At 39.9% G+C, this 72089-nt stretch overlaps 1 protein-coding gene across 1 annotated transcript; it reads right to left on the bottom strand.

Moving 5' to 3' along the window:
• Positions 1–22850: 22850 nt before the first annotated feature.
• LOC126268235 (enolase-phosphatase E1-like) lies at positions 22851–53243 on the bottom strand. Its single transcript, XM_049973885.1, has 6 exons — positions 52988–53243; positions 51491–51592; positions 51139–51329; positions 45112–45244; positions 33583–33706; positions 22851–26775 (listed from the first exon to the last, which is right to left on the bottom strand). Exons 1-6 carry the CDS (start codon positions 53096–53098, stop codon positions 23882–23884), a joined length of 3555 nt encoding a protein of 1184 aa, XP_049829842.1. The 5' UTR covers positions 53099–53243; the 3' UTR covers positions 22851–23881.
• Positions 53244–72089: the final 18846 nt, after the last annotated feature.

Below are 72089 nucleotides of genomic sequence, written 5' to 3'. Positions count from 1 at the left end.
GTACATCTATTTAAATGCCTTTTTAAGAGACAGTCTCCAATCATTCCTATCTGATCATGTAAGCATAAAAAAAGATGTGGAATGGTTTCAGAGAGATAGTATAGATAACAAATGAGATATATGTAACACGTAAATTAATCAGTGATGGTATTGATAACCCATGGCACACAAGACGGGTCAGATCACTGTTGCAGAAGCAACGAGAAAAACATGCCGAATTGAAAAGAACGCAAAATCCCCCAAGACTGGCACTATACCGACATGTTACAATTTTAGACGCGTGTTCCAGAGTTCGTCCAATGTTAAGTTTTGCAGAAATTCGAAAGATAGTGCATACTTAATGCAAGATGATTATAATAATTTCCACAACGAAGCTGTATCTTGGAATCTGGCAGAAAACCCAAAGAGACTCTGGTCATACATAAAGCACACCAACGCCAAGATGCAATCAATACCTGCACTGTGCGATAACAATGAAGTCACTGATGACAGTGCCACAAAAGTAGAGTTATTAAACACAGTTTTCCGGAACTCCTATACTAAAGAAGACAAAGTAAATATTCCTGAATTCCAATTAAGAACAACTGCCACGATGAGAAACACAGAAGTAGATATCCTCGGTGTAGCAAAGCAGCTTAAATCACTTAATACAGGCAAGGATTCCGGTCCAGATTGTGTACCAGTCAGGTTCCTTTCAGAGTATGCTGATAAAATAGCTCCATATTTAGAAATTATATACAACCGCTTGCTCATAGAAAGATTCGTACCTAAAGACAGAAAAAACTGCTAAAGTCACACCAATAACCAAAAAGAGAAATAAGAGTAATCTGCTGAATGTCATTTTGCAAAAGGGTTTTGGAACATATACTGTGTTCAAACATTATGAAATACCTCAAAGAAAACAATTTACTGACACATAGTCAGCACGGATTCAGAAAATATCATTCTTGTGAAACAACTAGCTCTTTATACTCATGAAGTAATAAGTGCTATTGACAGGGGATGTCAAATTGATTCCATATTTTTAGATTTCCAGAAGGCTTTCGACACCGTTCCTCACAAACGTCTTCTAACCAAACTGTGTGCCTATGGAATATCGCCTCAGTTGTGTGACTGGGTTTGTGATTTTCTGATGGTAAGGTCACAATTCGTAGTAATACACAGAAAGTCATAGAGTTAAACAGAAGTAATATCCGGTGTTCCCCAAGGAAGTGTTATAGGCCCTCTATTGTTCCTGATCTATATTAATGACATAGGAGACAATCTGAGTAGGATATGTTCCAGGAACCTGGGTAGTGTGTCTCCGATAAACACTGGAGCATTTAAGAAAGGAGGAAGAAGAAACTGGCTAGTACATAATCACTAACAGTGCCTGCCCACATGTTGACTGATAACCTGTGTTGACAGCTCTTCAGATCTGTAGCGTCGGTATTCACACTAGCACAAACGTGAATACAGCAACTATTTAGCATTCCGTTGGCGAAACAGGCTGAATCTATGAAAAGTACACACACAGGAAAGTTAGGACCTACTTGAATGTGTTGCAAAAACCAATTGGCTGAACACAACAAGGTCCAAAAGTCAGCAGGTGTCAAAGCATACAGCTTCTGTGGATGTTACCGGTATGTATTTCACATGCAACTGATCGAGTGCTGACTGCAGTTGCCTCATCCACTTGAACAAGCACTGCATCATCTAAGTTGGCAGTCCATGTAGTTTGTCGTCTTCATTGTTGTATTAAGGTACCAATTGCCCTATTTCACTGAACTGGTGGAACATTGTTGGAAACATGGTGTGACTAGTTGTGTTCTATACGATATTTGGTCTCTTGTAAGCTTTCGTCTCCTCTACCGCTTCCATTTGCTCGTTCATAAATGAATCATGTTTGCAGGTACTACTCCACTTGGTTAGGCTCGATTGATGTTAGTATTTCAATTTGTAAACACAGACTAGTCTACTACAGTAAGGACTTTGTACATTAGGAACTGCTCAGGACAGAACACCCTATGCCACCTGCATTAAATTATTGGAGTTATCCAGATTCCTACATCTAAGTGCTCATCATGACTGTCCACCTAACAATCTTAGAAACAGCCATAATGGTAACCACCCCACACCTTTCATTGGCCACTGTATAGAGGAATGTTAGGAGGGAAGCTTACAATCAACTAGTAGTGCACCGGATGCTTGGATAAACCTCTCCTCCTCCTCGCACACAGCTAACTTACAGTTTATTAAGGAAACAAATGTGTAATAGGAGAATGTGTGACAGGCAGTTTGATGGCAAGTTGCTAATACCAGGTACCAGTAAAGCCTCTTCACCCACATTTATAAATATTAAAAATCACGAGGCACAACATTGCATACAAATCACATTAGTCATGCAATGGCTACTTATTGCTACAGCACACAATACTAAATAGCTACTGCTGGCAGTGACCGTAAACATTCCAGAGCGACCTAAAGTCAGCCACCTTTCACTGATTGGAGAGGGGCCAGTGTAAAAGTCTGCAATTATACATGTATTCCACACTCAACAGGCATCAGAACGATTTTTGCTGATTAATTTTGACACAGTCATTTCTTGACCACAGTACCCTACCTGAAATTGATTGATATACCCTTTCCCATCATCCCTGAAAGTCTGTAATATCACGGAATCAATTGTAGCGAAAGTCGGTGCAAACAAAATATTATGTAATAACGACAAGCAGACTCATGTGTGTCAAAGGTGGTATTACTCAGGAAGAAGTTACGCATCTGCTTCAAACAATTTACACCGACACACACAGTGCTAAAGAGGCATCTTTCCCAAAATTGAAACTGCTTTGTTGTATGTTCTTCCCATATTTGTAAATGCAAATGTGGAGTTTCTATAAAGTGGTTTAAAAACACAGTGAAATGGAGCAGTATGCACACTTGACAATGGCCAGTGTATCACTCTGCAGTAATCCAGTATCAAAAAGTCATACTGATAATCTTCAGTCCTAAGACTGGTTTGATGCAGCTCTTCATGCTACTCTATCCTGCGCAAGCTTCTTCATCTCCCAGTACCTACTGCAGCCTACATCCTTCTGAATTTGCTTAGTGTATTCATTCTTGGTCTCCCTCTACGATTTTTACCCTCCACGCTGCCCTCTAATGCTAAATTTGTGATCCCTTGATGCTTTAGAACATGTCTTACCAACTGGTCCCTTCTTCTTGTCAAGTTGTGCCACAAGCTCCTCTTCTCCCCAAATCTGTTCAATACCTCCTCATTAGTTATGTGATCTATCCATCTAATGCGCACACTCCACTGCAGAGTGAAAATCTCATTCTGGTATCCATCTAATCTTCAGCATTCTTCTGTAGCACCACATTTCTACATCTACATAGATACTCCGCAATCCACTATACGGGGCGTGCCGGAGGGTACCTCTTACCACAACTAGTGTCTTCTCTCTCTGTTCCAGTCCCAAACAGAACTATGGAAAAATGACTGCCTATATGCCTCTGTACGAGCCCTAATCTCTCTTATCTTTGTGGTCTTTCGGCGAAATGTAAGTTGGCAGCAGTAAAATTGTACTGCAGTCAGCCTCACATGCTGATTATCTAAATTTTCTCAGTAGAGATTCACGAAAAGAATGCCTACTTTCCTCTAGAGACTCCCACCCGAGATCCTGAAGCATTTCCGTAAAACTCGCGTGATGATCAAACCTACCAGTAACAAATCTAGCAACCCGCCTCTGAATTCCCTCTATGTCCTCCCTCAATTCGACCTGATAGGGATCCCGAACGCTCGAGCAGTACTCAAGAATAGGTCGTATTAGTGTTTTATAAGTGGTCTCCTTTACAGATGAACCACATCTTCCCAAAATTCTACAAATGAACCGAAGACGACTATCCGCCTTCCCCACAACTGCCATTACATGCTTGTCCCACTTCATATCGCTGTGCAATGTTACGCCCAAACATTTAATCGACGTGACTGTGTCAAGCGCTACACTACTAATGGAGTATTCAAACATTACGGGATTCTTTTTCTTATTCATCTACATTGATTTACATTTATCTATATTTTGAGTTAGGTGCCTTTCTTTACACCAACCACAAATCCTGTCCAACTCATCTTGTATCCTCCTACAGTCACTCAACGACGACACCTTCCCATACACCACAGCATCATCAGCAAACAGCCGCAAATTGCTATCCACGCTATCCAGAAGATCATTTATGTAGATAGAAAACAACAGAGGACCTACCACACTTGCCTGGTGCACTCCAGATGATACCCTCACCTCTGATGAACAGTCACCATCGAGGACAACGTACTGGGTTCTATTACTTAAGAAGTCTACTCACATACTTGGGAACCAATCCCATATGCTCGTACCTTAGTTAGGAGTCTGCAGTGGGGCACTGAGTCAAATGCTTTCCAGAAGTCAAGGAATACGGCATCTGTCTGATACCCTTCATCCATGGTTCGCAAGATGGTATGTGAATAAAGAGCGAGTTGTGTTTCGCAGGAGCGATGCTTTCTAAAGTCATGCTGATGCATGGACAGCAACTTCTGTCTCAAGGAAATTCATGATATTCGAACTGAGAATATCTTCAAGAATCCTGCAACAAACCGATGTTAAGGATATTGGTCTGTAATTTTGAGGATCTGTCCTTCTACCCTTCTTATATAAAGACGTCACCTGTGCTTTTTTCTTGTCGCTTGGGACTTTACGTTTGGCAAGGAATACACAATATATGCAAGCTAAGAAAGGAGCCAATGCAGTAAATTACTCTCTGTAAAACCAAATTGTAATCCCATCAAGACCTGGCGATTTATTTATTTTCAGCCCATTCAGCTGATTCACAACCCCAGGGATGTCTATCACTATGTCCTCCATACGGGAAGCTGTACGCGAGACTCAAACGGCGGTATGTTTGTACGAAGTTCCTGCATGAAAAATTCTCAAATGCTAAATTTAAAATTTCAGCTTTCGTTTTGCTGTCTTCCGTTGCCAGGCCAGACTGATCAGTGAGTGACTGGATGGAAGCCTCTGACCCGCTTACCGATTTTACGTAAGACCAGAATTTCCTCGGGTTTTCAGCAAGACCTTTTGCTAAGGTATGACGGTGGTAGTGGTTGTATGCTTCGCGCATCGCTCTTTTTACAGCAGCACGAATCTCTACTAACTTTTGCCTGTCCTCATTCTCTCGATCTTTCTTGTACCACGAGAGCAATTGTCTTTGCTTCCTGAACATTCTCCAAATCGCGCTGATAAACCACGGTGGATCTTTTCCATCCGTAACCCACTTTTTCGGCATACTTCTCCAATGGGTGATTTACAATGTGTTTAAAATTTGCCCATAATTTCAAAAGCTTCTATTCTCATCTTGTCCAAACTATCGTTCATGGTTCACTTCCATACATGGCTACACTCCATACAAATACTTTCATGAACGGCTTCCTGACACTTAAATTTATACTCGATGTTAACAAACATTTCTTCTTCAGAAACGCTTTCCTTGCCATTGCCAGTCCACAATTTATATCCTCTCTACTTCGACCATCATCAGTTATTTTGCTCCCCAAATAGCAAAATTCCCTTACTACGACTCTTATAACTGCCATCTGGTTTCTGCACAAATTGTAAATAGCATTTCGCTCCCTGTATTTTACCCCTGCCACCTTTAGAATTTGAAAGAGAGTATTCCAGTCAAAATTGTCAAAAGCTTTCTCTAGGTTTACAAATGCTAGAAACATAGGTTTACGTTTCCTTAATCTTTTTTTCTAAAATAAGTCGTAAGGTCAGTATTGCCTCGTGTGTTCCAACATTTCTACAGAATCCAAACATATTTTCCCCAAGGTTGGCTTCTGCCATTTTTTTATTTGTCTGTAAAGAATTCGCATTAGTATTTTGCAGCTGTGACTTATTACACTGATAGTTCAGTAATTTTCACATCTGTCAACATATGCTTTCTTTGGGATTAGAATTATTGTATTCTTCTCGAAGTCTGAGGGTATTTCACCTGTTTCATACACCTTGCTCACTAGATGGTAGAGTTTTGTCAGCACTGGCTCTCCCAAGGCTGTCAGTAGTTCTAATGGAATGTTGTCTATTCCTGGGGCCTTGTTTCGACTCAGGTCTTTCAGTGCTCTGTCAAGCTCTTCATGCAGTATTGTGTCTTCCATTTCATCTTCATCTATATCCTCTTCCATTTCCATAGTATTGTCCTCAAGTACATCACCTCTGTATAGACCCTCTATATACTCCTCCTACCTTTCTGGTTTCCCTTCTTTGCTTAGAACTGGGTTTCCATCGGAGCTCTTAATATTCATGCAAGTGGCTCTCTTTTCTCCAAAGGTCTCTAATTTTCCTGTAGGCAGTATCTATCTTAACCCTAGTGAGATAAGCCTCTACATCCTTACATTTGTCCACTAGCCATCCCTGCTTAGCCATTTTGCACTTCCTGTCGATCTCATTTTTGAGACGTTTGTATTCCTTTTTGCCTGCTTCATTTATTGCATTTTTATATTTTCTCCTTTCATCAATTAAATTCAATATATCTTCTGTTACCCAAGGATTTCTAGCAGCCCTCGTCTTTTTACCTACTTGATCCTCTGCTGCCTTCACTACTTCATCCCTCAGAGCTACCCATTGTTGTTCTACTGTATTTCTTTCCCCCCGTTCTTGTAAATTGTTCCCTTATGCTCTCCCTGAAACACTGTACAACCTCTGGTTCTTTCAGTTTCTCCAGGTCCCATCTCCTCAAATTACCACCTTTTTGCAGTTTCTTCAGTTTTAATCCGCAGTTCATAACCAATAGATTGTGGTCAGAGTCCACATCTGCCCCTGAAAATGTCTTACAATTTAAAACCTGGTTCCTAAATCTCTGTTAGCTATGATTACGTTATGCTCTGTGCTAAATTCTACCAGGCGGCTTCCTCTCATTTCTTAGCTCTAATCCATATTCGCCTACTGTGTTTCCTTCTCTTCCTTTTCCTACTGTTGAATTCCAGTCACCCATGACTATTACATTTTTGTCTCCCTTGACTACCTGAATAATTTCTTTTATCTCATCAAACATTTCATCTATCTCTTTGTCATCTGTGGAGCTAGTTGGCATATAAGCTTGTACTACTGTGGTAGGCGTGGGCTTCGTATCTATCTTGGCCACAATGAGTTCACTATGCTATTTGTAGTTTACTCTAATTTTTTTTTTTTTTTTTTTTTTTTTTTTTTTTTTTTTGGGGGGGGGGGGGGGTCGCTCAACTATTGAGGTCATTAGCGCCCAGTCACAATTGTAAGAGCACATAGAATCTAGTAAAACTCGAGGGGGGAGGGGGGAGAACACCAGAAAGTTCTTACAAAGATGCAGATAAAATAAGTGAAAGAGTTAGATGTCTTTGGACAAGTCAGCCAAAGTAATAAAACGAAGAACACGAGCAGCTGCTCGAGTGTCATCAGCTAAAATATCCTGTAAAGTAGATGGCAGAGACAGGCCAACACAAGATTGACTAAAACGGGGACACAACAATAAAACATGGCGCACTGTCAATGCATGACCACAAGGGCACTGCGGGGCTGGGTCACTGGAGAGCAGGTAGCAGTGGCTAAACCCGCAATGCTCAATCCGCAACCTGGTCAGAAGGACCTCTTCTCACCGAGATGGTCGGGAGGAGGTTGTCCAAGCAGTTGGGAACGGTTTTACGGCCTGGAGCTTGTTACCTTGAAGTGATGACCAAGTATCCCACCACAATGACACATGCCTCTTGCAAACAACCCCACTAATGTCAGATGACGGGACACAATGGGAGGCTGGCCGAGGCTGGAGGACTGCAGCCTTGGCTGCAGCATAGCAGCCTCATTCCCAGGCACTCCTACATGGCCGGTAACCCACAGAAAGCTGACAGGAGAGCCATCATCAGCAAAAGAATGGAGGGACTGCTGGATCCGTTGCACCAAGGGATGGACCGAATATGGAGCTCCAAGGCTCTGAAGAGCACTGAGTGAATCAGAGCAGAGTACATACGATGAATGGCGGTGGCGGCGGGCATACTAAACGGCCTGATGGAGAGCAAAAAGCTCGGCCGTAAAGCTGGAACACTGGTCGAGGAGCCCCGACGACAAAGGGACAGCCGACACAATCGTCAATTTTGGAGCCATCAGCGTAAATAAAGGTGTGACTGGCAAGTCGCGCACGAAGTTCGACAAACCGTGAGCAATACACTGCAGCCGGAGTACCCTCCTTCGGGAGCGAGCTGAGGTCGAGATGAATATGAACCGGAGCCTGGAGCCAAGGTGGTGTCGGGCTCTCACCCTCTCTGAAGGTGGTAGGGAGGGCAAAAACCAATTGTCGAAGCAGTCGACGAAAGCGGACTCCAGGGGCAGCAGGGCAGACACGTACAACCCATACTGACGGTCGAGAGAATCGGCGAAGAAGGACTGATAAAAGGGGTGGTCGGTCATTGACAACAGCCGGCAGGCATACCGACAAAGCAGTGCGCCACGCCGTTAGGTCAATGGTAATTCGGCAGCTTCAGCATAAAGACTCTCAACGGGACTAGTGCAGAATGCTCCGGTCGCAAGACGTAACCCCTGATGGTGGATGGAGTTGAGACAGCGTAAAAGGGATGGCAGAGCAGACGAGGCTCCCATAATCCAGCTTTGATCGGACTATGGACCGATACAAGCGAACCAGGACTGTGCGATCCGCTCCCCAAGTCTGAGGACATTAAGGGAACGTGTACAACGGGAAGCCAAATAAGAGACGTGCGGAGACCAACAAAGTTTCCTGTCCAGTGTGAGTCCTAGAAACTTAGTTGTTTCCACAAATGGGAGAACAACGGGACCGAGATGTAAGGATGGTGGAAGGAACGCTTTATATCGCCAAAAGTTGATGCAAACCGTCTTCTCTTCAGAGAACTGGAAGCCATTAGCCGCACTCCATGAGTATAGGCTGTCAAGACAAAGCTGAAGGCAGCGCTCCAGGAGGCGTGTTCTCTGGGCACTGCAGTAGATCGCGATGTCATAGACAAAAAGAGAGCCTGAGACATTAGGTGGAATGCAATCCATAATTGGATTGATCGCTATGGCAAAAAGGGCTATGCTCAAGACTGAGCCCTGAGGCACTCCGTTCTCCTGGAGGAAGACGTCAGACAATACGGAACCCACACGTACCCTAAACTTTCAATCTGTTAAAAAGGAATCAATAAAAAGGGGCAGGCGACTGTAGACCCCACCTGTGCATATTGTGTAGGATACCTCCTCTCCAACAGGTATCATAAGCCTTCTCCAAATCGAAGAACACGGCTACCGTTTGGCGCTTTCGCAGAAAGTTGGTCATGATGAATGTCGACAAGGTCGCAAGGTGGTCAACAGCGGAGCGGCAGCGACGAAAGCCGCATTGAACATTGGTAAGTAGCCATCGAGATTCAAGAATCCAAACTAACCGAGCGTTATCCATGCGCTCCATCACCTTACAGACACAGCTTGTAAGAGAAATGGGACGGTAACTAGTAGGAAGGTGTCTATCCTTCCCGGGTTTGGGTATAGGAATGACGATGGCGTTACGCCAACGCATGGGGACTTTACCTTCGGTCCAGACGCTACTTTCCTGTTCATTGTTAAACCTACTCCTGCATTACCCCTATTTGATTTTGTATTTATAACCCTGTATTCACTGTGACCAGAAGTCTTGTTCCTCCTGTCACTGAACTTCACTAATTCCCACTATAACTTTAACCTATCCATTTCCCCTTTTTAAATTTTCTAACCTACCTGCCTGATTAATGGATCTGAGATTCCATGCTCTGATCTGTAGAATGCCAGTTTTCTTTCTGCTGATAACTACGTCCTCCTGAATAGTCCCCGCCCCGAGATCCAAATGGGGGACTATTTTACCTGGCTCTGAGCACTATGGGACTCAACTGCTGTGGTCATCAGTACCCTAGAACTTAGAACTACTTAAACCTAGCTAACCTAAGGACATCACACAACACCCAGCCATCACGAGTCAGAGAAAATCCGCCAGGAATCGAACCCGGGCGTGAAAAGCGAGAACGCTACTGCACGACCACGAGATGCGAGCAATATTTTACCCAAGAGGGCGCCATCATTTAACCATACAGTAAAGCTGCATGCCCTTAGGAAAAATTACGGCTGTAGTTTACCCTTGCTTTCAGCTGTTCGCCGTACCAGCACAGCACAGCAAGGCCGTTTTGGTTAGTGTTACAAGGCCAGATCAGTCCAGCATACAGACTACTGCTCCTGAAACTACTGAAAAGGCTGCTGCCCCTCTTCAGGAACCACACGTTTGTCTGGCCTCTCAGCAGGTACCCTTCCGTTGTGATTGCACCTCCGGTACGGCCATCCGTATTGCTGAGGCAGCAAGCCTCCCCACTAACGGCAAGGTCCATGGTTCATGGATGTGTGAAGGAAAAATATGAGTTACTACTGCACGTATTATATATCGTTTCAAGAAAGTGTATAGCTTTTTTCGAAGTACTGAGAATACAACTATGACCAGTGAATCTGCTGCTCATAAATGTTATGTTGCCTTCGTTTCTTCAGCAACTTGTGCTCCAGTAATCTTTAGGTTTTTGGACAAAGATTGGTTGTACGACGAACTTTGAACAGCTTGTTATACATTTTATGGCAGGACAGGTAACTTTCCCTGAATACTGCATTACACTTTAAAGTGAGACAGATACATGGCACTATTTTTTCAACAGTCGCCATGGGTCCCATTTCAGAATCACCATGTTATTGTCACTGGAAGATTGTTTTACCCAAGATGAATTTCCAGCTTGCTGAAAACATGGAATTCTCATTATGCAAGATCTGGATTTCCAATCACCATTACCTCTTTAAGTAGCCTTCATTAAATTGTTATTCTACTGTTAAGTGTTTCACTATGGTTTGACACAGCATTGCATTTGGTCCATATACTGCCAGACTTTCGTGGATAATATGTGTGTATACACAGTTGCCACACCATTACAATTAAAAATGGTGATCTATTATCTGTACTGCAGCACAACTGCCTCTGCCAGAAACCTTGAGAATATGTCTTCTGACAATGTATAACTTTTGGAAAATTGTCCACTGTGGGACAATATGGGTAATATACTTCTTGTAAACAAAAGTAGTTTGACAGATAAATGACATAAGTAGTAGAACAGACACTCCAATATTTTAATATTTTATTTGGTTTTAGCTATGATACTTCTCTGGTAAGAAAATTAGTGGCAAGAAACATGCTTGAAGATTACAAAAGATATATGACAAAGATTTACAGGGATGGGGATTCAAAGACAGTTACTAGAGAGATCTCTGTATAGATTCAAACAGAAACAGATTTGATTCTTCAAGTTTTCCTGGTGGACATAATGTTCCATCATCTTTCGGGCGTGCACTCGGGACAGCGACAATTATTCTTGCGATATTTCAGTTAGAAACCTCCCAGCCATCTTCAAGGTGAGTCAGAGGCTGAGTTCATAGCGTTTGCACGTGCCTATTTTCACGGAGTCATGTGATACAAAGCTGCTGAGGATTGAAAGCGCATGCATCAAGTATATCAAAGTCACTACTACTGCGCTAGTCATTGATAAGATGTATATAGCAAAGATAAACATATAAGCTCAGAGTGCAAACAAAATAGTACTGCTGCAAATCCACCGTGCTTGTAAATAAATAAATAATCTTTAAAAGTGGTAACATCTGTCGGAAGTGAAGATGGAGAAATTCTTTCCGAACGAAGGTGTGAAATAAGCGGTTTCCAAGCATTGTCAAGATGAAATCCTTCGTCACAGTTTAGCAGGTTGTCGGCTAGTTGTATTTCTACAGCTTCCCTAACAACTGAGTCCCAGAAAGATGAAGCAGTAGTTAAAATCTTAACATCTTTATAATCCATGGCATGACCAGTAGAAATGCAATGTTTGGCAACTGCTGATTTGTTGGACTGAAGAAGATGTGTGTACCACTGGTGTTCGACGCATCGTTCCTGTACAGTGCGCGTGGTTTGCCCTATGTAACATTTGCCAGACTCGCAAGGAACTTCATAAACTCCCGCCTTTTGCAAGAGCAGATCATCCTTAACGGGTCCCAACAAGGCTGCAGTCTTAGCTGGTGAGCGGAATATCGCATCCACTTTATGTTTCTTCAAGATTCTAGCGATTTTAGAAGAAACATTACCCACGTATGGGAGAAAGGCTGTAGACTTCACTTCCCTTTCCACTTCCTCATCCTTTTCCTGTGATTTTTCTGCAGTTTTTTTATTTTTAGGGCTTTCTTAATCTGCTGTTGCGAATAGCCATTTCTCCTAAAAACTGCCTCCAGGTGTACAACCTCATCCTGCAGGCTGTCAACAGTCAACATGAGACACTACATGAGCCCTGTGGACCAAAGTTTTCAGAACACTCAATTTGCGACGGATGGTGGCAGCTAGACGCCTGCGTGTGCGTTTACGGTATACGCAATGACCTAGGGATCCATCTTATTTCCAGCGAACCAGCACATCCAGAAACAGTAAACAGCCATTCTTCTCTCGCTACATAGTGAACTTGATGTTTCCGTGAATGGAATTAAGATGTTCCAAAAAACTAACAGTTTATCCTCTCTGTGGGGCCACACTATAAAAGTGTCATCCACGTTTCTCCAGAAGACCATCTGTTTTAATACTGCTGACTTGAGGGCTTTGTCTTCAAAATCCTCCATAAACAAATTAGCCACCACGGGAGAGAGGGCTCCCCATAGCGACACCGTCAATTTATTCATAATATTGTTCATCAAATAAATAAGTGGAGATTAATGCATGCTTAAACAAAGCTGTTATATCATCCTCAAACTTGCTGCTAATGAGATACAGGGAGTCAGCCAGAGGTACTTTGATGAACAAGACAATGTCAAAACTAACTAATAAATCTGTGCTATTGAGTTTCAGACCTTTGAACCTACTGATAAAATCCGACAAGTTGCGGATATGATGTTCACATTTCCCCACAAACGGTCTCAACAGAGAGGCTAAATATTTTGCCAATGAGTACGATGGTGCACCTATATTGCTAACTATTGGTCAAAAAGCCAGCACTTTTAAAATCTGCTCCAAACATGGATTAAGATTTTCAGTTTCTTCTGAATTGGACGTTCGTAGAACTGTGTACCTTGGGAAAGCCATATAATATTGGGGGAAGGGGGGGGGGGGGGGGGGGGGGGGTGGCGGCGGCGGCACAGAGCTGTGTCCCTTCAGTTTGTTGGTGACTTCTTTAGGCAAAGAACTGGAGTTCAGAAGCAATGCAGTTTTCCTCTCAACCCAAGAATTGGGGTCCTTGTCAATCTTACGGTATGCAGACTCATCCAGTAAGTTATGCATCTTTTCAATATAGATGTCACTTAGAAGCAAAACTGTGGCATTACCCTTGCCTGCAGGAAGGACCAAAGACTGGGAATCATTTCGGAGCTTACAGAGTGCAGCTTTATCAGCTGAGGATAAGTTGCTCTTTTGTGGACGAGATCTTTTAAGCGTTCGGCACACTTCACATCTTATTTCTTCGGCGGAATCACCAGGTAACTTTCGGACAGCTTCTTCAATACCTGAGATAAAAGATGTTAATGGCAGGGGCTTTGGCGTGTGAGCGAAATTCAGACCCTTTTCTAAAACTGACAGTCGCATTGTCCAAGTCCTTATTTGTAAAAATAAAAACAGAAAATTTAAAAACACGCATCTTGCTGCGACTGAGTAGACAGACGGTCGAATTTCGCCACTCGTCTTTCAGTAGAATCTTGACGAGTCTAGTCCGATTTTGCCCATGTTATGCCTGCCATCAGTCCATTCCCAAGGAATAGGTGGGAGTTTAGCTGCAATCTTCAGATGTAAACGAACTCTGCTGAGAACAAATCCAACTTCCTCCAAGTGTATCTAATTCTCTCCTTAACCAATGACAAACTCGCTTCACAAGTAATCTTATTAGCTTCAACAGTCTTGATAAAATGTACAACTTTTGCAAATTTAGGTATAATAGCATGGCTCCGGCATCTTTGTAAAAAGCTCAAGGAACTCAACAGTCTTGCTCTTAAAGTTCGTACCCTGTCCAACCTCCAGACATTTAAAGCCATCTCCATGCCGAAGAGGACTGCGATGTGATTCTTGCGAAAGGTGGGAATTTATGAAATTCCTTGTGAGTGTCGCAAATGTTACATACGGCAAACCGTGCACACTGTACAGGAACGATGTGTCGAACATCAGCAGTACACACGTCTTCTTCAGTCCAACAAATCAGCAGTTGCCAAACATTGCATTTCTACTAGCCATGCCATGGATTATAAAGACGTTAAGATTTTAACTACTGCTTCATCTTTCTGGGACTCAGTTGTTAAGGAAGCTGTAGAAATACAACTAGCCAACAACCTGCTAAACTGTGACGAAGGATTTCATCTTGACAATGCTTGGAAACCGCTTATTTCACACCTTCGTTCGGAAAGAATTTCTCCATCTTCACTTCCGACAGATGTTACCACTTTTAAAGATTAATTATTTATTTACAAGCACGGTGGATTCGCAGCAACACTATTTTGTTTGCACTCTGCACTTATGTTTATCTTTTGCTATATACATCTTATCTATGACTAGCACAGTAGTGGCGACTTTGATATCTTTGATGCATGCGCTTTCAATCCTCAGCAGCTTTGTATCATGGGACTCTCCGTATAATTAGGCACGTGCAAACGCTATGAACTCAGCCTCTGACTCACCTTGAAGATGGCTGGGAGGTTTCTAGCTGAAATATCGCAAGAATTATTGCTGTCCCGAGTGCACGTCCAAAAGATGATGGAACAGAAACATTTGTTGTTCACTGAATTTGGGAAAGCTAAGTATGGTGTTGACAAGCTTTACATGTTACATCACAACATGGTGACTGCCATGAGGCCAACGGGATACATAGCAACACACTGCACTGTGTTTAATGTGTAGTGCAGTACTGAGCATTACTCTGTATTTTTTATTCAGCTGATGCCTGTGTATATGAAATCAGCTACAGTATCTTGATTAACATTATAAACTTTTTGTGCAACACTACAGGCCATCCAAAGATACACTGTACTGTACTACACAGAATGGAACATGCAGTTGCAGATGGACAGTGTCAGTTGTCAACCTCTTGTGTTCACCAGTAGCTTCAGACCAGTCAATGTATAATATTGATTTTATTTCTTTTACATTCCCATTTTCATTGTTTTGAAACTAAAAAAATTGACAACTTTCAAATAATTCAGAAGGCAAATGAAATTTCTGATGTATGAGTATTGTGACAATGTCGATTAATACTACATTTACATCATAATTCTAGCAACTGTCTGCTATAAAAATACGAAATGCAATCAGTTTATTCTCACTTGAGGGTCTATTACATTTCACGTATAGCCATCACTGCATTAGTGGTGTCTGAACTGCACCTTGCGTGTCACATTCACAAGGGTTTTACTACTTCAAATAATAATGATGATAATAAAGAAATTAAAAATGCAAGTCCTCTTATGAGTTACCTTGACACATCATTGCATAATAATGATATGAAATAAGTAAAAGTTATTTTCTGGTATATATTAACAATATATATTGTCCTATCATCAGATTTTTCTGCCCAGAACAAAAATGAAGCAGTAAGATTTCTTAAATTAAGGAAAAAACTAATCACTTTGTATTGACAGTTACACAAGTTATATGAAAACTAGAATGAAACAATTAATACTTCAATTTCCACCAGCCACAGGAGAACTGCGTGATTGATGCCGTGTGGCCACTGGTGCCTACAGCACAGCCTCATACCTAAAGCCTTGTGCCAAGCCTGTCTGAGAAAACATCCACCACTAAGCATTTGGCAATAAACATGTTAAAAGAGTTATGAGATAGTTTCTCACTATCAATTTAACTTACACATGGTATGAACAGAGTATCAGATAAATGAAGCACTTCAGGTTCAAATAATTTTGTTGGTTAACAGCCATAAGAAGCAATTGTGAATAAGTGAGGGGAATCAGTTTTTTGTAGCTCAGATCAAAAATAACACTGAATGCCCTGTACAAGAGTTTAATGTTAAATGCACAGAAGAAGCATATTAACATCAGTTGGAATATACATGAAAGCAATGAACACATTCATAAAACAATGAAAGATTGCATAACAAAAGTGAATTAATATTTAAGCCATTTCAACTGAATGGCTATGTCTGATGCACATGGAAAACCCCTGTGAACCACAATTACTATTTTCCATTGAGCTTAGCTGTCTGTGACATTGGTCAAAATTTTAGTTAATCAACTGACATTGACACCACCTAACACCCAAAAGAGCAGTAAAAGCCAAATGTTTACTGACAATCACTTGCTGAACAAATTACAAGATACCAATTTTGACTTCAGAGACAATGAATTGGAGGAATCTTGAGAAATAGGAAGTTTTCATTGTGATGATAGTGTGGAAACAGAACTTTCTAATATGTTTCTTGACAATGCAAAATCATGTCACCAAACATGCAGTTTCATTTGTTTGCAACACAAGAACATTTACTTACTCATCCTATTAACAATACACTTAAATTTCTCTAGTCTTTTAGTTACTAATGACATACTTCAGTTTGCAGATTATGAAACTGAAGACTGTGCTGTTAACACACTTCCTATCATAAATAGAAAGAACTCGTCCAGAAATTTTAACTGGAAACCTTTTTGTTGCTAAAAATCTACCTGCAGAACACCCAGAAACAGATGACTGCTTTTACAAAAAGCAACTTATACTAAAATACTTTAACAACAGACTGTGTCAAGTGCCTTAGCCAATAAGAGCAAATAAATGTTTAGAAAATATGATAAACTTTGAAGGTAAGAGATGAGGTACTGGTTGAAATAAACTGAGAACAGGTCATAAGTTGTGCTTGGGTAGCTCAGTCAGTACACCACTTGCCCACAACAGGCAAAGGTTCCAGGTTAGTGTCCCAGTCTGGTGCACAATTCATCTGCCAGCAGGTTTCAAAAGACATAAAAATGAACAAGCTGAACAATCCAGGCTATTTAGCAAATAACCATGCTGTGTTTAAGGAGGTGCTTGACAATATGGGTTCAAAATCTCTCAATGAATAGGTTTTGCATTTTTTGGAATAGAAGCTGGATTTTGACCAATGTGTTTGCATGGGTGGTTATATAACAGGAGGAATAAGTCGTGAAGCTGTATCAGCAAAACTGGAAAAAGGAATTATGATTTCAAATTAACGAAGTGTGATTAGAAAAACTGACAGCTACACAAAGAGGTTAATTACCTTTTCCACATAAGTGCAAAATTCATGCCAGCAAATACTCTCAAAACTTACAAGTGACAAATAATACAAATATGTGGGATTGACAGACAGGACTAAATGCTGTTCAATTTTGAAAGACCATCTGCTGTCCTAATAAATTCTCTCTCTTTATAATTTACACACTACCTTTCAATTTACATTACCTCTACAATTAATGCTTGGTAAGTGAAAGGGTGCTATATGAATACAGAGTAAGAATTATGAAGTTACTACTTTCTCCAACAAATTCCAAGACGTACAAGAGAGACTATAGGGAAGCACATGCAAAGATATAAACAAACTGGGAAAAAAGAAAGTCATTAGCAACATGGACATACTGACACTATATGGGTGCAGGTCTGCCAAACAATCTTGTATTCTGCTTGAACTGTGTTAATATGCATGTTTACTGAGTACCCACCAAAATATCAACAGTGTGGGCAAGTTACGATGTGCAGTTTCAGAGGTTGGTAGCAAGAAAGGAGATCAGTAAGTCCCATTTACCATGGCACTGTGGAAGGGAGGGGTGTAGTAGCAGTCATCAGTGCCATGTCAAACTAGGAAATCATACTGTTGTAAGCACTTGCACCCAAATAATTTTTAATGGGACAGACTTAAGATTTTTTTAGATGACAGGTGCAAAAGAACAGTAAAAAACTGTAACAAGTTAACAAGAATCAGGTGTGTGTGTGTGTGTGTGTGTGTATAATTACTGTACATTATTCAAAAATATAAAGTATGACACTCAGTTGTGGCAGTGATGATATCCATACAAAAGTTTGCTATTATTTGTAGCTGTCATTTGTTTTTCCTAAGTTACATCATTTCTGCTGAACCATCACTTGGATGCAACTGGACAGAATTTTGCATGTCACTCAGGGATCTTAGCATACCACAGCTCATTAAATTATTTGCATTCAGTGAAGTAATATGCCTATTACAATCAGTTATTTTATTCAGGTTTACTGTACAGGGTACAGTACCATAATGATGGTATTTCTGATTATCTTTAGAGCGGCATGTTTGGAGGAAGAGCATTATGATCGCTGAAAACTATGAACTTCGAGTCTAATGGAGGAAAATAGTAATAGAAAGCAAGTGGATACTGCCAAGAAATTAGGAATCAAATTATATCGTAGCGGAGACAAAGGAAACTAAAGACAGTGCAAGTGTTCAGAATTTCTGCTAATAAGCAGACACACATTCAGGGTGGAAAATATGAAGACATTATTGCAGTGGTTCAGCTAACAGAGCAGAAGACATTCCTATTAATGACCAATTGCTTTGTGAAGAAGCAACTGAACTGGCAATCCTTAGCATAGAAAATTTCAATGTATCGTGTTGGCTGCATCAGTTTAAGGTTAGATATGATTAGTTGTCAGGATGTGTGTGGCAAAAGTGGAGGTGTCGAATCGATAACAGTTAATTGGAAAAACCCACCCAAAAAAACTTTTTCATTGTGGATGAGAAAGACCTCTTTTACAATGTAATGCATGACTGCACAATGACAATCAAAGGTGAGAACTGCCAAGGAGGAGAAGGTAAATAATGCCAACAGTTCTTTTATGCACTAACAGTGAAGGCAGTGAAAAACTCCCAATTGAGGTCAGAAAACTTGCCAAGCAGCATTTTAAAAATTTCATGTTTCCCACAAAGTATGCTAATAAGAAATTTGTTGTGAAAACTGGTGCAGCAGGCCCGAACATTTTATTGTTTGTAGACAGGTGTGCAGTACACCCTCCCTTGCTTCCTATTTGAGAAATGTGACACTATAATTCTTTCCAAGAAATTGTATGAATGAGCTCCGGCCAATTTATCTTTAAGTAATATGTAGTTATAAGATACATTATTGTAAAATGCTTGTACAGCATGCCATGAAGTGTGTGAACACTGAAAAAAAATAAATGAAAATAAGCATTTTACGGATAAAATTTTTACTTGTAATTATTGTACTATAGGCGCCAAAGAACACCTTCGAGAAATAATTGAATTTGTTTCGTCTGAAAGACGATGCACAACACAGCTTGATGGCTCAGAGTTTCATATGTCTTTGCAACTTTTCTGAAAAGCTGGATTTGGAAATTAAGTACACAATCATAATGGAAATGTTGTTGACTGTACTTCACCCGATGCATGAAACTGACTTTACGAGCATTTTCTGTTAGAGGATTACATCAATGTTGACAAAAACCTCATCACTACAGTGGTAATTGCTACTTCAGGGAGTTCAGGGTGCATTGCAGGACTGAAAGAAGATACCAGCGATAAAGTCAACATTACAGCCCCTTCATTCCACCATGATGAAGCATACTTGTTAGAATTAAACAATGTGACACCACATAATGTTTCTGACAATGTAATGACAGTTACCCATTTTTGCAGTACAGTGGACTCTAGTCATGGCAAAGAAAAAACAAAAATTACATGCTTTATGAAATGACACACACACACACACACACACACACACACACACACACACACACACAGAGAGAGAGAGAGAGGAGAGAGAGAGAGAGAGAGAGAGAGAGAGAGAGAGAGAGAGAGAGAGAGAGAGAGTTTTTTAATGTCTAAACAAAAAAGTAAGTTTACTGTTACTTGTCCCTTACAGGTACACTAGATCGACACTAGATCGCGTGTTGCAGAAAACTCAACATCCCTTTCACACTTTTCTATTACCTGCTCCTAGAGAGCACTAGAGAGGTTACCAAACTTCCCAAACACTGGTGTCAGTGAAGAAACAAATTTAAAGAAATTTGCTTTAAGTAGAGCTTTAAGAAGCCACAAATGCAACCAAGCCTGAAATGGTAAAACATTTCCAAGCCAACACTGTATATAGGAGGTTACATTAATAGACAATGTTTCATCAAGGCACATGCAACTACTATACAAGTACCATCAGATGATATAACATACTAAACAAATTCAGCTTGTGGCCACAAGTGGGCACATGGCATCAGGTGAGACTTTTGTCCACCAGAGGACTCACAGCAGTCAGTGTGTTAACTGGCCCAAATTGGACTGTTTGAAACCATCACCAATTGATAACAGACCAATGCTGGAAAACTAGGTATGCCATCAGATTAACACTCCAGGTAATATAGTTTATTGTACAATTGAGTGTATTTCAATTTTGTTTTTAGTAGAAGTGTTCCCTTCTTGTTCTGGAACTGTAAAACTTCACAACTGAGTACTTTGTACAGCAAAAGTTTATTATATTGTGCAATGAAAGAACTGGATTTCACTAGGTTAAGTATGTACTCTGACTAGGCTGAAAAATAGTTAAGGAACTTTACTATTTTAGCTTTCCTGGTACCATATGTGGATGTACATTTCACATTTCTAAAGTGGAAAATTTAACACTATTCAAATTTTCATCTGATGTATTACATAGTTTATTTGCATCTCCCACTTAAAATTTAACTGAACCATTTTAAACTGCATTTCACTATGGCCAAAATCCTGGTGAACTAAATTAATATACATTTGAAATATCTGTCAATGAAACCTTTTCACTTAACCTGCCCTTTAGCCCTTTACAAAGATTTTTTTTATGGAGTTGTTTCCTCAAAATATCCATTATTGGCTATCATCCCAAAATTTGGTTTCACAGTGATTTTCAGTATGAGGAAATCAAGATAACAAATGTGATACAATGAAACCCCACTTTTACAGCTTTCAATGGACTAGAAAAAATGGTGTAAAATACAGGAAATAATGTTTTAAGCATTAAAAGTTGTGTATATGACCTCCCTTGCAGTTTCACACTATGGATATATGCATAACAGGCATCAAAACAATACTTGTCAGGTGCTTTATTATTACCAAATAAAAACAATGTAATGAACAGTAAGCTGTCTGGGAAGAAAATATTTGACTTAATTGCATACATCAATTATATTTCTGGGAAGCCTGCAACTGTCACTTATTACATAAAAATTGCACCAGTTACACATTTTTTCCATGTTTAGCATAACGTGTTTCGAGATTTTATTCTTGTTTACAAGTGCAAATACTTAAGTATTTTGGTGTCTGTATGTGTTGTTCAGCATCTTTCACTGCAGTCCATCTTGAGGTTATTAGGTACTGCACCTCAATTAGTATAGGAAAAAATGTATTCAACTTTTCAAAAAGAAAGTACTGAGCGTAAATCACATTTTAAGTAGCCTGCGACAGGCATTTCATAAACAAAATAAAATTATATATGATTTAATTGATAATACTTAGGTTATTTAAAATATGTTAAAATTTTTGAAACAATTAAGAAAAAATATTGAGTCTGCAGGTACAATCAAACCCAAATCAGTCTTATGACATTCTAACATGCTACTGACTGAGCAATATCACTTGTATGCTGGTGACTACTGACCATATATGAACTGCATATATGCTACACTTTATACTCCAGAGGTCTTTTTCTCAGAATTTTCTGAAGAGCACAAAGTCTCCACCCAAACTGAATTTCCAAGGCTGGAAGGTCCCTTGCTAGTCAAAAACTGTTCTGGATTGGAGGACACTTAATGCTTTATTGGTTTAATGTGTTTTTGTTAAGCAGGCAATCCCAATGGGAATGTGAAAATCAACTGCATAAAGAAAAGAAAACTTCATTTAAGACTGCCATACATCAGACAAACTGTCATGTCACTAATAAATATGCACAAGGCTGGAAAAGCATGAAAAAAATTTAAATGAAATTCAACAATATGCTCTCATAGAAGCAAAGAGAAAGAAGAACAAGCTGACAATGTTATGAGAGCATAAATATTACAACTGCAGCAGAAAAATTCTATTGTGGTTTTTGTTTGTTCTTAGTACAACAGAACCGATAGCTGGGGGATATGTAGCAACAACTGGCAAGTACAGCAGCTCGCCACTTGGCATCACAGTACATCGATATGATTACTAGGATAGGAATTCAAGCCCACAGTTCATAAAATACAGAACTTAATTTCACAGCATTGTCTGGCATACATTTTAACTGTTCACACATGATTCATAGTCATCTCTCAACTTGACCCATAGTAAGAAAAGAAAATTCTAACAAAGTTCTTCATAGCACAAAAGAATTGTTGGGCTGTTAGAAATAATTTGAAGCTTTATTCACCGACTCAATTGAAACAATACAAATGAAGCAACTATGGCAAAGTGACAAGGGTCACCGAACAGGTTCAAATTAGGTTGATGTTTTTATCCTTTTGTAACCCCAGATCTTTCCTATAAATGAATCTACTTCCACATTTGGTAAAATTAGTAGCAAAATGTTGTAGGTGTTATGGTCTGTATTTAAACAGAATTGCTAAAATAAAGGCATTAGCATGAATAATATGTCCACAATGTGAATGCTGCAAAAAGTTTAGCTTCATAGGTGGGTAAATACAGCAGGTAAAGTACGCAACATGAATATTACGGGAATTTTTGATCAGCAAAGTGTTTCACATTGAAACCAATGTATTCCTCATCTTACACAGCAATACTGACATCACTTCCATGTGATATTTCCCACCCTTTTGACTAAGGAAGATAACTACAAACACTTAGTAAAACAACCTTGCTGGAGACAATTTTTATTGTCATTTTACATCGCTGACAAAGACAACTACGCAGATACAACTATTATTCACAATATTACAAAATTGCAGGCTTTGACACTTTCTCCCCTCAATGTATTTTTGAAAATTTTACTTCACAATACTTTATAGTACATAATACATTTCTCATAAGTACAAGATCACTGCAACTGCCCTAAAATTTACTTACGAGACTGCTAATTTAAAAAATTATACTTTATAAAGAGTAAAATTCCTGTACTGCAGTTACAAAACTTATCACTTCAATACTCTTCTAATGTTACAGCAATACTGTGGTAAAAGGAACATTGTTTCAAAATAATACAAAGTGGTCACTGTACATTAAAACATTTGACAGTGTCCAGAACACTGCAGGAGATATTCACAGAGGCAGGACAAGTAGAACACTGACAACGTTCACATATCTGCTATTTGCTATGATACGAACTGCAACAGCTAACTCAGTTCTATTACTATTGTAAGAAGGAATATTAATAAAAAAGTTTAGGAAGTACAGATTAACTTTACAGTAGTATATTGATATAAAAATATAATCTCCATGTGAAAACATTAAAATGTTATCTTCTAAGGTAGTTGTAAAAGTGAACACTTATGGCAGCTCTCGGAATGTAGCAGAATTGAGCACTAGTCCATGTACTCTAAATTTCAGGAATGGACCTTATTACATTATATATGATATATTTACAACATGTGAGTTCTTATTAGCAACATGGTTTACCAAATGGCAAAGCCAGACACTGTAAAATATGGGATATAAGGAACATCAAACAGCCTGACTTGCCTGGAAGTACAAGTGGTACCCTTCATTTGCTAGCAATTGTTCGGAAAGTGTTATATAGTGAAACTGTTTAAAGCTCCATATTTTGGCACTTAAGACTGGAAGTACATTTTTCATCTGTATTTTAAACTGTAGCAGTCTCACTGGTACATCACTTACATTAACAACCATATATTATGTTAGTTTCAATCATTTTATTTATGCAAACATGGTCTAAGTGCTAACAGCATTGTCAGCCACTTTATCAGTACTCTCCACTGCTACTTTAAGCTTCTCACTAGTGTTCTCAGTCTTTTCTGTACTCTCACCATTTTCAACACAACTATTAACATTCTTTTTCCCTTCCTTTAATTCATTTTCAGTTTCTTTTACATTACCTGCAACAGTCTGACCTTCAGCCTCACTTATTTTATTTTCATTATTTGATGATTCAGTCTTAGTTTCATGTATATCATCTTTTGCAGTTGACACTGCATCAAGCTTCCCCGTGTCGACAGGGTCATTTTCCTCCTTAACAGCTATATCTTTGTTCACAGAGTTGCAGTTAGCATTGTCAACCACTGGGGTGGAATCTATGGGGGCATCTTTTGTACATTTACTGCTTTCTTCATCAGCTGCTGTCTCTCTTTCAGCCTGTGTTGCTTTAGGTTTGTCATTACCATCATCTTTTACTGTACTGTTCACAGCTTCATCTTTATTTGTAACCACGTGTTCAGCATCATCTGTAACCATTGGTTCAGGATCTTCTGTCACCATATGTTCAGCATCACTTGAATTTTTTGTGCCTTCAGTGTCAGGCTTTGCTTTATCTGTTGCTACAGATTCAGCTTCATCAGTGACCATTGGTTCAGACTCCTCTTTGATCACAGGTTCGGCTTTCTCAGTTGACATTCGTTCAGTGTCATCTGTGACCATTGGTTCAACATCTTCCATGGGCACATCAGTTTTGTTATCAGCTTTCATTTCAGTCACAGATGCAACACTATTAGCCTTGGCATCTGAAATAACTTTTGTAGCATTGCCACCATTCACACAGCTGGGTACCTCAGCCTTATCAACAGCTGGGTCTACCTCTGTCACAGAATCTGTATTACAACTATTTGGGGCTGCCTCCATCATATTGTCCTCAGGGGTCACCCCCTCTGCTGTCTCTGCCTTACCATCATCTGGGGTTGCAACCACAGCAGCCTCGACCTTAGCACTATCTGGGGTCACCTCCGCCACAACCTCGACATTCCCAGCATCTGGGGTTGCCTCTGCTGCAGCCTCGGCCTTACCATCAGCTGGTGTCACCTTCACCGAAGCCTCAGCCTTACCATCTGACATTGCCTCTGCCGTATCCTTGGCATTACCACCATCTGACGTGACTTCCGCTGCAGCCTCGGCCTTACTACCATCTGGCATCATTTCTGCAGCAGCCTCATCCTTACCATCATCTGACATTGTCTTCACTACAATGTCAGCCTTACCACCATCTGGGGTCACCTGTGCCGCAACCTCGGCCTTACCACCATCAGAGGATGCCTCCATTGCAGCCTTGGCATTGCCATCTGAGGATGCCTTCACTGCAGCCTCAGAACCATCTGAGATTGCCCCCACTGTAGGCTCAGCTTTACCACTATCTGATGTTGCCTCTACTGTAACCTCAGCCTTATCTGGAATTGTCTCCCTTACATCCTCGGCCTTGCTGTCATCTAGGGCTGCCTCCATCATAGTCTCAGTTGCCTCCACAGCAACCTCAATCTTACCACCATCTAGAGCTGCTGGAGCCTTGGTCTCACTTGAGGGCACAACTTCTTTACCTTTAACCTTATCTGTTGCTGGAGAAATATCAGTTCCTACCCCACTGACTGGTGGGCTCTCCTGTGCAACTTTATCTTTTTGTTCTGATTCATCCTTATTTTTGAGGTCTCCTGTGTGTGCAGGTGTCAGATCCTCTGTTTCCATTGGTTCAGTCTTATTTACTTCAGATTCAGTCTTTTTAGTGACAGGTTCAGCTTCAACAGGTTTTAGGGATTCAGTCTTACTAACTGGAGCAGATTCAGAGTTATCAGTAGTGGTACATTCAGTCTTTGCACAAATGTTTTCAGTCTTTTCAGTATGTGTACATTCAGTCTTATTTGGCAGATCAGCAGTGTTAAGTAATGTGGATTCAGTCTTTTCAGTCAGAGATTCTACCTTTGTCTTACTGTAAGTAGCATCAGATGAGAGAGATTCTGTACCATCCTTACCCGATGGATGAGGTGAGTCATCACAAATATTGCTGTCATGTTCTCCCATTTCAGTCTTATCACAAAGCTTGGCCTTATCACTGTCAGCCAATTTAATATCAGTCTTACCATCAGGAACTACAGTGTCATTACCAGTGCCTGGCAAGTTATTAGCTGCAGGACTAGGATTCTTCTCTGAAGATGAACTGCTTTTCTTATTTTCATTTAATATTGCATCTTTAGAATTTGTAGAGTTATCACTATTTGTTTTTATTGGAGTATCAATATTATTAGCATCAGATTTAGAGAGACTGTCTTTCGGACATTTGGGCCCATTGGTTTCTACCTGGTTATCAATTTTCACATCCAACTTTTCTGCACCATTTATTTCCAATGTATCTGTATTTGTTTCATTTGGCTTTTTTTGCTCTGTACCCTTATCAGCTAGTACCTCACTACCAGTTTTCTTAGTACTGCTAAGATCATTGTTCAGATTATCTTTGTCTTTGCAGCTGGTCTGATTTGCTTCTTCAATGCTGTCACACTGTTCCACAGGTGTTTGCTTCATGGAATCTGGCTGTACCTCTACAGCCTCAACCACCTCAGTACTACTTACCCCTTCAGCTGCTTTTGATGTTTGAGTTTTATCAGCAATTGGCTCTTCTTGCATTTCCACATCCTGTATACTAGATACATCAACTACAGCAGAATTTGCCTTTCCCTGTTCTAATGTTTCCTCTTCAGATTTCTTTCTTCTCTTCACAGATGTTTCAAATACAATGTCATCAAATGACTTTATTACTGGAAACTCAAGTTTATCCTCATCTGTAATAGGAAGGTTTCCTTCTCTGACCACAATGACAGCCTGTAAGCCTGCTGATTTTGCTGCTCTTGCTTCTGTAATGGAATGAAAGACTAATTAAAATTCTGTCCCAACAGTAGGCCCAGTACACTTCACAGTACCAAACATACCAATTTTTATTTTTAATGTTTGTCACTGGCAGAACTTCAGGGACATAAACATAAGTTAGAGATAAGAATGAATTTATCTTAGACTGCAATTAATGATCTTCAGTTTATTGTAACATGATTGATTTTCAAGCTAATAATCTCTTCAGACATACCTGAACAGTTCCATACCCTGGAGAAGTATGTATATATACTTAAGCTTTCCATCATTGACTGAAAATGCCTCAAAATTGATCATGTTACAATAAACTGTATATCATTTAATTAATTGTAGTATCAACCAAATTAATTAAAATTTACCCACTGCCTCTGCAAAAGCAATACATGTAAAGAGCAAAGACAACTTGTTACAAAATTACAAAACATGTCATCCTAACATCTAATCTGACTCATTAACCCTTGAGTAAGCATACTTTTTCTGTACAAATGTTAAGAATAGCTGTCTTTATATTACCAAGTTAAACAGAAAGCAGATTTAGTTTAATTTTAGTTGGAGTAAAGAATGATACAATAAACTTACATAATGAGCTAACACAATGAGAAACTTTGATTATATTGTTTTGTTGCCACAGATAAACCTTACCACACAGTAATGACCCCCTCAATGCAGCACAGTAGCATCAGATATCAGCCAACCATTTTTTCAATTAGTAATTATTTATTTGACAACTGCCTCATTGTGAGTGTGCTGCTAGCTCATGGTCTGGATAACTTTTTTGCAGTGATTTTAAATTTCTCACCCAGCTCACTGTTTATTTTATATTACTGCTGCTCAGATGTGGGACAATGTACCACTGTGTTAGTTGAAGCAATAATGAAGGAATAGGTACAGGGTTGCAATTGTGAAACAATGGAATGGTGCAAAACAATTTTAATTGTGGCTTGTGTGCAATATGAATTCCACTGTTAACTGCAGACAGAGCAAGTAGATGACAAAAGTACCCAAGTACACTGAAAGCCTCTGCGAGGAGGATCTGTACAAAGACAATATTGACACCATTGGGGGTTTAATATTAGAATGAGAGTTTAGCAGGGCTTTGGAAAATTTGCAACCCAGTAACAAACAAGGGACAGACTTTCATAATATCACCCCCACAATTCTAAAATTGTGAAGGGCAGATAGATGTAAGAACTATTACACAATTAGCATAACAAACTAATGCATCCAAGTCACTATTAAGAATAATATATAGCAAAACAGAAAAATGGACTATCTCCTAGAAAAAAATCAGAAGGCCTGTTCTGAATTCTCAATAATGAAAGCATGACAAGAAAAATCAAGACATTCTTAAGATTTGTAAGCCTAGAAAATGTGACAACAGAATGTGGGGCAAGACCTTTGATACAGAGAAAAATCTGTGGAAGTTACATGGAAAGATGGGTAATATACAATATGCACAACAATCAACAGGGTATAATAAAAATGGAAGACCAAACACTAAGTGCTCAGGTTAAAAATGGTGTAAAAGGCAGAGGATGCAGCCTTCACCTCTACTGTTCAGTCTATACGTATAAAAAGCAAGAACACTAATTGAAGGTTTGAGAGCACAAATAAAATTCAGGGTGACATGGTATCAATATAAGATATGATGACATTGCCGTCTTTGAGGAAGAAAAATTACAGGATCTGTTGAATGGAATGAACAGAAATGAGTAGAAATTATAATTGAGGATAAAACAAAGATTAAAGTAATGAGGATTAGCAAACTGGCAAACATGAACTAAACAAAGTTAAGAAATCTGTAATCTTGGGAGCAAAGCAACACGACAGCTGAAAGGACGACAAAAGAAGTAGCACAAGGATAATTCCTCACCCAAAGAAGTTAACTAGTAACCAACATTTTGGTCTAAATTAGAGGAAGAAATGTACATTTCAAGCACAGCTTCAATCACAGACTGCAAGAAAACCATGAAAGACAATCTAAGCATTTGAAATGAAGTGCTATAGGAGGACACTTAAAAATCAAGTGGACTTTTTAATACTAGGGATGAGGAAGTACCCTACAGAATTGCTGAGGAAAGGAAAATATCAAAGACGGTGATGAGAAGGGATAGGATGCTTGAACACGAGATGAGAGATCAGGGACCAATTTCTACAGTACTGGATATAGCTATAAAGAGGAAACCTTCTGACAACATATTGGAAAGCATCCAACAAATAAGTTAGGACAAAGGGCACAGGTGCTATCTGGAGATGATGAGTTTGGCAGAAGAGGAATGAAATTGTGATCGACATCACACCAGACAAGGAGCATGTGATGGATGCTGTCCTATCAATTGGAAAATTGATACCTTTCCTTTCACACATTGCCTGATTTCAAAAAGTAAAATATAAATACAATTTGTAGTCATTGAAAATTGGGCTCTAGCTACTAAATACGAAAGACAATTGACAAAAGATACCAATTTAAAATAATGTTAAAGAATATGTTCACTTACTTACAAAGAGATAGAGGAGCTGGCCAGTACTCAGCTCAGTACAGCCGATAGATACCCAAAACAACCGAAAATTTACATTACTAGCTTTCGGAATATATGTTCCTTCATCAGGGAGGAGAGGGGGGAAAGAAAGGGAAGAAGAAAGTGGATTTAGTTACTCACAACCCAGGTTATGAAGCAACAGGGAGGGTAGCAAGGATGGAGGCATGGTTGTCACAGGGAAGTCAGATATTTTACTGTAAGTACTGTGCCAGCTTCAAACCAAAGAGGATGCATACAGAAGTAAAGAGGTGTATAGTATAAAGATGTAGGATGAAAAGATGCATGAATGGCTAAGAGGAAAGGGAAAGAGAAGACTGAAAAGTAAATGGGAGTGAGGTTGTTTAACATAGGTTCAGTCCAGGGGGATGGTGGGATGAAAGGATGTGTTGGAGTGCAAGTTTCCATCTCCGCAGTTCACAGGGACTGGTGTTGGGTGGGAGAAGCCAAATGGCACATATGGTGTAGCAGGTTCCTAGGTCCCTAGAATTATGCTGGAGGGCATGCTCCGCTACTGGGTATTGGACATCAAGGCGAACAGTTCGTCTGTGTCCGTTCATGCTCTCAGCCAGTTTAGTTGTCATACCAATGTAAAAGGCTGTGCAGTGCAGGCTTGCCAGCTGATAAATGACATGCAGTAGTTTCACACATGACCCTGCCGTGAATTGTGTATGTTTTACCAGTAGTGGGACTGGAGTAGGTGGCTGTGGGGGGGAGGGGGGGGGGATGCATGGGGCAGGTTTTGCAGCGGGGTCGGTTACAGGGGTAGGAACCGCTGGGTAGAGAAGGTAGTCTGGGAAGATTGTAGGGTTTAACAAGGATGTTACGGAGGTTAGGTGGGCAACGAAAGGCAACTCTGGGCTGTGTGGGGAGAATTTTGTCAAGGGATGATCTCATTTCAGGGGTTGACTTGAGAAAGTCATATCCCTGGAGGAGTAATTTATTGATGTATTCGAGGCCGGGATAATATTGGGTAACAAGGGGGATGCTTCTGTGTGGTCTGAGGGTAGGAACATTGTTGTTGGACAGGGAGGAATGTATTGCTTGGGAGATCTGTTTGTGGACAAGGTCCACAGGATAATTGCAGAGAGGAAAGCACTGGTCAGGTTATTGGTGTAATTGTTGAGGGATTTGTCACTGGAGCAGATACGTTTGCCACAAATACCTAGGCTGTAGGGAAGGGAGTGCTTGATGTGTAATGGATGGCAGCTATCAAAGTGAAGGTACTGTTTGTGGGTTTGATATGGACAGAGGTGTGGATGTGAGCTTCAACGAGATGAACATCCAGGAAAATGGCTTGGGTTTTGGAGAAGGGCCAGGTGAAATTCAGATTCGAAAAGGAGTTGAGGTTATGGAGGAAATTAAGGAGTGTTTCTGCACCATGAGTCCAGACCACAAAGATGTCATCTATAAACCTATTTTTGGAAGATCTTCGGGGTGGGTGTTGGGAGAGGTAGTGCTCAAGGGCAGAGAGACCATGGGTGTGTGGGATGTTTGTGTAAAGGGATGTAGTATCTATGGTGACAACAAAGGTTTCAGGTGGGAGAGGAGTGGGAATGGATTTGAGGTGTTCTAGGAAGTGTTTTGTGTCCTTGATGTAGGATGGGAGTCTGCAGATGATAGGTTGGAGGTGTTGGTCTACTAGAGCTGAAATACGTTCTGTTGGGGCTTTGAAGCCTGCTACAATGGGACGGCCAGGATGGTTCTTTGTGGATTTTGGGTAATAAGTAGAAGGTAGGGGTACGTGGCTCAGGTGGAGTAAGTCTATGGCAGCTGTTGTGAGGCCTTGTGAGGGACCTAAAAATGTTGAAAATTTACATTCAAACTAATAAAATTCATGAAGTAAGACACTTCGATGTTATTTTTAAATAAAGAAAATAAGTATCAAACAAGGTTTGAACACACAACCTTTTGCTTAACAGCCAAACACTGTGACTACTTCACTAACATCTCGTCATTCAACTGAATTCATGGAGGACTCAAATACCTCGAAAAATACTGAAACATTGTTGGTATACTATGAATTTTTCACGTTTCGTCGAAGTACAGTAGGAAATAAACAATTACCACTCTTTATTGTGAAAAAGCGGTTCGTGAGAATGATACAAACACCTTTCCTTGCTATTGCCTGAATTAGGCGGCTTATTGCTTGTTTGATTTAATTAATAGAATATGAAGCAATTGGTATAAAGAATGCTTTTCCAAACTTACTATGAAAGAAAGTCTGCTACCAAGACATTGCTTTTGTTTAATTACTTTATTTATGACTGAACATTTCTAAAACTGAAGCTACTCATCTATGCTCTGCACTGCAGTTGAGCTCTGGCAACATCGTCCTCTGTTCATTGGCTGACTGTTTTGTGACATCAGATGCGCAGAACAAACCTAAACTCTGCCGCCGTCGTAAACGACGTGCACTTTAGTAATAATCAATAGTTCAAATACATTACGAATGATGGTCTCTTTAGGGAAACAGTTTCAAGGGACAAGAAAGGACACCAGGTGCAACCAATGTGTATGCCTGGGGGGTTCAACATGATGTTATGCCAGCAGCCACAGAGGGAAAAGGGTGCAAGCAACTACAGACTGTGGCACATCCTGGAACTAATGATGCCTGTCATCTGGGCTCCAAGGTCCTACTTTGATCATTCCTGTAACTTGCAGAGATGATTGAGAAGACCATCTTTGCACATGGAGTTTCAATGAAGCTCACAATTTATAGTATTGTCCCCCTTGGTTCTGAATCTAATGGAATGACTAAACTAGACACTTTGAAGGTTCTGGGACAAGCTACACTGACTTCCTGGACTTGCACTATTAAGGTTGAGAGCTGTAGTGTCGCCCTAAATGGGTCAGATGTGCACCAGACCTCACAGGCTGCTATCCAGGTAGCCGACTGTGTGGTGTGCACTTTTAGAGCAGGCTACTCTCCATCCAGTCCAGATAACAGCAGTAGGAAATCCAGAAGTAACAGTCTAAGACCAAAAGAAATGCCTGTCACAGGTGAGTATTAAAATTCTTGTTAACTGCTGAAACATTAGCACTATGCCAGCCAGAAACACCACAGTGGTGTCTGCATAGTATTGCTCTGTAGCCAGCAACAGCACAGCATGTTAGTATCTTTTGCATTCTGTTGGTATTTTGTTTAGATAACAGTAAGTTACATGTGTCAACAAGTGGTGTTTTTATAAGCACTTTTACCCTTTCATCATGGCAAACGAAAGAGACAATAGGATTAGTTATGATGTACGCGTGGACATCCTGTCAGATATTCTGAACAACTTGGCCGACTGGGAAGAAGAGATTGGATATCTTTGGTATGACGTCATAAGCACGTGACCGTGTGAGATCGCTCTAAGTTATTATGTGTTTCAGGTTTCAGATACATATCTTAACAGTTTTTGTGATAATATTTACTATATAAGTGACTTAGTAGTTTCTTCATTCACCTCTGCCTTTGTGTTGTGACCTGATATTTGTGAGTGTTTCATACCGAGCAACTTAACCTCTTACTTGTGTTTACATTCCACACTGACCAGTTGTAGCTGGAGCGGCGCATCGAAAGCTAAGTACTAATGAATTGTTTGTGTATAGTGGTTTATTTAGAAACTTTAGTAGTCTTCAACCAGTGTTCTTGATGTTTTCTGGTGAAAATTTCAGAAGTAGTTTTTGGGAAGTGTTTTCAGTTTTGTTACTGTGTCATTGGACATTTGATTTTCTTTCTGTGTTAGTCTTGTTATATTCTCATTTATTGTTGTTAATACTATTAATAATAGTTCCCTTGTAGAGTACGTTTGTGATTATTGTAGTCAGTTTAACAACATCTTATTGCAGTAACAGAACTGAGATAAAGTAGTTTTCTTGTTTCAATAACTAATATTTTACAGTGAGTGAGAAGTGTGTGAACAGCAAGCAATGCACACCATTGTGTCAGTATTAAGCAGTGAATTACCCTAACCTAACCCAGAGACCAGTCAAATGGTGAAAACATTCAGAATCACATTGATTTCATTTCCTCACACAGGACCACCTTCAAAGCTATTGTAATGTAAACTGCTGGATTAATAAAATTATGAAACCAGCAACATCAAATCACTTTTCCTACATAAACCATTTCCAACATGAACAAAACATTATTATTGTGGAATGTACTAAATATAGTGTCTTATATTCAGTACATTCCACTATACATATAAGCTGCACAACAATGAAACTGCCATACCCACTGTTAAACATTTGAAAGGTATTTAAACTAACCTTTTGGAACATCTGTGAAGAATATAATTTCTTCACTTTTGCACTTCACAGACTTAACAATGTTGGAATAGCTGCTCTCTTCCACTTTTGGCCCCACTGCTGTATCGAAGTAACCCGAAAAAAGCTGCAATTCACAATAGCATTAAGACATTTGTAATATGTAAGTCTGAGGGTAATTATCCCTCAGCGTGGCAAAATATACACTCTAAACAGTATGGCACACTAATAGCATATTCTGTACACAAGCAGAGTTTCTCATGCCTTCACAGATAAAGAATTTGCACAAATTTTAATGGAAACTCAGAAGTGCTAATAATCAGATTTCAGTTAAGTGTTTCTTCAAAGTCTATAAATGCGCAATTGTTCAAAATTTAGAGTTTTGTAGCTATAAAACAAGTTCACAAAAAGTTAAAAGGGAAATTACTGTTTTGATTAATTACAGCATAAGGAAAAAAAGATAGCCAGCAGTACCTCTACACACAACAACATTTCAAGCAATATCAGGGATCCACAGACAGACTCAAAAGGAACAAGATATTAAGAAAAAGAATAAACAGGGCACACAAATTATGTGCAAAAAAGTTCTATGCACTGATGAAGGAGGAACATCCAAATGTAGCCAAAGTATGTTCCGATATGTAACAAATTGAGCCAATGCCAATGCAATCTGTACATGAAATTCTTTCAAGACAGGTTTGGTTACACAATTTGTGCATTTTGATTCATTACAGGGCATTGATAAAGGAAAGTATTGCTTCCTAAACTTACCTTAAAACAAGACCAAAAGGACAACCAAGTAGCCTCAGTTCTACATGAAATATAACCACTATTGCAAATATGGGCAACCAGCTGTATAATGAAACAATGAAAATTTGTGCCAGACCAGAAATAGAACCTGGATTTCCTGCTTTATGTGAAGAGCTGCTAACCACTTTGGCTACCTGTCCACAACTCATGGTCAGACCAAAACTTTCAAATGTCATTCATGCATCACAACCCGCACACACACACTACTTCCTGAAAAAAGGGGGACATTTAAATTGATAATGTCCAAAGGAGCACAGCATCATACCTCTAACACAGGCATCAAAATACTGTATTTACCCACCTATTCCTGGTTGTTGTTGTCTTCAGTTCAGAGACTGGTTTGATGGAGCTCTCACTGCTAATCTATCCTGTGCAAGCCTCTTCATCTCTGAATAACTATTGCAACCTACATCCTAACTGCTGAGTGTATTCCTCTCTTGGTCTCTTCATTTTTACCCCGAACACTTCCCTTCAATATTAAATTGGCGAGGCCTTCTTTTAGCCCAGTTGTGCTACAAATTCCTCTTCTCTCCAATTCTATTCATTACCACCTAAATAGTTACACGATATACCCATCTAATCTTTAGCATTCTTCTGTAGCACCATATTTCAAAAGCTCCTATTCTCTTCTTGTCTACACTGTTTATCATCCATGTTTTACTTCCATACCTGGCTACACTACATTTAAATCTATACTATGTTAAATTTCTCTTCTTCAGAAATGCTTTCTTTGCCCTATCCCTTGGGCTGGGGTAATGGTTGTGTGTTATGTGGCAACTGCGTTAAACTACCACTATATACTAATGGTTGGATGCCCAAGCTGTCACAATGTGTGGCTTGAAGACTTGGCTACTCAGTAAAGTAGGATAGTGGTCTACAGCATCTATTGAAAAAGCAGAATGCTGGGGCATGCACAAGTATTTCAGGGCACACCATTCATTGTACAGTGCTGAACATGGAGCAGCGCAGCACACCCTCCCATATAGCCTTGGCATTCGAGGCAGACTTATTTGTTTGGATGCAAACTTTACAGCAGTACACAATCATTCTCACTTCAGCCTTATCTTGCCACTATCCTTCCCAACCCTCCTACAATGATATTCTGCTGTCCATCAAACCTACACAATATACTCATCCACTCTTACACAACCCCTGCTCCCAATCCCTTACCTCATGGCTCATATTACTGTAATATGACCTAGATGCAAGACCTGACCCACACATCCTCCCACCACCACCTACTCCAGTCCAGTAACTAACATCACCTATCCTGTCAAAGGCAGGGCTACCTGTGAAACCAGTCATGTGGTCTACCAACCGAAGCTGCAACCACTATGCTGCATTCTATGTAGGCAAGACATCCAACAAGCTTCCAGAATGAGATTTTCACTCTGCAGCAGAGTGTGCACTGATATGAAACTTCCTGACAGATTAAAACTGTGTGCTGGACCAAGACTCAAACTCAGGACCTTTGCCTTTCGCAGGCAAGTGCTCTACCAACTAAGCTACCCAAGCTTGACTCACACCCCATCCTCACAGCTATAATTCTGCCAGTACCTCCTCTCCTATTTTCCAAACTTTACAGCAGACCTTGCAGAACTAGCACTCCTGAAAGAAAGGATATTGCATTGACATGGCTTAGCCACAGCCTGCAGGATGTTTCCAGAATGAGATTTGCACTCCACAGCAGAGTGGTAGAGCACTTGCCTGTGAAAGGCAAAGGTCCTGTGTTCGAGTCTGTCTGGCACAAGTTTTAATCTGCCAGGAAGTTTCAACCAACAAGCTGTCTACATGAATGGCCACCGACAAATTGTGGCCAAGAAACAAGTGGACCATCCTCTTGCTCAACACGCTGCCAAACATGATATCCTTCATTTCAATGACTCCTTCACAGCCTGTGCCATAAGGATCCTTCCCACCAACATCAGCTTTTCTGAATTACAGATGTGGGAACTTTTCCTGCAATACATCCTATGTTCCCATAACCCTCCTGGCCTCAACCTTTGTTAGTCACTGTCTTCATCCATACAAGTCTTTCCCTGCTCCCATTCCAGCACTACACAGCTATCATTCCCCCACCACAACCAGTTCCACCCCCCACCCACCCTGCAGCACTTCACTGTCCACCATCCCCACCATACTATCCCCCCCCTTTCCCACCCCAGCCTCCTTTCCCCCATCCAGTCACCACTCATGCACTGGTGCTGCTGCTTGTTGTGTTTGTGTAAGTGTGTGCACACATATGCATGTGTATGTGTATTTTTGATAAAGGCCATTGGCTGAAAGCTTTAAGTGTGAAAATCTTTTTGTTGTGCCTATCTGCAAATCAGTATCTCCACTATACGGTGAGTTGCAACTTTCCTTCTCATAAGACTGTCACCTTGGCCTTTACTGGATGTAATTACTCACAATCATAGTTCAAAAACAGATTTCCCAGGCAATCACCTCCAATACTGGTGCTCCTGATCCCTCCAAACAAACACCTTTGGAACACACCACTTGTCACCAAGTATAATCCTGGTCCTAAATATATTAATCAGCTACTTTGAGAATGCCATTACCTCCTAAAATCATGTCCTGGAATGATATCCATTCTGAGATCTTGCCCACCCCACACAGAACAACTTTTCATCCCCCCCCCCCCTCCAATTGATGCAATATCCTTATCAGACCCTATGCTCCTTCAGCATCCATCTCCCTACCCTATGGCTCCTACCCCTGTGACTGCCCACTGAGATTTGATGTATGCACCCTCCTAGCACCATGTATCAGCCCTGCAACTGGCAAATATGCTATGAAAGGGACAGCCACTTTTAAAACGACATGTCATGTACCAGCTGTTATATGAACACTGTTTGGCCTTTTATACTGTCATGACTACAACCAAGTTATCAGTTGGGATGAATGGTTATAGGCAGAAGGTGTATACCAGCAACACAATACCCTGTTGCAGAGTATGCTCTACAACAATAAGTCATGATCTATGTGGCTATTTCATCACACACCATATGAATTCTTCACTTGGATGCCAGTTTAGAAGTGGGCACTAGTGCTACAACATGTCTATGGCTCTCACCACCCACCTGTACTTTCTTTACAATACTTCCTCCTGTCTCAGCTTTTCTTCACAATAACTACTGTTTTCTTCACTCCATTTTGGTTTCCTACATCTTTAATTTTCTGACCTGTGTTTTTCACTGTCATCCCCTCCCACATAGAATCAACTAGTTTTTTACTCTCATTGACTCCTGCACAATGTTTTAGTACTATTCTCTGCCTTACATCTTAGCCTGTCTTCCACTTTTATGCTCTCAGGTTCCCAAGTCTCGTGTGGTGTAGTCCCCAACAATCAGTTTTCCCTTCTCATCCCACCATCTGGTGGGTCTCCACTGACTCAGGGTTCTGGGTGACTTTTCTGAACTGCACCCATTCTCCTAAACCTCTCCAGTCCTTTTCCTTCACAGTCAACTCTTCCACTAGAAGGAGGAGCCACTGGCTCTGCATAACTCTCCGTGTGTGTGTGTTTTCCCTGCCACCCCTTTGTGAGATTTTTATTTATCCAATTACACTGTCAAAAATTGCTTCTATTGTAGTTAGTATTTCAGCATGCTTTTCTCAAGAATTTATGTTTATCAAGTTCTGAGAAAATGCTCCTCAATTATTATTTCTTCCAACCAGCCATTTCAGAGGGCTGTCCCTGCATCAGGTGGATTTATGCCTAAGGCAAGGCTATTGTGTGTATTCTGGCAGATTCAACCACATCTCAAAAAACAATAGCAAGAGAAACCTGATTTGGACCAACTGATCCATCAACAAACAGTGAATTACAAAGTGGGAAAAGAAAAGCAAAAAATGGACAAGTGAAGACAGCTTCACAGATAGTCCTATGAGTAATCCAGAGAGAGAGAGAGAGAGAGAGAGAGAGAGAGAGAGAGAGAGAGAGAGAGAGAGAGACTAACATACAAAAAGCAGAGACCAAGAATCAATAGTGAGTTACAATAATGAGACACTAGAAAAGCTATTAAATCACTGAACCCCCATGTCACTGTGTGGCAAAGCCACAGTCCTTATTGACCAACATAATGGTATTATATTGTGGTATTCAGCCTTGAGGACTGGTTTGATGCTATTCTATCCTGCCCAAGTCTTCATCTCTTAATGCCTATTGCAACTTACATTCTTCCAAATCTGCTTACTGTATTCATCTCCTGGGCGCTCTAAAACTTTCACCCCATTCCCCTACACTTCTCCAATACTAAACTGGTGATCCTTTGACCTCTCAGTGTCTTATCAACCGATCCCTTCTCAGAATCAAGTTGGGCCACAAATTCCTTTTCTCTCTAGTTCTACTCAGTACCACCTCAGTTATGTGATCAGCCCACCTAATCTTTAGCATTCTTCTGTAGTATCAATTCAAATCTTTTCTCCTCTTGTCTGAACTGTTTATGCTCCATACAAGTATTTTCAGAAAGACCCAACATTTCAACCTATGTTCAATGGTAAATTTGTCTTTTTCGGAAACACTTTTCTTGCCATTGCCAGTCTATATTTTGTATCCTCTGCTTCAGTCACCATACTGCTGCCCAAATAACTGGTCATCTACTGCTTGAAGTGTTTCCTAATCTAATTACCTCAGTATTGCCTAATTTGAAAACACCCCATTAGTCTTGTTTTGCTTTTGTTGATATTCATTTTCCATACACCTTTCAAAATGATGTCCATTCAATTCAACTGCTCTTCAAAGTCCTCTGTCTGACAATTACAAAGTCATCGCCAAACCTCAAAGTTTTTATATCTTCTTCCTGAACTTTGATACACATTCCAAATTTTTGTTTCCTTTACTGCTTGGTCAATATGCAAAGCAAATAACATGAGGGATAGGCTAAAAACCTGTCTCTCCCTTTTTAACCACTGCTTCCTTTTATGCCCCTTGACTCAACAGCTGTCTTGTTTATGCAGAAACTGTAAATAGCCTTTCACTTCCTGTATCTTACCTCTGCTGCCTTCAGCATGTCAGTATTCAAGATAACATTGTCAAACGCTTTCTCTAAGTCTACAAATGCTATAACATAGGTCTGCTTTTCCTTACCCCATGTCCAAAGGAAGTCATAGGGATAATATTTTCTCTTGTTCCTAGATTTCTCCAGAACCCAAACAGATCTTCCCTGAGGTCGGCTTCTAGAATTTTTTACATTCTTCTATAAATAATTTGTGTTCATATTTTGCAACCTGCTATTACATTCCTGAAATTAACATTCTTCCCAGTGTGTACCATATTTATCACTCCCATCAAATTTCCTATGTTCACAATGTTAATTCACATACTATTTTGCATTAACATACAGTACTTACAATCTTACTAAGATTCACCCTTTGTAAAAATTATTAGTGAAGAAAAAACTGACTATTGATGCAAAATGATGCTGGTGCAACATTTGCTGTCAAGTAGTGTTCACAAACATTTTTCCATGGTTAAGTTTCTCGACAGCAAGGCAATCTACTCAGCAAATCTGAACTGGCAAACAGGTCAAAGACTGAACAGTTTGTACTTTTATCTCCTGACACTTTTACTCAGAATGGTGGCAGATGGGAGTAAATAGGCTCAATCAAATAGAGCTGTCATGATCAATCACAACCATTTCCACACTGTCTTGTGCTTGCACAGCTTCGTGATTGTTGTGACTTGTGATCTCGACACCTTTGTTGAACTATATTTGGCAGTTTTGTTGTTTGGCCACTTTTAGCACTTGTTGACACACTGTTCAAATATTTTTGGTTTAAACACAGCACCAGTTGCATATTTCCTCATGCTTAGCAAGATGTGATTCAAGACTATTCTCTTTGTCAAACACAATGCAATGTTTGCATAAGAATTTCTTTGTGATGTTTCACAAACTCTCTCTCTCTCTCTCTCTCTCTCTCTCTCTCTCTCTCTCTCTCTGTGTGTGTGTGTGTGTGTGTGTGTGTGTGTGTGTGTGTGTGTGTGTGTGTGTGTGTGTGTGTGTGTGTGTGTGTGAATCTTACTATAAAGTGTGAAAATGCAATGGGAGTCATATGTAATTTCCCACTAAAATATTATTTCCCACATTTTACACCATTTTACAAAATGTCCCTTGAAAAGTGTAGAAGTGGGGATTCACTATATTCACACCTATCAGCTATTTTATTTGGGATCTGAATTGTTACAAGTTTCTTTAGGTCTGAGGGTTATTTCACCTGTCTCTCACATCTTGCACACCAGATCAAAGGGTTTTGTTCTGTCTGGCTCTCCCAAGGCTATCTGTAATTGCCATGTCACCATTAGGTCTTTCAGTTGCCCAAAATTTTTCTCACTATCATATCTCATCTTCATTTTATATAATATTCCCTTGAGGCTCATCTTCCTTGTCTAGACACTACATACACAATCTTTTCACCTTTCCTTCTTTGCTTAGAAAATTTTTCCACCTGGGCTACTCATATTCAAACAGCTTTTTCGGCAAAGGCATCTAATTTTCCTGTAGGCAGTATCTTTCATCTAGTGAAATAGGATTCAAAATTCTTCAGATTTGTCTTCTGTTAAATAACAATGGAATCTAAAAATGATACTGAGAATTTACATAATAATGTCCACAAAATACAATTGCAGAAAAGGGTCTAAAATCTCAAAAGCATGAAAGTTGCAACCCATATACATATAGTGCAAGTAACAAAAAACCGCATGACTCCACACCTCAGCATCTTTACACTCTAGCTCAGGCTTTCTACATTTACATATTTGGTGCTTTTGTGATACATTACCATGGCTGGTACATAAAGCTTAAACTTAACTTTATGGCACTGTCACCAGCTTTCTAATGTGTATGGTACACAGAATAGCAGTTAAAGTCACACCACCACATGCAACTACTCTTGCACAGCACATGAGAACTTTACCTTATTGAATGCCAATCAAGTGTCCTAAGAATTCTCCCAGTTTTTCAGGTCTATCAGACCAGATGATAAACAACTAATGATAAAGACAACTAGCCTTATTTGGTGCCATGTCTAAAGCAATGTCTACAAATTTCTGCTCAAAAAGGTTGGCTGTGGATGGAGATAACATTTCCCATCACCATGCTGTCAAACTGGTCAAGATACTGCCTGCCATAAGAAAGACAGTGATGTCAATATGTGCTTAACAATCCCACAATTGTCCTATCAATTGGGAAGGGAGAGCTATGCAGTCTTTGACAGGGACACATGTAAATATGGAGACCACATGTAAACAGAGCATTATAATCACCATGCCCAAAATGCAGATGTTTAATTTGTTCCATAAAACTGGTGTTCAATTCAATCAACTTTACACACTCCACAACCACCTCATTGTGGTATTGTCAGTTGACAAGGGCTAAGCATCCATAATTCTGAATAAACTTGATGACCGTAAAATTCATTTGAGTCTCAAGGAGGATCCCTACTGGAAAGTGCCACATGACCAGATGTCAAGAATAATGAAGACACCATAGCGCCTGGAACAGTCATAATTGGAAGAGGCTATTATTAAGAATCTCCTCCCTCATGCACCAAGGCCACCTACCAATTATAAGCAACTGAAGATCCACAAAAATGTGTTCACCCCATTGGGAACACTATTGGGTCACCACCTTAGACACTGGCAAAATATCTGGCCAGCCTCCTTAGAACAAATGGAGATCACTGAGTGCATCACTTTAAGGACAATGATTTCATCAACCAATTCAAACTCTGTCTATTGGGCAAGGTGATTTGTCAGTTTTTGTGTGGTCTCCCTACTTATGCGAATTCCTATCAAAGACTGTATCGATCTCCTCTCCCAGCTATTCAATAGCTCAGGCACATGTTCAGGGTGTATTTAATAAATGGCAGCCAGTACTTTGCCCAGTTGGAGTGTGTGCCGAAGGAAAGTCTTCTAGCTCCATCCCTTGTGAAACTTTATAGTGAAATCTGAAGGCATCACTTTGGACACTGTTCCAGATACACCCAAATTCGTTTAATCATTACGTCTATGGCATTTGAGAGAGGAAGCTTTGCTCTTCCCTGATTTCCTTGTTCACTGAAAAACCAATGGACATCTGAGCCACACTATACAGGAAACCTACACACAGATCAATATCTGCACACTCTTACAACCACCATCAGGCACAAAAATGTGATGTTTTGAACATCAGTCATGCTAAAGTCATCTCTGTTCAATAACCTACAGTTAGTCAAACAGAACAGATACTGCTATTCAAGCCAAGAGTGTGCATTTAGAAGAGATATTCAAATATTTTGAATTTTCCTTTCTTACTCTGCCTGCCCATAAACTTTTAAACATCACAAACTACAGAACATTGCCAAGAATTGGTACGAGATCAACTATTATTTGAGTTCATAACAAACATAGCTGATAACTTCCTTAATCTACCACTACAGAAAAAAATATTTTGAACTCCAGCAGTGTAGAAGAGGCATAGTCATATTTACATGTTAAAAACAACTACTTCCTTATAACTTTTGTCTGTTTTGTACGAAACAAGCATTTTTTGTAACACCACTACATTGTAAACTGACAATTACATCTTAACCAGATTTCAATGTGCAAATTTTCACCTGTCAAAGTTGATCCCACTTCACAGCAATATACAATGAAAATGCTTTTTACACTTTCTAGGGACTTTTAAAAATAGTGTACAATGCAGAAAACATTTTAAGTGTTAAAAGTTCTGTATAGGGAACCCCTTCAATTTCTGTAGTTTATATATTGTTTACCAGGCACCAAAATACTAATCAGTGACATGTCTAACTTTTTTTACTACAGTTAGCTGCTGACAAATTGGTAACTGTCTGGGATGTAGAAAATTTGAATCCATTTCATTCATCAATGTTTTTGATAAGTCTGCATCCATGCCATTCATTACTTAAGCAATGTAGCACTGCAACAGTTAATTTTTCACGCTTTGCAGAATGTGTTTTGATATTTCATTCTCATTTTGGAGGACAAGTATTTATATAAGTACCTTGTGCAATGTTTGCACATATGTATTGTTCTGTGTCTCTTGCACTGTAGTCATCAATTTGGGTTATAAGGTAATGTGTCTCCTCCATAACACAGAAGTTTACAACAGAAACAAAGGGCTGATCTGTGTCTACCTAACAAGCCTTTATCTGCTTGTAGCATTTGGAAACTAACACAGAAACTAGAGTTCCTCAACCTCAGTTGTTATCCTTTGGCAATGATCTTTTAAATAGTGATATGAACTCTAATATGATTTTTAGCGGAGTTCGAAAAAATCAGAATCAATAGAATATTCTGGATTTTTGTAGAAGTCAATCACTTATGATAAAAGCAGCAAGCAGTGGATCAAATAAGTTTTCTTTTATTTGCATATTTAATTTTTTGATTATGTATCTTGAAACTGAGGAAGTCCAAATTTTCCAATGTTCAATTTCTTCATTTATTACTGGAAATAGGAAGAAACGAATCAGTTATTTCATAAAAAAGTTATTTTTAGTGGCTCTAGTAGTCCAGTTAAATTCTTTTAGAAAAAACTGATACAACCAAAAATCAGTTTTAATGATAACAGCCATCTGTACTGCCTAACAGTGCTAAGATTAATTCTTGTCAGTACAAATGATGGTTAACATTTTATCAAGGAGAGTTACATGCAAAATAATTCACACAGGAATCAACATAAGCACAAGGCGAACAGTAATGTATGTTATATTTACAATCTTTCAGTCACACAATAAAAACACATTAGTCCATTAAAGTTTACAATACGAATTGGGTGGAATTAACACTAAGTGGCTGCTAATAACCTAATCAAAATATACACCCATAACCAATACACTAAGGCACCAGCAAGCTTATCCTACACTAAAGCCCGTGCACCTAAACCGTAGACCTATGCACTAGCACCTCATGTGTACGTATCTAACTACAGACTGGTTCACATAGCCCTATTACACCATCCACATGGGATGTATCTGGCGTGCACACAGACAGTGATAACGCACAGAACTGTCCGATCTCTTGTAAAGTTGTTCTACCGCAATTCTTTTACAGTCGGTATACGAGAGTGTAATGAAAAAACTTTTACTGCATTTATGAAACCTGCTTACTGGAAAAAAAAAAAACACTGAAGATACCCCACATGAAAAATCCATGACATGAAAATCTGAAATTAGCCACTAGCCACTAGCCACCTAGTAATAACCAACTGTAGTACACCCTTCAGAGCATGTGTGGATTGGCAGCAGTTTAGAACTGCTCTATTCTGGCACACAATGTGTGTGCTCATTTTCCTAGTTTCACCTGTTCTACCACTAAATGACTGTCATGCTAGACCAGTGTCTGCAGCGGATTGTCATGTAATACCCACTTAAGTACGAGTATCTGAGGGTTCCTCCATGCACAGAACACTTCACTTAGCTGCCTTTCAATTCTTTATGTATCTTTTATATACTGAGAAGCTTGCAAAACTTCTATTTCAAGGTTTATATCTACCAACACTTAAGGCTAATAAGATCAAAGCATAAAAGAAAGCATTACATATTTTTTAGTAGTCAATTAACCGTAGGAACATGGCAATATTTATGGAGAAAACTTTTCTGGAAATGTCTAAGTATAACAAACCTTGCAACAAACAATTATAAATTTTCAGCTGGAAGCACAAACACACAGCTTAAGTAATGAGAACTGGTTATCTGACAAATCTGCCCATGGAATCCACATACCTCAAGTAAATCACCATCCTGTGTGTGACCAAACAGTAACTTCTGTGCTTCAACACTTCCAGAAGAATATACATAAATATCTTTCCCACTCAGCTTCCAAGACTTCAGTGCTGGGGCAACATCTGGATACACACTGTTGGAAATACAATTTCCTTTGGTCACTTACTAATTATTTTCAACAAACAAAAATTAATGGAGTTCTTTTGGATGTCTTGATGTAGACTGACAAGAATATTATTAGAATGGTTTTGCTATAACAACATTTGCTGCTGCTAGTCACATTTCCCTATATTTTCAACATTATGAGGTTCAGAAAAATTTCTGATGTCATGTGTTTCTGCCTATGACATTTTCAGGTGTGATGTTCGCAATGTGTGAACTGCTGCATTATTCTGGTGCCTTTACAATCTCCTATTCTTTCATCTAGATACATTATGCATCAATTGGAGTACAGTTCATAGTATATGATAAAAATGATTGCATTGTTTTTTCAATGCATTAATAAAGTGACACGAGCAAAGAAAATTTCTTAATTTGTACTTATATGTGAAATGCATGGAGGTCGTGCACCTACACTGAATTATAGATCCAGTTTTCCGTCAATTCCAAAACTTTGGACTCATTAGTCAGTTCATGCATTTTGCTGGCTTCTAATTACAATTGAGAAATTTGAGAACAGAACACTAATTACTGATTATCAACATAGCCTGAAGAAACTGTAGCATTCACACACTGTTAGAAAGTGGAGCCAATTTCACCAGCAATTGTTAGCTGTTTCAACAGGTGCTATGACTTAGTAAAGAACTGAATTACAGATCACAATTTTTTATGCATCTAGTATATAGGCAACCAAGTTGATATAAATAATAAAAAGTAGAATACATAATTTGAAAAATATCAACACTTTTCATTCTGTGCTTTAAATTTGAAATAAAATTTTTTTAAATGGAAACAGTGTGGTACCTCTTTAGCTCTGTAAGTATGAAAAATAACAAAAACATTTACATTACATTAATACTTGTTCCATAGATCATGAATACATTTTATTACAATGTGGAGTGCGCCTGTTTAACAAGTTTTCATTGCCCAATTTTTTTCCAGTTACTATTTCATATCTAAAAATTCATCTATTTAATAGGAGTAGTTGCCATTCAGAAACTCTTAATTTTTTTTTGAAAATGTTGTTAGCTAAATGTGAGACACTATACTATTTGGCAAATGACCAGAGATTTTTGTACACAAGAAATTTTGAATATTCTTCTTTAGGAAGAGATGTGGTCAAAGTCTATATTTATCAATGGTATTATGTAATTTTCTGTAGAGATTTGTATATATTGTGTTCTCTCAAAATTTAGTGAGTTCACTTGTAGAGAACCACTTAATTTTCTAGAAGACATTTACAATCTCCTCAGCTAATTCTTGATTGTTGGGAGTGGTTACTATGCTTGTATCATCAGAAAAAAGAACTAGCTTTGCATTTTCTTGAATATAGAGTGGCAAGCCATTAATATATTCTCTTAAGAACAATGAGGGGGCCCAAGACTCAACCCTATGGGACACCATGCTTGATACCTTCCCACTTAGATGACATACTTGCCAACTATCTGTACTGTTAATTGTGTTCTTCCAGATAAATATGAATTAAACCATTTGTGGACTGTCCCACTCATACCACAATACTTAAGCTTGTCTAGAAGTATTTCATGATTCACACAGTCAAAAGCCTTTGGGTGATAAAATATTCCAATAGGTGATGTTTGGTTATTCAGAGCATAATATTTGACCAGTGAAAGCTTACATAACATTTACTGTTGTAAAGCCTTGCTAAAAACCTGACATTTTGTTAGTACATTTTTATCAGACATGAAGCTACTCTTGTATACATTACTTTTTCAAGAATTTTGGATGATGCTGTCAGAAGTGAGATTGGGAATAAGTTAGCATCAGACCTATCCTCTTATGCAATAGTTTAACACTAGCACAGTGAAGTCTATCTGGAAAGATGCCCTGTTTAACTGAGCCATTACATATGTGGATGAGAATCCTACTTATCTGTTGGTAACAAGCTTTTAGTACTCTGTTGGAAATACCATGGATTCCATTCAAGCTTGTAATTTTGACTGAATATATTTTTTTCCTAATTGCAGTAGGAGAGGTGTGTAGAATTTCAGTTTTATCAAACTGCACAGGTATTACCTTTTCCATATACAGCCTCACATTTACTAAAGAACAGCTGAATCCTATTTTCTCTTAAACACTTAAAAACAATTATTGAAGTATTAACTACTTCTGAATTTGTTAAACTTTTCATTGAGTCTGATAGAAATACAGTCTTCCTGTGCTCTCAGTTGCCTGTTTCCCATTTAACAATGTTCCAAATCGTTTTAATTTTAATGCAATTTTGTCATATAATGGCATGATGGAGACTTGTTTGAAGACAAATGTTGGTGGTGTTAGGACAGCAACCAGCAACAAGTTTACTTTCAGTTCCTTTATTCAAAGGGCACCGTTGCCGGTTTCGAACCATCTCTGGATGAATCACAACTATTAGAAACTGGTAACAGAGCCCTTTTAATAAAGGAACTGAAAGTAAACTTGTGGCTGGCTGCTATCTTAACACCAACAACATTTGTTTTAATTCTATTATCATCAGAGTTGCTAATCTGACAATGCGCATACTTCTGGACTTAACTACTTTTCTTAATGCAGTGAAGCAGTTTGTTGAATTGTTAATTGAATGCACTATTTTGAAGGGCTGTTTTGCATTACTGTATGGAGCTTTGTCAAATAGTGTAACTAGCTGTGCATCATGATTGGACAGGCCATTGGAAACATCAAATTGATTACCTTCAAAGCCAGGAAAGGGGGGGGGGGGGGGGGGAGGAATTACAAAGACAATGAGCTGTGGGTCAAAACTAAAATGAGAGCTCAAAACAGTCAAATTATTTTTCTTGATTTATATGTTGTATTTTACTATAAATGTCTTTGCATTGAAAATTAGGAGAGAGACAGTACACTAATGTGGTTACATCCTGTTACTATAAATTAGAAAGCCTGTTTCAGTAAAGTAAATGCAAAGCAAGCAAGTACCAGTATACAGACCAAAATTTGCCTTTTTAATAAGGAGACTTAACAGATGCAAATGAGACCACTCTCAATGGCAGCTTGGGAAAATGCTTTTGTTGGAACAGCTGCAAGTTGGGCAGTGAGTGGCTTTCAAGTCTGACAAACTTTCCCAGTCATCACCTTAATTTAAAGACATTGAGATTAACTGTGTCTCCTGCTGTATCAACTCCTCCCATTGCCAATCAGGAAAGATGCTATTTGGATCCCCATTTCAGTGTTGTATGTACATTGTATGACCCATTATTACAGAGTCACAGTGCATGGTTGTATGAACTTTAAAATGAATGCCATAAAAAATTGTATCTTTCACCTTCAAGAGAACTTATTCCCTTTTTGGACCAGGATATCAAGGAAAACAATCTTATAAGCAAAGTGGAAGATTTTTCCTTTTTATATATGAATGTTTATTAAACTGTTTTTCACAATTTTTATGGAGACACCCACACAAGTATGCAGAACAATTATGAATGTATCATTGCTCTTTTCGTTTATTGTACCGAAGCTGTATTTTACAGTAACAGAATAGGGATGGTCACATCTGTGTACCCAAGCTGTCAATTGTTAAAAGTGAAGATATTTAATAGTGAAATAAACATTTACATTAATAAAAATGACTTTACAGCTCTCATCCAATTGCAGTTCCAACCTAAAAGTCAACCACAAATATATTTGGAGCAAATTTTCAAGTAAAACAAGGTTATTATTTACCAATTCCCTGTTGTGTTGAGTGTGGTCAATGTAACTGGCATATTGACTTTAACCTTTACCATTTAGCAAAGTGGATTACAATATTCTTTGCACCTAAGAGTGCTACCAAATACAAAAACATTTTAGCAAAAAATTTCAGATTCAATTGCCTATGTAACCCCCCCCCCCCCAATTCAGGTACAACTGTATTTAACTGCCCGCCCACCCCCGTCCTCTGGGCTCTGAAGATAGTCAAATGACTTCCTGCAATGGAGTTATTTAAGTGGAGACAACTGCAACACCAAATGTTTGTCATACTAGGACTTAAGAGGAACAGCACCCAAGCTAAGGTATGTTCTGTTTTCCTGTGTACAAATTTGATCATTAACTCAAAGCACAGAACAAAAGAAAAGGTGTCAACATTTTTTCATTGAAAATCTGAATGATGTATTTACTTTTATACCTTATATTAACTCAGAGGCCAACATACTAGATGCATAAAAACAGATCATCTAGTCAATTCTTAACTTTGTAGCAGGTCTCTGAAAACAGGGAAACTGATGCATGACTAATTACTACGTACACACCCTCAGGTCTTCAAACCTGAATTTATCAGAAATGCTTTCTAGTTAGGACAGCTATTTTGCAGTCTTCCCATGCAGGTAAGTAGGTATCCATGTACCAAGTATGACAATTTTGAAATAGTCACCTTAGCACTCCCTGTGAGATTGCACAGAATGACCCACAAAGCAACATTCATTCTGAACTCAGTGCAACCTAACAGCACATCTCCACTTAAGAGTACACAAAAAGTTTTTAAGTGTTAGACTAAGCCACCTGACAAACACAATAAGACATTGTCAAAGACAATCAGCAGCACATTGTACTCTTGGGACCTTATCTATACTAGTATAGAAAGGTAAGTTACTTCACATTCTTATCAAAAAGCACAAGTTAGTGATCAGCTTCAAATTTTTTACACAATTCTCTAATAAATAAGCTGACAGATGTAGACTATAGTTGTTTAATATACATAATTTTCACATCATACTCTAACATCCAGACAAACATCACCTAAATTTTTTGAAACTACAATTTATATGTTCTGTATAAAAATGAACTGGAAGAAAGGAAATACTATGCCGTGATGCACTGCACTAATGTGCAATTTTGTTTTGTTTGTCAGACAGTTTTGAGTACAAGGACATTTAAAGCATTAGGCAAGTCTCCCCATTTATTCTTTGTCCATAACTGTACACAAGGACTGAATACAATGTCCTGCTTTGTCTTCTGCCTCTATGTCAGTTGTAACAGGAAACAAAGTTGTGTTTACAGCTAACTTTGTAAACCTATCTGTTCACAGATGAATACTATGCAAAATACTGCCATTGAAGCAGGCAGTAGGCTTAAGTTTATTGGTAGAATACTGGAGAAATGCAATTTCAAAGGAGACTGCTTACAAATCACTTATGCAACCCATTCTAGAATATTTCTGAAGTGTGTGTGACTCATACCAGATAGGACAAACAGGGATATTTAACATATACACATTAGGGCAGCATTAATGGTTAGAGGTTGTTTAATCTGAGCATCAGACACTGAATTTGAAGAGCCTTTAAGATAAATTATCCCAAGAAAGTCCATTAAAGCCGTAAGAACTGTCAGTCATGCACACCTCATTGGTTTTCTGAATATAGATGTAGAAGCCATCATCCTCACAGATTCAGTAGCTGGAGAAGTTCTCTTTCATACCCCATACAACAAAAATCCAAAGCAATGTGGCCATTCATTTTTAGTGACTTCAGTTTCCAATTCTGATTATTAACAATAAACAAGGCTTATGGTCAGACAGGGGTGGGTGGAGGATATGTACAGAACACACACTACCTCAAATGATTAATCTGGAGGCCAGTAAAGTTTCCAGTATTGTTTATCATCCTGTCAGAAACAACACAGCTTATCTGGTGAGTAGTTACCTTTATACAACTTGACCAGACCTTTTGATTACCCTATTTGTTCCCAAATCCACACAGAAGTGTATTATTGACTAATGTAAGTACAACTTAATACTTTCTATTCTCATTGTAAGCACAATTAACCCAAAGATGCTTACATTGGCCAAAAGAAAGTCCAGTATGGGCTGCACAATGTTCAGTTTATTTTCTATTAGCCAAGCTTCACATACATTTTAGTTTATGGAAAATATGTACTTACTGTGCTTTAACCTCTCCTTTCTCATAAGCATCTCGCCATATGTGTCCCTGCAGCTGCTTCAGTGCTTTAGTTTTACGATCCAAGTCCATCTGCCATAAAACATTTTTTTTCACATCCTCAGAAATATCTTCCGAGACACCCTCTGGTATTTTAACAAAGCCTTCTGTACCATCTGCTTCGTCCTGTTTAGACTAATGACGAATTGCATTAAAATAAAGAGGAATGTGACTTCTCAAAGTGAAATTACTTTCTGTACTAAATCAGTTTTCTAATGTCAACGAAATAACAGGATTTCACCAAGTATACATTAAATACCAAAACAATAGCATTTCCCTGCTAGCTATTTCATTACCTGCTCTTGGAGCAATTTTAGGTCTTCTTTGAATTCAGCATCATTCCACTTGCTTTTCAAGTACACATCTAAATTTTTCCTCACATATGGGAAAAGGGTGTTCTGGAAATTTAATTTATGATTACAAACATCTGTATTCACTGTCTGCACATTCAGTAGGTAACAATAAGATGAGGTTTAACATTTTGTAAACTAGGCCTATTTAGAAAATTAAGTTTAGGCTAACTACCTTGCTAACTATTTACATGGAGCATTAAACAGTGCTGAAGTCTGGTAAGCTCAATTAATGAAACTGCAGTTAATGGTTAACAGTAACTACTTTTCTGAAAACTTCGCATATGAAACCATAGGCATTCTAATATCTTAGCTCATTTGGTTAAAATGGCAATCAATATATTTTAGCAATTCATTTAATACCAATTACAGCTGGTAAAAGCAACAGTTTTAAAAGTACAGCTAAACCTTTACTTATTAAAATTATTTCAATCTGAACACTTTTAGTGCCAAGACTATTTCAAAATTAGCTACTTCCAGTACCTAAAATCCTGTGATAAGTTTCAGAAACTTTCAAGCTAGTTTTACAGGTTTTTGAATACATTTACATTGGCAATTTAGATTAAAAAGAATTTCCAATGGAATTTGTATGCTGAAACATTTTCACTTTACACACACAAATGATTAAGATACATAAACCATTATGTCTAACTATTCAGTGGTCAGCAGAAGGTAAGACTTAGAAACTGATGGACCTAATACAATGCCTCACAGAAAAAAGTGGATTTCATAGGCCCATTTCATATAAACAAATTTAAGTGCATCACTGCTGTAACTAAGAACGCCAGTGTGGTTCTCGTTTATGCATGTATTGCTAAGGAAAGTGACGTTCATATCTGTCCAGTAAAGCTCTGTGGAAGCTAAGTTCAATTCTGGATCTTGCGTGTGGGTTTTTTGTTTTTCTCCCCCAACGGACATTTAACAACATTAGAATCCGACTGTTAGCTCGACTTCACTGAGCTGAATTATTGAAATACCGTTACAATTTAATTTTCTATTCTCATATTGCATTCGTTTCTAGGTATTCATTATACTGTGGGATAGTTGCTACTAAAACTTGTCTGATTTATCACGCACAGTTATGACCCATAATTCTTGAATATGACACAGGCTCTAAAAGAAATGGTAAATGGAGACAAATACGTCTTTAGGTATATTCTGTATTATATTTTGAACTGTCATACAGGTATTCATTACAATCACAATTGAAAAATAAACGGTTTTCTTTTATGGTAAATTCTAACGGACAAGTTAAGGCTAAGGAGAAGCACGGAGTGAAGTTCTCTTTTGAAACTTCAATTTTTCCCCAAAATCCGGGCAGAAACCTGAAACGCACTGCACCAGTGTACAAAATGACGGTAGAGTAAGCAAAAAAAAAGTTCAAAAATGTCGTCATTTTCCCGTTACTTCAGGTCTTACGTTTATGGAGCAAATTACACTCACCTTAACAAAATCAATCGAAGTGGTGGTACCTTCAATATCAACTAAAACTACATTTGCCTTATAATATACATCATCAGTCTCATTAGCTCTTTTTTCAGATGTCGTAGTCATCTTCGCTCGAGCGACAGCACCTAACCGACAGCCTTCCCGCCGGTGAGCTGACCACAAAGATCAGGTTTGAGAAAACTAAGTCAAGGGACGCACCATGAGCGGCAGCACCATCGCGATACATTCTTATCCGCAATTCGATAGTTATAAAAGGTAGAAGTCTAGAAACAGATTTCACAAGGCAGGTCGTACAACTAGTAAATTGATAAGCAATACAAATATCATGTTTCGTGATTAAAAGTTCATAGCCCCTTTTGCGACTGTATTAAAAAGCATTTTCCAACATGTAACAAAAAAGTTTATAATTGTCAAATAGCGTATTTCAAAAAAGTTCTACAAGTTCCTGCTTCTTTCCATAGAAATAGGTGTCTCATGTAATTGTACGTTTAGGAATTCTTTTTTGCCATTGGCTGAGTTTCTCCATCTGAAGCTGAAGTAGAGCTACGATTCGTGATAAAAAACAGCTGCCAATACCGCTTCCGATCGAAATTGCTTTCCAAGTGTGTGTACAAGAACCATATAAGGAGCCTTTACAGTGATAGTGCGATTTAGTTGTTCTCCCACTCCATTTTGCTAGGGAGTGTACCTTATGGTAAATTCGAACTCTGCCCCATTTTCTTCAAAGAATTTTATCATTTTATTTGAAATGCATTCATGCCCAATGTCACATCTAAATCTGCCAATTTTCGTGTTAAAATTAGTGATAGTCAGTCCACAGTCTACTTTAAAATAATGAAACACTTCAAAAACTGATTGAAGAGTATAATTCACTGTGAAGTGAATATAATTATCAGTGAAAGTCACTATATGTCTCTTTCCATCAAAAGAAAAAGGCATTGACAGTCCAAGTACATTGCTACATGTCTGTTCAAGTGGTTATTTGGCTCTACCATGAGACTGAATATGTGGTAACCATGTTTGTTTATCCTCTCTGCAGGTCAAACATTTATTTACAGGTTCAGAAAACTATACTTTGTCCAGTCCCTCTGATAGGTAATGATGTTTCTTCATATTTTTGAGGCTCAAATGTCCTCAGCATTTGTGCCAAAGGTCTACATCACTATCTGAAACACAAACAATAAACATAGAACTCTTACTGAGTTTGATTTGAAGGGTATACATGCCTGAATCTTCCCTGTGGGCTACAGCTGTAACTTTATCACCCTTTCGAATTTAACTCACTGAATTTTCAAAAATAATGCAGTACCCATCCCATTTCTAGTTTACACAATGACATTAAATTATTTAGTAAACCTCACACTACAAGAACATATTTCATTTTTATTTGAAATTTATTTCTACAGACAGTGCTTTCAATATCAACTTCTCCAGTCTTTCTGGGAACAAATGTGTTTGTTTTTGGCAAGAAAGAAGAATTATTTTCAAAATCATCTATTCCTTGCACATTTTTCGCCATACATACAGATTTGTAACTTTTATGCTTTTGTGACGATGTAACTTTGCATTGTGTCATAATATGATATGGTTTCCCATATCTAAAACAAATATGTTTGGACTATGCTTTTGTTGTATCACATATACCTTGAATCGTGGTTGTCACTCGATACTTCCCTTCACCTTACTGTAAGACAAATGCTGTTGATGAAGACAATTCATTTAATGACCTTTTGTTACCTTTAGAATTATTACATTTTGCTTCTTCATCTAATAGTCTACCCTTTACAAAACTCAACTGCTCACTTGAATGGTCTCCAGAGCAGTAACTACCACTTCATATTCTGGGGGGATTGTTTGTACCAATGTGCACATTTTATCAGTTTCTTCCATATCGGAACCTGATACTTTCAAATCATGTGTTAACTTACCAAATTTCAAAAAACGATTTTCAAGAGTATTGTCATTTGCATTAACCTTCATAGTCATCAGAGACTTTCTTAATAAAAGTTAATTAGCCATACATTTTATCTCAAAAGTTCGAGTTAGCATATTCCGCAATCATAGGCAGTTTCCTTGTCCTTGGCGTACTCCAAGTAACTGTCTGTAATTCTTTGAATTATTTGTGACTTAAACTTCTTATCGTTTTGCTAAGTTTTCTCAGAATAGTTTTCTTCTGCATGCACTATTCATTTGTGTCATCCTAAGCAGACTCATCACTTCCATGTAGGACTTTTCTACAAAACTCAATAATTCCAGCTCAGTTAAAAATGTTTCAATCCTAAATTTCCAGTTTTTAAAAAACATGCTATCGAACAATGATCCATGTACTTATCCATCTCCTGAACCATGACTGTGACTTAAGTACTGAATTAATTAATTAATTTTTCCAGCTTTATTTGTTGTATGGTAAAATCTGTCAACTTGGACCATAACCTGTTGTTAATGCTTAAAATTAACAGGTATTTAGATAAATGACATGACACAATTTACAAGACTTTAATGGGTTCGTACAGTGAGGTGTAGGTGGTAGGTACCCTCTGCTCCACACCCCCCCCCCCCCCAACTTAGTGGAGGTCTAACAAAGACCCTCTGAACATAGTTAGCAAATAGTGTTTGGTAATGTGGCGGGTTTTTAACAGCTGCATGGGCTGTTCATAAATAAGTTCAGACTTAGAGGCAGGATTCAGTTCCCTCATAAAAGAGATAAGCGACCGCCCACCCCTTCACCCACATAAACACATAATGCATTTGGTAGATGGAAAATGTTTGTCCTCCAGGTATTGAGACATTCGAGGTACTATTGAGTCTGGTGGCACTCAGAGATAGCAGGCAATGATTTGCTGCAGGAAGCGCCAGACATCTTGCGAAGAGGCACGTGACAGACAATGATCATCAGTCTCCAGTTTCTGGCAAAGGAGACAAAGAGGGGAATCTGACAAGCCTATGTTGTGCAGTCGCTGTTTTGTGGCAAATTTCCTATTGACGATGTGATAGCACAGTGCCCGGACGTACATAGGGAGGAAGGGCTAGTGGATGGTAGTCCACACTACGGGTTACTGGGTGGAGGGATGTTTGGTCTACATAACATTCCAAGGAACATGGCGCAATAGTAAGATGTAAAAATCCTTAGTCCTGGGTGGGCGCGTATGTGGGAGACTGATATGTGTGTAACTGTAGTCGATGAAAAAAGGTCGAAATGTAAGACAAATGAAGTACAATGTGGCGGACAGTGGTATAGTGGAAGCAGGCAGGAGGACCTCAAGCAATCTGTGAGTTAGAGATGTGTCCCGACCAGTCCACTGTCTTCTCATGGTACTCATATACACTCTTGGAAATTGAAATAAGAACACCGTGAATTCATTGTCCCAGGAAGGGGAAACTTTATTGACACATTCCTGGGGTCAGATACATCACATGATCACACTGACAGAACCACAGGCACATAGACACAGGCAACAGAGCATGCACAATGTCGGCACTAGTACAGTGTATATCCACCTATCGCAGCAATGCAGGCTGCTATTCTCCCATGGAGACGATCGTAGAGATGCTTGATGTAGTCCTGTGGAACGGCTTGCCATGCCATTTCCACCTGGCGCCTCAGTTGGACCAGCGTTCGTGCTGGACGTGCAGACCGCGTGAGACGAAGCTTCATCCAGTCCCAAACATGCTCAATGGGGGACAGATCCGGAGATCTTGCTGGCCAGGGTAGTTGACTTACACCTTCTAGAGCACGTTGGGTGGCACGGGATACATGCGGACGTGCATTGTCCTGTTGGAACAGCAAGTTCCGTTGCCGGTCTAGGAATGGTAGAACGATGGGTTCGATGACGGTTTGGATGTACCGTGCACTATTCAGTGTCCCCTCGACGATCACCAGAGGTGTACGGCCAGTGTAGGAGATCGCTCCCCCACCATGATGCCGGGTGTTGGCCGTGTTTGTCTCGGTCATATGCAGTCCTGATTGTGGCGCTCACCTGCATGGCGCCAAACACGCATACGACCATCATTGGCACCAAGGCAGAAGCGACTCTCATCGCTGAAGACGACACGTCTCCATTCGTCCCTCCATTCACGCCTGTCGCGGCACCACTGGAGGCGGGCTGCACGATGTTGGGGCGTGAGCGGAAGACGGCCTAACGGTGTGCGGGACCGTAGCCCAGCTTCAGGGAGACGGTTGCGAATGGTCCTCGCCGATACCCCAGGAGCAACAGTGTCCCTAATTTGCTGGGAAGTGGCGGTGCGGTCCCCTACGGCACTGCGTAGGATCCTACGGTCTTGGCGTGCATCCGTGCATCGCTGCGGTCCGGTCCCAGGTCGACGGGCACGTGCACTTTCCGCCGACCACTGGCGACTGTGGAGACCTCACGCCCCACGTGTTGAGCAATTCGGCGGTACGTCCACCCGGCCTCCCGCATGCCCACTATATGCCCTCGCTCAAAGTCCATCAACTCCACATACGGTTCATGTCCACGCTGTCGCGGCATGCTACCAGTGTTAAAGACTACGATGGAGCTCCGTATGCCACGGCAAACTGGCTGACACTGACGGCGGCGGTGCACAAATGCTGCGCAGCTAGCGCCATTCGACGGCCAACACCGCGGTTCCTGGTGTGTCCGCTGTGCCATGTGTGTGATCATTGCTTGTACAGCCCTCTCGCAGTGTCCGGAGTAAGTATGGTGGATCTGACACACCGGTGTCAATGTGTTCTTTTTTTCCATTTCCAGGAGTGTACAAGGCCACAGGTCGCATACAGACCAGACATTGACGAGCCCGAGGCCACCATCCTGTGGGGCCAGGGTAAGTGTCTCACAACGGACTTTGAACATGGAACCCACTGTGACATAATAGCCAAAGGTCGCCTGAAGGCTGCGCCCAACCGCAGTCGGTGGAGGGAGAACTTACTCAATGTGGACCAATTTTGATGCCACATAATGATTAAGAAACTCAATGCATTGAAGTGTGCCCTGGTGGCGCAAGAGGTTCAGGTGGACGTCGTAGCGGATGACGTGTAATAGACGACGGAATTTCGTTTCCACTGTGCGTGAGCCATGGGGGTAAAGGTAATGCCTAATTACCGAAAGATCCGCACAAGTGGCAGGAGTGCCACTTCACCTCCCTGAAGGCCTTGTCCTACGTGCACTACAGAAGACGTAATGCAAAATGGAGTCGTCTCCTTCAATATCAGCATCTTCTTCACTACAAGTACGACGGTAGTGTTCGACGAATGCGTGTACGGTGTCATTATGATTGGTCACCTGCATGCTATAAGGCTGGTCAGAGTGTTGATGATCTGCCTACGACGCCATCGTTCATCGGACACTATAAGTTGCATGGATGGAGTTTCGAAACCCGCATGATCGTGGCGACGCGTACGTGTCACCAGCCATTGCAATATCCAGCGTGCCAACGCAATTATCCTCGCCTTAGTTCTTCGCCGTTCCAGCTGGTTGTCTGGGAATGGCGGCTGAGTGTCCGGATCTCGGAGAATCGCATAACAGAAGTCAACAGTGTTGCGATGTCAGTCGCCAAGTGCTTCCCGTCTCTCATCAGTTCTTCTAGATCGCTGGATCTGCCAAAGTCGGGCAGTAGCGGGGAAGGCGTCGTTTGCAGGCTGCCCACGTCTCAGTGACTTGTCAGCGACAACTCAGGTAATGCAGATGAGAAGTATTTAGTTTCCATGGCCCACGGCTGCGTTATACAGATTGCGGCGGAAGGAGAACCATACCGATGTAAGTGCAATGGTCGGAGGAAGCCAATGGCCAGAGTTTGGCGCCCCGTATCACAAATCTAAGAGTTTGTGAGGCATATATCCAGTCTAGTGGGCCTGCAGAATGACTGGTAAGAAAGGTACAGCCAGAAAGATCGCCGTGTTGAACTTCCCAGGTATCGTGAAGCAGGAGGTTCCGCACCACTATACATAGTACCTGGAATGTAGTATAGTGTGGAATCTAATCTTCAGGGTGCAGACCACAGTTAAAATCACCTCCTAGTAGGCAGTGGTCACATTGCCCTAAAGACAGGGTGGCGATTTCCTCTGAATAAAACTGGGCCCATTCATGTCGTTGGTCAGTGCCTGAAGGAGCGTAGATATTAATGATGTGTGTCCCGATGGCAGTGAGTGCCATGCCCTGAGCTGATGGAAGGAAGGCGTCTTCAGTGACAGAAATCCCGTGGCAGACATAGATGGCCACTCCACAGCCCATAGGATCACCTGTGGGTGGTGTAGCCATTGATATCCAGGAGACTGGCCAAGTGCACTTCCTGCAGTAGGACGAAATCAATATCAGCAGCCCAGAACATCTCCTGCATAAGGCGGATTTTCACCCCAGAATGGATGTTGTTGGCGTTGATGGTTGATACCCGGTAGGCCTGGTGGCGAACTGCTGGAGGCTGGACCAGTCTTGCTTCAGTGCAAGGGCATGGGCTTCACAGTGGAATGTTATCCCGCTCACTCTCAGAGGATCTTGGGGAGAGTATGATTAGTGGATCCTTCTCCGATGGCATAGGGTCCCATAACGGGTCCTGCTCCTCGACCTCCTCCTCAAGCCATGCCGTGGCGGTGGGCACCAGTGCATCGTCCATTATGTCTGCAGAAGATGATTTAATGGGTCGTGGTGTAGCTGGCTGTGCTATGTCCATGAAGTATTTCAGCATCCGCATCGGGCATTGGGGAGACGGGTGCAGGCACACCGGTGGATGTCTCCATGCTCATAACGTCTTCGTCGGCAGTAGCGGATTTGGGGACCTCGTGCTGGTCGACGGTTGCGTCATTCTCGACTTCCAAAGTCTCCTCTTGGCTGGAGACGGTGCGACGCTTTCTCTTGCGACGTTTAGGAGATCGTTGTTTCCTTATGCGACCCTCCGTGTCCGACGACGGAAGGGAGTCGCTTTGCTCTGGCAGGAAGGCTGCCATAAGGACGATGAGCGAGTCGATCTCCATCGTGTTGACGAGGGAAGGGTCAGCGGGCTGTCGCGTCGGCATCGTGGGAGCGGCGTCGACGGCCGGTCGAGGCGGTTGGCCGTCCAAGGCGCTCTCCGTTGGTGTCTGGTTAGGTTCGTTTGTGGCGTCCAGGCGGCGTTACGAAGCGGTAGGAGAAGCTAGAGCAGCGGCGTAGGTCACCAGTAGCATCCTAGGTTGAGACGTGGATGGTCCTTAGGCAGCTGGAGTTGTTTAATACACCGTTGTAGGCATACGGATCGTGGGTGCCATTCTTTGCCGCTCACGGATCAGGTCCGAGGCTAGCCGTCGTATATAATTATTGCACAGCATCCGCCAATCTGTAAGTAGGACGGGACATGGCTTCAGAGATCATTGGTGACCTGTCGGATGCCGTTTAGGACAGTATATGTCTTAAACTGTGTCCACTTCTCCACAAAATGGCTGTGGGCTGTGCCATATGGTAGGAGTGCTGCGTTGACTTCCTCAGCAGGAAGTTCGAATGGAAATTTGAAAATGGGTTTCGTACGCTTACCTAAGCCCGCGTGGTCGATGGTTACTGCCCCCACACTGCTATCAGCATGACAAAAGCGGATCCCCTGTTTGGTCTCACGTAGGATGCGTTCGCACGCCGCGTCGTTAATGATTTGAACATAGACCATGCTGCTCACGATCGACAAATGTATGCCGATAATATTGGTCGTCGGGATCTTCACTTCATCTCGCAGAAAACGCTCCACCTTGAGTGCTTTGGGGCGGGCATAATCGTTACAGAAAGTAAATCGGATTGTAGATTTACGGTAACGCTTCGCCATGTGTCGTATGCGGTAAACTGGCAAAAAGTAAACAAGGCGAGCTCGCGCTCCGCACACGGTAAACACGGACGCATCTGCTCTGTTGCCCTGCCAAAGGCAGACTATCGATCCAAATTCTCACAGCAGCCACAGTCTACTTTAAATTCCCCTTCACATGCGAATGGAATTGCCAAGGCTTTCTATGTTTTCAGTTTCAGGCTGGATCCCTCATCTACATTCGATGCAGGGGTGATTTTCCAAAACACTGAGAGCCTCAGCAATTCTGCTCCGTCGGCCGGGGTGGCCAAGCGATTCTAGGCGCTACAGTCTGGAACCGCGCTTCCGCTAAAGTCGCAGATTCGAATCATGCCTCGGGCATTGATGTGTGAGTTAGGTTTAAGTAGTTCTAAGTTCTAGGGGACTGATGACCACAGAAGTTAAGTCCCATAGTGCTCAGAGCCACTTGAACCATTTTCTGAATTCTGGTTCTGTGTAAGGGGAATTTAAAGTAGACTGGGGCGACAGTGAGAATTTGGATCAAGGAGGGAGGTGTGTCAAAGCAATCCATGCACTTGTGTGAAATGCTGTAGCAAGGTGGCTTAGTAGCTAAAGCACCTGCCTAGTAAGTAGGAGACCTGGTTAGATTCCCGGCCTTAGTACAAATTTTCACTCGCTACTTCGGTCTATATACATAAAATCGTACCTGTACAAGACCAGTAAAGTCTCTGAAATTGTGTCATTTCATTTATTCAAGTACCTGCACCTGGATTTCAGGCCGGGTCTCCATTTACGTTTGATGCTGGGGTGCTATTCTAATTACATTTGCAGTTACAACCACAGTACAACCATGAAGGCAAGATACAGAATGAGTAAGAAATCACAGAGAAAAGCACATATTAAAAACAAAGGAAAAATGAGTCAAAGAATAATATTGAACTGTCACTACTTCAACAGGATGTTTTATCAGAATCTAGGAAAGAGAAATGGTGAAGTTTATTAATGGCCAAAGCACACTTCATAATGGATGTTCTCGTTGAGTTTTGTATGATAAACTGTGAAACTCGGAAAAATATATCAAAATAGTTGTGTGTTTACATTTTGCAGTGTGCTGTTGCAGCTGTAGCAGTTATTAACCTAAGTACTGACAAAGTTATTTGTGCACTGTCATACAGTTATTAAATTTAATAGTTTTCAACGGTGTTTCGTGTTGTTAGTGACGAAACATCGATTTAATAAACTTTAGAAAATGTTCTCTAGCTGTGTTTTTTTAGAGTTTTCTGTGCATTGAAGTCGTTTAGTATATTCTGTGCTTTAATTTTCAGCTCATATTTCTTATTGTTTCTAGAAAAATATTTCAGTAACGTTTTCATTCACTCTTTTAACTTCGTTGAGTGTTCCAGTCGCCACTTGAATTTTTGGTTTTAGATAATAACTTTGTGAATTTTTTTGGTGTTGGTATTAGTTGTGGTTTTGTAGTATTAATAACAGTAGTTGCTTTCTTAGTAGAGAGGGAATTTCGAGACCGCTATTGTTAGTTCTATAAGTAGTTCTACTGGTGTATCCGAACATAGGTAGTGTCGACATCTAGTTTTTTTCAATAAATGTAAAATTTTACCATGAGTGACTATTGTAGGCTCTACCGTAGGTTTGTGTGAGATATGTTCAAAGTATTTTCACTGGGAGGACTGCGATGGGGAAGCCACTGGGCACTCTAACAAGATCCTCTCCAGGCAATGCAGAATCTGTGGTATAAATAAATTGGTAGACGAGCAGGAGCGTAAGATCTGTGCCTTTCAGGGGAAGTTACAATACGCAATGGAGGAACTAGCTAGGCTGAGGAGGGTGGAGGGTGGTGGCAGTTGGCAAGAGGGCTGCTAAGAAGAGGAGGTATTCAAGCAGTTAAACTTTGCATATGTGCAATTGATTTGACCAACTGTCAGAGTTAAGTGGAGAGGAGCTTCTTGTAGCTGTAGGTGTAGGGAACATGCAGCAGACCCCAGCAGTTAGGACGCCTAGGTCAGTTGCAAAGTCTAACTGGTAGAAGTAGTTTCTGCTGCTAGGCAGTTCGCACGGTAGAGGTATGGGCCAGCTGCTGCAGGAAGTGTTGGGAAGTGAGTACCAGGTCACCAGCATTTGAAGCCTAGTGCAGGGTTGGCTCAGGTGACTGACAGCATAGGGGAGCTATGTAGGAATTTTACAAAGGAGGATCAGGTAGTGATGGTAGGTGCAGCAGGGAATAGTCTTGATAGGGACTGGGAGTATGATATAGGTGGTGACCTGGTAAAGATAGTTACTCAGACTGGTGGCACTAATATGCATTTTGTGCAACTGTTTCAGCGTCACGATCGACCTCATCTTAATGTAGCTGTTAGGCGTGTTAACATGAGGCTGGAGAAGGCACATGGCAAAGGGCATGAGTGACACTGCAACATTGCTAGTTGAGTCTATCAGTAGACAGGTTTAACTAGGCATGGCATGCACCTCAATGGGTCTGGGAAGGGGAGGCTGGAAAAGCTTATAGGAGACTGCGAAGTAGGTGGTGGTGAGATCACTCATGGAAAAATTCCTCTAGTAGTTATTGTCAGAGCTGCACTTTCTTTAGATTGAAGTTAGCTGATAGGTATACCTGCTTAAAGGAATTGCCTTCAGAGGTAAGGAATTCAAGTAGAGAAGGAATTAGCATATTTCATCAAAATATAAGAGATATTAGAGACAAAGTTAGTGAACTGCTTATAGATGTTGACTCTGAAATTATTAGTATATCAGAACACCGCTCAAATAATTTGACAATTCAGAGGCTTCCTTTACCAGGATACAGATTACCTTGCTGTTTTTCAACGAGTTCCTTGCGGGTGGGGGAGTGGCCATTTATGTGAAAAACAGTGTCCCATTTGAGTCCATAGACGAATCATGGCACTGCACTGAACATTTATTTGAATGTTTGTGCAGGGCAGCTGAATTTAGTAGAACTAAACTTCTAATTGTTGTTGTTTATAGGTCTCCTAACTCTGACTTCAGAACATTTCTTCTCAAGCTAGAGAGGGTTCTCGGTTCATTTTATAGGAAGTACTAGAAATTAGTTATGTGGTGACTTCAATATTAATTTTGTATATGATGGTGCAAGAAAAAGGATGTTGGTCGGTCTCCTAAATTAATATGATCTGATGCAGACTGTATTTTTTCCAACTAGGGTGCAGGGGAACAGCAGAACAGATATAGACAATATTATTATTCACTCTTCATTACTAGATGGGCATTATGTTAGTAAAAGCGTGAATGACCTTTCAGACCATGATACACAAATTTTAACACTAAAAGGCATTTGTACTCAAGCAAATGTCACATATAATTACAAACTATGTAGGTACGTTAATCCAACAGCAATAGAGAGTTTTTTAAACCTCATCAGGGAACAAGAATTGCAGGATTTTTATAGTGCCAATAACACACATGACAAATATAATGTTTTCCTTAACACATTCCTCATGCTCTTCGAGAGTTGCTTTGTATTACAACGTTCTAAACGGGACACTAGCAGTAACATGCAGGCTGGGTGGATGACTAATGGGATAAGGATGTCATGTAGAACAAAGCGAGAATTATATCAAAATGTTAGAAGTAGTCCCAATCAAGCTACCATAACCTATCACAAATAGTACTGTAATGTGCTTAAAAACGTTATTAAGAAGACAAAGACTATGTGGTACACAAATAGAATAGCTAATTCGTAGGATAAAATTAAAACCATATGGTCAGTTGAGATGGAAGTGTCTGGTCAGCAGCAGAAGGTTGTTGATATAAAGTCAGTTCATAGTAAATATATTTCTGTTACTGATAAATCAGATATATGTAAAGTATTTAACAATCATTTTCTGAGTATTGCTGGTGAATTAAATAAAAATTTAGTTTCTACAAGGCATCATCTTTCAAATGCCTTTCCGAGGCTGATGTCTGAAATACTCCTCTTTGACACAGACAGGGGGAAGATTGTGTATATAATTAAATCACTGAATACTGAGAACTCTCATGGATATGATGGAGTGCCTAGCAGAATATTAAAGTACTGTGCTGCACATGTTAGCCCTGTATTTAGCCATGTTTGTAGTTTTTCCTTTAGGAATGATCCGTTTCCTGAATGATTAAAGCACTCAGTAGTACAGCTGCTCCATAAAAAGGGAGAAAGGGGGTAATGTAGACAGTTTTAGACCTATTTCTGTGCCACCAGTGTTTGCTTAAGGTATTGCAAAGGCTGTGAATGTAAGGATAATTGATCATTTCATATCACACAATTTGCTATCAAATGTACAGTTTGCCTTCAGATGTCATTTAACAAATGAAAATGCTATATTCTTTGTTGTCTGTGAGGTACTGGATGGGTTAAACTAAAGGTTTTCGAGAGTTAGGCATATTTTGGGATTTAACTAAGGCATTTGATTGTGTTGATCACAAAGTATTGCTCTAGAAGTAGGACCATCAGTAGCTCACCATTGGTACACCTCGTACTGCACAGCAGTGCTCCAGAAGTAGGACCATCAGTAGCTCACCACTGGTACAACTCTTACTGTACAACAGACAGCAAACTGTCATTATTCAGAGAGTTGAGAATGGCTGTGATGTGCGGTCCGAGTGGGGTACGACCAAATGGGGTGTGCCCCAGGGATCACTGTTGGGGCTGCTCCTGTTCCTTATTTAAATAATGATATGCCCTCTAGCATTACGGGTAACCCTAAAATATTTCTGCTCGCTAATGACACTAGCTTGGTAGTAAAGGATGTTGTGTTAACATTGGCTTGGTTTGAAATAGTGCAGTTCATGACATAAGTTAAATGGCTTGTAGAAAAGAAACTAGCGTTAAATCACAGTAAGACTCAGTTCTTACAGTTTGTAACACAGAATTCAACAAAACCTGACGTTTTACTTTCACAGAATGGGCATATGATTAGTGAAACTGAACAGTTCAAATTTCTAGGTGTTCATATACAGGATCTTGTTCAAAGACTTAATGCTGCCATTTACACTATTCGAGCAGTATCTGAAGTGTGTGATCGTTTGACACGAAAAATAGTCTACTTTGTTTATATTCATTCGCTTATGCTGTATGGTATTATATTTTGCGGTAACTCTTCCCATTCTATTAGGTTAGTTTTGGCTCAGAAATGGGCAGTTTGGGCAATAAGTGGTGCAAGTTCACGAATCACTTGTCGATCCCTGTTCATATACAGGATCTTGTTCAAAGACTTAATGCTGCCATTTATATTATTCGAGCAGTATCTGAAGTGTGTGATCGTTTGACACGAAAAATAGTCTACTTTGTTTATATTCATTCGCTTATGCTGTATGGTATTATATTTTGCGTTAACTCTTCCCATTCTATAAGGATAGTTTTGGCTCAGAAATGGGCGGTTTGGGCAATAAGTGGTGCAAGTTCACGAATCACTTGTCGACCCCTGTTCATGAGTCTGAGTATTTTGACATTGGCCTCACAAAATGTATATATATATATATATATATATATATATATATATATATATATATATATATATATATTCCTTACTGCCTTTTCTTGTTAACAATATTAGGTTATTCCAAAGAATAAGCAGCTTTACTTCCTTCATACTCAATAGAAATCAAAACTGCATTTGGATCGGACTTCCTTACTCTTGTGCAGCAAGGTGTGCAGTATACTGCTACATCCATTTTCAATAAGCTACCACAAGAATTCAAAAATCTTAGCAGTAATCTAAGTGCTTTCAAACTTAAACTGAAGAGTTTCCTCAGGGGTCACTCCTTCTATTGTGCCGAGGAGTTCCTTGAAAAATTAAACTGATTCTCGTTGTATTGTTGATTGCATTTACTTAGGCTTGGATTTTTAAGGGTTCATAAACATTTTATTTTTATCTGCTATTACTTTTATGTTGTAATTTCTTATACATACACATTCTGTTACCTTGGAGATTTGGTCCTTAGTTTGGTCCTGCAGAACTTGACGTGTACATACACAATAAATAAAAACATAGACATTTATTTTCTAGCAAACATATACATACAAAAACACCAAATAGGGAAACACCAAAGAGAACACAGTGAACCTGTTTACTTTATCTGTCATGTCTCTTCTCTATGTAACATATTACATAAAGATAATGTTATTTCTCTCCTTCAAAAGCGCTAACTTCATGTAAAAAATGATTATTTTAAAAAATCTGCTTCATCAATTTATGTTCTTATTTATTCACAGTGTAGGAGTCAGTTCAGTCCAGTTATTGAAAATCTTCAATCAGTTTTCGCCTTCAGATATCTGGCCTTTCTTGCAGAAGAATACTTAATATAAAAGATATCCAAGATGCCAAGGAACATTTGCAGTACGCCACGAAAACAAACCAAGAAAATAAAATAAATACTTAGAAGAAACAAAAGCACAAACCTCTGCTGTAGCTTGCATAATCACTGCGTATAAAGATTAACTTTCGAAGTTAGCAGACGACGACACGCCACCCCCCCCCCCCCCCCTTCTACACCCGCTGGTCTGGCACAAAACTTTCTTCCCAAGAACATTGACTTTGAAGTTCCATCCTGTCTCATTCCATTGAGCTGAAGATCAGTTTGAGTGCTGCTAATCGCTTTTGAAATGAATTATGGAATGGTCTGACATTCTGTTCTATCCAGTTCTATTCTGCCAAGTGAGAGTCGACGTTTTAAGGAAAGTTTATATGAACCATAAAAGCTCAATATGTCGGTAATATGTCTCGACAATATTGTGAGGCAATACTGTGGCCACACAAATTGCATCTACATGTCAGGTCCCTACTGCCCAGCAGTGTTTGTGGCAATACATTTCAGGGACAGTTGTTTATGCAAGAGGTCACACTACTGCCACAACGAGAAAGTGAGCGAGTGGAACTGAATGAGGCTCTAATGCTTTTGAATTACAGAATAAATCAAATTACAAAGAACAAGGGATATTTTAAGCAAGGGATATTTTAAGCAAATGGAATATTTTCTTTTTTAAGTAGGTGGAATGTTCAGGAAATTTCACTAGTAAACTGATGTTGCATATATATCTGTTCCAGAATTGTCTCAGAGTGTCGAAACAGATTTGCATACATCTCGTATAAGCAACTGGTCAGAGAATTGTTAAATCGATAGACATATCTACAGGGTGTTTAAAAAAATGACCGGTATATTTGAAACGGCAATAAAAACTAAATGAGCAGCAATAGAAATACACCGTTTGTTGCAATATGCTTGGGACAACAGTACATTTTCAGGCGGACAAACTTTCGAAATTACAGTAGTTACAATTGTCAACAACAGATGGCGCTGCGGTCTGGGAAACTCTATAGTACGATATTTTCCACATATCCACCATGCGTAGCAATAATATGGTGTAGTCTCTGAATGAAATTACCCGAAACCTTTGACAGCGTGTCTGGTGGAATGGCTTCACATGCAGATGAGATGTACTGCTTCAGCTGTTCAATTGGTTCTGGATTCTGGTGGTACACCTGGTCTTTCAAGTGTCCCCACAGAAAGAAGTCACAGGGGTTCATGTCTGGCAAATAGGGAGGCCAATCCACGCCGCCTCCTGTATGTTTCGGATAGCCCAAAGCAATCACACGATCATCGAAATATTCATTCAGGAAATTAAAGACGTCGGCCGTGCGATGTGGCCGGGCACCATCTTGCATAAACCACGAGGTGTTCGCAGTGTCGTCTAAGGCAGTATGTACCGCCACAAATTCACGAAGAATGTCCAGATAGCGTGATGCAGTAATCGTTTCGGATCTGAAAAATGGGCCAATGATTCCTTTGGAAGAAATGGCGGCCCAGACCAGTACTTTTTGAGGATGCAGGGACGATGGGACTGCAACATGGGGCTTTTCGGTTCCCCATATGCGCCAGTTCTGTTTATTGACGAAGCCGTCCAGGTAAAAATAAGCTTCGTCAGTAAACCAAATGCTGCCCACATGCATATCGCCGTCATCAATCCTGTGCACTATATCGTTAGCGAATGTCTCTCGTGCAGCAATGGTAGCAGCGCTGAGGGGTTGCCGCATTTGAATTTTGTATGGATAGAGGTGTAAACTCTGGCGCATGAGACGATACGTGGACGTTGGCGTCATTTGGACCGCAGCTGCAACACGGCGAACGGAAACCCGAGGCCGCTGTTGGATCACCTGCTGCACTAGCTGCGCGTTGCCCTCTGTGGTTGCCATACGCGGTCGCCCTACCTTTCCAGCACGTTCATCCGTCACGTTCCCAGTCCGTTGAAATTTTTCAAACAGATCCTTTATTGTATCGCTTTTCGTTCCTTTGGTTACAATAAACCTCCGTTGAAAACTTCGTCTTGTTGCAACAACACTGTGTTCTAGGAGGTGTCATTCCAACACCAGAAAAATCCTCTGTTCTAAGGAATAAACCATGTTGTCCACAGCACACTTGCACGTTGTGAACAGCACTCGCTTACAGCAGAAAGACGACATACAGAATGGCGCACCCACAGACTGTGTTGTCTTCTATATCTTTCACATCACTTACAGCGCCATCTGTTGTTGAAAATTGTAACTACTGTAATTTCGAAAGTTTGTCCGCTTGAAAATTTACTGTTGTCCCAAGCATATTGCAACAAACGGTGTATTTCCATCGCTGCTCGTTTAGTTTTTATTGCCGTTTCAAATATACCGGTCATTTTTGAAACACCCTGTATTTACTCATTAGAAATGGTTCAAATGGCTCAAAGCACTGTGGGACTTAACATCTGAGGTCATCATTACCCTAGACTTAGAACTACTTAAAGCTAACTAACCTAAAGACATCACATACATACATACCCAAGGCAGGCTTCGAACTGCTCTACCACAGCAGCTGCCTACTCATGAGAGAATGTACCCCAGTTACAACCTGACTGGCGATCACTCTGCGTTTCTTAGATGCTGCTACTTGTTTAAAGTTCACTAAGCAATTCTTTGGTTGAAGGATTGAAAGTTTTAATTAAGAGACGCTTGGAATAAGAATACAATTTAATTTTGTTTTCCTTCACCATTTCACTCCACTGCCTACACTGTCATTTCCTGCTTCAGGCACCCTCTAAGATTAATAGATAGTTAGATAGACCGGCAGGTAGATAGATAGATAGATAGATAGATAGATAGATAGATAGATAGATAGATAGGCAGGTAGATAGGTAGATGGATCATAGATTGTAGATAATAGAAAGGTGTATTTATTCATTTGCGGAATCTATGGACTGTTGTTACAGTGTTTCTTATTAAATAAGAATGCACAGATTCTTACAATTTTTGCAATCTTTGTTATAAGTCTTACAGAATTTACAATTATGTCACATACTGTTGGTTAATACATGGGGTATTCATGAATATTAAGTGGCTGTTCATAGTTAATTTAGAGATTCATTTACAGTGTAACAGCTTTAATTAACTAAATATCTTTATAGTTCTAGCATTTTTAATTTTCTGTGCCCACCTGTTGTACAGTTTCAGGTCTGTATGCAGGATACTATTCTGTGTTTTTGACTTGTTTCTCCTCTTTGTTTATAAGCAGTGACTGGATCTAATTTTATGCTCACATTTCAAATTAAAAAAAGAAAAAAACTTCTGGTAAGGCCTGCCATGAACATTCTTCTACTGTGAGTCTCTAACCAGGTATCACCTGTGACAAGAGAGTGAGACACTTCTGAGGATCCGTTTGTTGTTCAATATGTTAGGTGCATCACATTATGATTGAGACAGAGCCTTTCCAGCAGCTGACTTCATGCACTGACTTAGTTCTGGATCCTATAGTCCTCATAAATGATCAAACTTGTCTGTCAAATTCGCTCTTGCCTAGATACAGATTTGTCGACCAAGCCTGTACCTACACCAAAAGAGTTTTTTTTCCCTTAGCCACTTCCTGAACAGTATATGGTTGGGAAAGGTGTGACACCCCTACTGTTTTAGAAACTGCAAGTGCTATTTTATTTTAATCCTTGATTGTAGTTTCCATAGTTGTGGAAGCTCATGACAGAGTGAGTCAAATTTTAATAAAGCTATCTTTCACTTAGCATAGATAGCAGCAAAACAGCAAATTACACAATGTCTGCATTCTTGTTAAATTTTTTTCAATCGAAATTTCCATTAAACATGTCAGACACGCTCTACACTTGACCAGCACATCAAACAGCACCATCCGTGGTCAGATATTTGGTAAACAAAGCAAAATTTTTTTTATTGTGTACAGGAGCCTTTAAAGGGCGATCTTTATTGGTCAACATGGGAACATAGAGGTGATCATTCAATCTTTTTTGAGTATTTGTAGGCTGTAACACACAAAGTAAAATAGTGTTGTTGTATCACACATACAAAAAAAGAAAATGAAATGATCATATGGCATCGACAGCGGGCAATCTCCACCTGAAGAAGTACGGCTGCTGAGTGGTAAGTCTTTTCATTTGACGCCACACTGGTGACTTGCGTGTCGATGACAATGAGGGCAACACAACACCCAGTTCTCGAATGGAGAAAATCTCCAACCTGTCGGAAATTGAACCCATGCCCATTGAGAGGCAGTCACACATGCTGACCACTCACACAAGGGGGCGGGTGCTGTACCACAGCAAGTGATGTTATGCTACTATTAGAAAAAAAACATGTGGTAGAGATATGAGACTGAAACAGCGAAATGTAAAGGAAGCTGAAAATGTAATGAGGGATACCGAGAGAGGAAAGAAAAATCTCTAGAAATGACACGTTTTGCAGATAAATGGGTGTAAGGTTGTGTTTGAGTATTAAGCATTGTATTGTATTATTTTATTCTCATAATGTCCACTTTATAAATCATCTGATCGCTCTTAAAAAGATACAAAAGACTGTACAAAGTTTTATATTACTAAATGCCAGTCCACAGGCAATGATCAGTCTACATAAGTATTTGCACCCATCATATTTGAGGACTAGGAACTTGTGCAGGTATGAGTTGTGTGCAAACCTGGAAGCAGAGAAGAAGTCTTAGAGAAATTGTTCAAACCTATGGGGATTAATTACATCTGCAAAGACATATTGTAGCATGTAGGGACTTATTTATTCAGTGGAGAGCTTCTTCTAAAGGCCACTGTAGTCTGAAATGGCCGATAAGTGTCTGTGCTCTAGATAGCTGATTGCTGAATTTAATGAGATATATGGGAGTAACACATGTATCTGGAAATGTAAGAGCAAGACGGCAGCTGGTTACAATTCTTTAATCGAAAAGGTAAGAGCAATCAACAAGCAGCAAACAGGGAAATGTTGCAGATCCTTTATTGCAAAAAAATTAAATAAAACAACCCTATCTATTCAATCTAGTGCTGGTGGAAACCAAATAAATAATC

Source organism: Schistocerca gregaria, chromosome 4 (genome assembly GCF_023897955.1).
Source record: "Schistocerca gregaria isolate iqSchGreg1 chromosome 4, iqSchGreg1.2, whole genome shotgun sequence".
Lineage (NCBI taxonomy): Eukaryota > Metazoa > Arthropoda > Insecta > Orthoptera > Acrididae > Schistocerca > Schistocerca gregaria.
The sequence above is the reverse complement of the archived record's forward strand: the minus strand, read 5'-3'. Positions and strand labels throughout refer to the sequence as shown.

Coding starts and splice junctions, on each gene's coding strand:
- LOC126268235 (XM_049973885.1), bottom strand. CDS start 53,098: ATGACTACGACATCTGAAAAAAGAGCTAATGAGACTGATGATGTATAT. Junction 51,330..51,490: donor TAAAATTGCTCCAAGAGCAG/GTAATGAAATAG, acceptor ATTCGTCATTAG/TCTAAACAGGACGAAGCAGA. Junction 45,245..51,138: donor AAAGGAGAGGTTAAAGCACA/GTAAGTACATAT, acceptor TATTTCCAACAG/TGTGTATCCAGATGTTGCCC.